General features: G+C 45.5%; 4 protein-coding genes and 2 pseudogenes across 4 annotated transcripts; all 6 read left to right on the forward strand.

Annotated features, from left to right (window-relative positions):
- Positions 1-1,818, forward strand: part of LOC123395004 — a 2,078-nt pseudogene extending 260 nt beyond the window's left edge.
- A 7,597-nt stretch (positions 1,819-9,415) lies between these two features.
- Positions 9,416-13,264, forward strand: LOC123395011 (annotated as a pseudogene).
- An 18,290-nt stretch (positions 13,265-31,554) lies between these two features.
- LOC123403783 (G-type lectin S-receptor-like serine/threonine-protein kinase At2g19130) lies at positions 31,555-34,086 on the forward strand. The gene is made up of 2 exons (XM_045097699.1): positions 31,555-32,332; positions 33,056-34,086. The coding sequence occupies exons 1-2, from the start codon at positions 31,555-31,557 to the stop codon at positions 34,084-34,086; spliced, it is 1,809 nt and encodes a 602-aa protein (XP_044953634.1).
- A 6,276-nt stretch (positions 34,087-40,362) lies between these two features.
- On the forward strand, positions 40,363-42,924 carry LOC123426778 (arginine decarboxylase-like). The gene is made up of 2 exons (XM_045110700.1): positions 40,363-40,426; positions 40,905-42,924. Exon 2 carries the CDS (start codon positions 40,916-40,918, stop codon positions 42,746-42,748), a length of 1,833 nt encoding a protein of 610 aa, XP_044966635.1. The 5' UTR covers positions 40,363-40,426; positions 40,905-40,915; the 3' UTR covers positions 42,749-42,924.
- Positions 42,925-48,451: 5,527 nt separating this feature from the next.
- On the forward strand, positions 48,452-49,157 carry LOC123403792 (defensin Tk-AMP-D2-like). Its single transcript, XM_045097711.1, has 2 exons — positions 48,452-48,589; positions 48,660-49,157. The coding sequence occupies exons 1-2, from the start codon at positions 48,517-48,519 to the stop codon at positions 48,836-48,838; spliced, it is 252 nt and encodes an 83-aa protein (XP_044953646.1). The 5' UTR covers positions 48,452-48,516; the 3' UTR covers positions 48,839-49,157.
- A 4,791-nt stretch (positions 49,158-53,948) lies between these two features.
- Positions 53,949-55,905, forward strand: LOC123403801. The gene has a single exon (XM_045097720.1). The coding sequence runs from the start codon at positions 54,060-54,062 to the stop codon at positions 55,626-55,628; it is 1,569 nt and encodes a 522-aa protein (XP_044953655.1). The 5' UTR covers positions 53,949-54,059; the 3' UTR covers positions 55,629-55,905.
- The last annotated feature ends 7,388 nt before the right edge of the window (positions 55,906-63,293 follow it).

The raw sequence follows: 63,293 nt of genomic DNA on the forward strand, positions 1-63,293 counted from the left end.
GTGTGTGTGTAACCATCTCGGATTTTATCCCACTTTGATCAAAGATGCACGGCCTAGCGGTATCAAAGGTGCACGGCCTCCAAGAGCAACAAATCTTCAATGAACTACGAACAATTTCTTTGTGCGCCTCATCGACCGAAGGTTCGCCCCTCCCCTCCTCTCGTCTCATATCCTGTCGCAGAGTTCCAACTCATCCGCGTGCGTGCGTGCGTGCGGCGCCGGTGGTCGGAGATGAGGATTCCTCCTCTCCTACGCCGACAAAATGAGCCTCCTTATCTGCATTCTTCTTGCCCGCGATTAGCCGAACCACATCAGACTAGTTACTGCTGCTGATTCATATGGTCATGCTACCGCATATAAGTCTAAATCTTGGTCAACCAGTTGGATTTCGAAGAATACTACATATTTCTTTCTCAGTTGACACTTGACAGTGATGTTGGAAGTGGCAGTACAAATTTCCTCTGTAGTGATGTTGGAAGTTGACAGTGATATTGGAAGTGCCAAAATGAAGCCCTCTTTTCCATTAACATAATATTTGCCTTTGTAGTATTCTAGTCTCCAAGAAAATATTTCTGGGTTGGTTTTGGTCAATGCCATGATCGATCATTCAGGCCACTGCCTTGTTGGTGGAAGAAGATATCCAGATCTCACAATCATAGTGCAAGCTTCCAAAAAATGGAGCCATTGTGGAAGCCCCACGATTGACTTGCCCGTGGCCCACGGCAGCCATTGTGGAAGCGTAATTCATGGGTGACTTGACCCAGGTCCATGGCCACTTGGGAGTGGAAAGCATGCATCATCTTGACTCCACTTTGGTATGCTACTAGGGAGCATGTCACTTTTCAGCCATGCCGACTAGCACATACAGTAGTTTTCATGGTGTCAATCTGAAACCTCATCTGAATTGGGTTGCTGCTGTCATAGTCTGAATTTGGTTGGTCCAAATTGATCCAGATGAGACAGTCAGCTGAACATATGGTTGGTCCTGGTCTATATATACTCCAGCTGGTACCTTGGCATATGGTTCAATAAGATCCCGGTTTTTACTGTTGTGTGGCTGGCTAATCGAGAGAAGCCCATCCCCCAATCCAACATCAACTCAACAAAACTCAAGTTCTCAAGGGACAACAATCTTCTCGTTGTCACAAACCGTGCTGATGCGTCAGTGAATCCCTTATTTGGTCCACTCACATTGTGAATAGGACACAAACCAGTCGCATAAACACCACCACCTCTGGTGCTTCTGTTCTCTTGAACAGCAGGAACCTTGCCCTACTCACAAATAGCAAAGTGATGATGTGGCAGAGCTTTAACTAGCCAACGGATATCGCGCTTTCTGGCGCCAAGCTTGGTTGGAACAAGGTCACCGGTTTCAGTGGCAAGTTCATATCAAGGAAAAGCCTCATTGATATGGACCTCGGCTCATATAGCCTAGAACTAGACACCAGCGGCGTCGCCATCCTCAAGCGCTGCAACAATCCCTTTGTAGTCTATTGGCATTGGGACTCCTCCAAAACATCATCACTGAATGTTCTACCAACCCTCAAGGCAATTATAGATTTGGATCCACGCACCAATGGTCTGTACACTTCGCCGGAGGAATCATGGTCTTCCCTGCTTGTCTCGCTAGACATCTTTGGCCAGGTCAAGCTGAATGTTTGGTCAGAAGCCAACCTGTCATGGCAAACCATATGTGCTGAGCCTGCCGATGCCTTCACTCCAGCTGCTACATGCGGACCATTCACAGTCTGGAACGGCAATACACAGCTATCCTGTGACTGTATGAAGAGCTTCTCTCAGAAGTCTCCGCATGATTGACAGTTTGATGATCGGACAGGAGGATGTATCAGAAACACACCTTTACATTGCAGCACTGGTGGTAACAACTAAAGCATGACAAGTTCAACTGACTTATCCTACCCCAATTCTCAAGTTGCATTACCCTACAACCCAGAAAGCATTGATGTTGCTACCACTCAGAGCAAATGCGAAGAAGCTTGTCTCAGTTCCTACTCCTGCACTGCTTATTCCTATAACAATAGCAGATGCTATGTCTGGCATGGTGAATTGCTTAGTGTAAATCTGAATGATGGAATTGATAATAATTCTAAAGATGCTCTTTACCTTCGCCTTGCGGCGACTGCAAAGTTTGAGAAAAAGAAGAAACAAACAAACATTAGATTTGTAACTCCTGCGAGTATTATTGGTTTTGGGTTGCTGGTGCTGATGTTGTTGGCACTGATTTGAAGGAACCAATTCAAGCCGTTATACAACAATCAAGGTAGTGGTGGTGGGATTATGGCCTTTAGATACAGTGATCTAGTTCGTGCAACTAAAAACTGTTGAAGCCTTAGATCAACTAGGCATAGATAGATCCGGTGTTACCATTGTACTCACCTAATCCCGAGCCTGATGAACTCCCAGCGCTGGCCATCGGTGCGGTGGAGTCGTCGGTGGCGTGAGGGAAGAGTGTAGCCGAAGGTTGTGCTTCCCGTGAGCACTGCGCTAAACCCTAGATCGGAAGGGGATTTAGGTGGAGGTCTGGCGGCGCGGTGAACCTCGTACCATGCGCCCCGGCCCCCACCACTTTATTTATAGCGCAGGTCACAGGGGCCCACCAACCATAACGAGTTGGGCGCCCCCGATCAGGGCGCATAGATCAAGGGCCCGGTGGGCCGTTGGGCCCACGCGGAAGAGATCAACCTAACATTCTCCCCCTTGATCTCAACTTTCACTTTGACTTTATACTTTTATTTGTTCCATCACATATAGGCGTGTAGAGCATGTCTCATCGTCACAGCTTAATTGCCGATAGAATCATACAGCCACAACACACCTTTTGTTTTGAAACAAATTCATTTACTTCTGGGCCTCTTATTATCCAGGAATCGTAGGCTTTCCATCAAACCCATGCCGGCTAAGTCTTCCTTGAATACACTGGGTGGTAAGCCTTTCGTTAGCGGATCCACAAGCATATACTTCGTACTTATATGCTCGAGACTTATAGTTTGGTCCTGGATTTTATCTTTCACAACATAATACTTTATATCTATTGTCTTGGCAGCATTGCTGGACTTGTTGTTGTGAGCATAGAATACTGTGGGCTGGTTGTCGCAGTATATCTTTAGTGGCTTGTGGATACAATCTACCACTTTCAAGTCGGGTATAAATTTCTTTAGCCATATCACCTGCCCGGTGGCTTCAAAACATGCTATGAACTCTGCTTGCATCGTAGACGATGCAACTATGGTCTGTTTAGAGCTTTTCCATGAAATAGCTCCCCTGCGAGAGTGAACACGTACCCAGACGTGGATTTTCTATCATCTCTATCTCCCGCAGAATCGGCGTCTGAGTACCCTTTTATCTCTAGGGAATCAGATCGCCTATATGTCAGCATGATTTCCTTTGTGCCTTGCACATAACGCAAAGCTTTCTTTGCCATCTTCCAATGCTCTTGGCCTGGATTTGCTTGATATCTACCGAGTACTCCGGTGATAAAAGCTAAGTCAGGGCGTGTGCACACTTGTGCATACTGTAAACTTCCAACAGCCGAAGTATACGGTAATGTTTTCATTTCATTGAGCTCATACTGATTCTTGGGACATTGATATTTCCCAAAACTATCGCCCTTGACTATGGGAGCAGGTGTGGCTTTGCTCTTATGCATATTATACTTTTGGAGAACTTTCTCTAAATATGCTTTCTGTGAGAGTCCTAAGACTCCATTTTTCCTGTCTCGGTGAATTTCAATGCCCAAAACATATGAAGCTTCACCAAGGTCTTTCATGTCGAAGTGTGAGGATAAAAACTTCTTTGTCTCTTGTAGTAGACCAATACCATTGCTTGCAAGCAAGATATCATCCACATACAAGATTAGGAAAATATATTTCCCATGTTTAAACTTAGCATAAATGCAATTATCCTCAACATTTTCTTGGAATCCAAATCTTTTAATGGTATCATTGAACTTGATGTACCACTGTCTAGAGGCTTGCCTTAGCCCATAAATGGATTTCTTTAGACGGCAACCGAGATCTTCCTTGCCTTCCATGATAAAACCCTTGGGTTGTTTCATGTAGACATCTTCTTCTAAATCACCGTTTAGAAACACCGTCTTTACATCCATTTGATGCAGCTCTAAATCAAAATGAGCAACTAGTGCCATTATGATTCTGAAGGAATCCTTACAAGAGACCGGAGAAAAGGTCTCATTGTAATCTATCCCTTCTCTTTGTGTAAATCCTTTTGCCACAAGTCGGGCTTTATACTTGTCTACATTCCCATTAGAGTCATACTTTGTTTTGTAGACCCATTTGCAGCCTACTGTCTTTGCTCCTTTAGGAATAATCTCTAAGTCCCAAACATGATTGGAACTCATCGATTTCATCTCATCTTCCATTGCCTCTATCCATTTTGATGAGTGAGGGCTTTTAATGGCCTCCTCATATGTGGTGGGATCACCTTCCATGTGGGCCATTTCTGTGTTGTATACTTTATAATCAATAGAAATAGCAGGTCTTCTTGTTCTATTAGACCTTCTAAGTGCCTCATTGTCGGGCACACTTTCTATTATTTCTTGCTGTACTTCCAATTCATGATCAACAACGGGTTCAGTCGGCTCCTGAAGGACAGGTTTCGGGTCTTCTCCCGCAGTTGTCATGGTTGGAGTTACAGCGGGTAGTGAGAAAAATGTCTCTTGAATCATCGGAATGGGTGGATGCACCCTTTTCTCCTCAAGATCAATTTTCCGAGCTACCCGGTTCCCCCTCATCATCTCGTCCTCTAAGAAGATAGAATGTCTCGATTCCACAAACTTTGTGTATTTGTCTGGACAGTAGAAACAAAAACCTTTTGACCTATCAGAGTAGCCAATGAAATGGCAACTCACTGTCTTCGGGTCTAACTTTCCAAGATTTGGATTCAACATTTTGGCCTCAGCAGGGCATCCCCACACTCTTAGGTGTTGTAGGGATGGCACTCTTCCTGTCCAGAGCTCGTGCGGTGTTTTGGGCACCGACTTGCTTGGAACTCTGTTGAGGATGTGAATGGCGGTTTTAAGTGCCTCCATCCACAATCCCAACGGAAGGTCTGATTAGCTCATCATGTTGCGTACCATATCCATGAGAGTACGGTTACGCCTTTCAGCTACTCCATTTTGCTGAGGTTCGCCCGGCATGGAATACTGGGCAACAATGCCAGTTTCTTGCAAGAATTTTGCAAAAGGTCCAGGGACTTGGCCATATGGAGTGTGTCGACCGTAGTACTCCCCCCACGGTCAGACCTCACTATCTTAATCTTTTTATCAAGCTGATTTTCAACTTCAGCTTTGAATATTTTGAATTTATCCAATGCTTCATGTCGGTCTTTGATTGGATAAATGTAACCGAAGCGGGAGTAATCGTCTGTGAACGTTATGAATGAATCATAACCATCCACACGTTTCACCGGAAACGGTCCACAAATATCAGTGTGGACAATTTCCAGTGTTCCTGTGCTTCGGTTTGCTCCTTTCTTTATCTGTTTTACATATTTTCCTTTAATGCAATCCCCGCATTGTTCTAAGTCAGAGAACTCCAACTTTGGAAGAATTTCATTTTTGATTAATCTTTCTATTCTCCCCCTGGAAATATGGCCCAATCGACAGTGCCATAGTTGTTGGGCACGTCGCATGGGAAACACAAATTTTCCTACGCGCACGAAGACCTATCATGATGATGTCCATCTACGAGAGGGGATGAGTGATCTACGTACCCTTGTAGACCGTACAGCAGAAGCGTTAGTGAACACGGTTGATGTAGTGGAACGTCCTCACGTCCCTCAATCCGCCCCGCGAACAATCCCGCGATCAGTCCCACGATCTAGTGCCGAACGGACGGCACCTCCGCGTTTAGCACACGTACAGCTCGACGATGATCTCGGCCTTCTTGATCCAGCAAGAGAGACGGAGAGGTAGAAGAGTTCTCCGGCAGCGTGACGGCGCTCCGGAGGTTGGTGATGATCTCGTCTCAGCAGGGCTCCGCCCGAGCTCCGCACAAACGCGATCTAGAGGAAAAACCGTGGAGGTATGTGGTCGGGCTGCCGTGGAAAAGTCGTCTCAAATCAGCCCTAAAACCTCCGTATATATAGGTGGGAGAGGGGGGACCTTGCATTGGGGCTCAAGGAGCCCCAAGGGGGTCGGCCGAGCCAAAGGGGGGAAGGACTCCCCGCCAAACCGAGTCCTACTTGGTTTGGTGGGTGGAGTCCTTCTTTCCTTTCCCACCTCCTCCTTTTTTTTTCTTTTCTCTATGATTTTTCTTCCAATGCGCATAGGGCCCTTTCTGGGCTGTCCCACCAGCCCACTAAGGGCTGGTGCGCCACCCTCAAGGCCTATGGGCTTCCCCGGGGTGGGTTCCCCCCCCCCCCCCCCCCCGGTGAACTCCCGGAACCCATTCGTCATTCCCGGTACATTCCCGGTAACTCCGAAAACCTTCCGGTAATCAAATGAGGTCATCCTATATATCAATCTTCGTTTTCGGACCATTCCGGGAACCCTCGTGACGTCCGTGATCTCATCCGGGACTCCGGACAACATTCGGTAACCAACCATATAACTCAAATACGCATAAAACAACGTCGAACCTTAAGTGTGCAGACCCTGCGGGTTCGAGAACTATGTAGACATGACCCGAGAGACTCCTCGGTCAATATCCAATAGCGGGACCTGGATGCCCATATTGGATCCTACATATCCTACGAAGATCTTATTGTTTGAACCTCAGTACCAAGGATTCATATAATCTCGTATGTCATTCCCTTTGTCCTTCGGTATGTTACTTGCCCGAGATTCGATCGTCAGTATCCGCATACCTATTTCAATCTCGTTTACCGGCAAGTCTCTTTACTCGTTCCGTAATACAAGATCCCGCAGCTTACACTAAGTTACATTGCTTGCAAGGCTTGTGTGTGATGTTGTATTACCGAGTGGGCCCCGAGATACCTCTCCGTCACACGGAGTGACAAATCCCAGTCTTGATCCATACTAACTCAACGAACACCTTTGGAGATACCTGTAGAGCATCTTTATAGTTACCCAGTTACGTTGCGACGTTTGATACACACAAAGTATTCCTCCGGTGTTAGTGAGTTATATGATCTCATGGTCATAGGAACAAATACTTGACACGCAGAAAACAGTAGCAACAAAATGACACGATCAACATGCTACGTCTATTAGTTTGGGTCTAGTCCATCACGTGATTCTCCTAATGACGTGATCCAGTGATCAAGCAACAACACCTTGTTCATAATCAGAAGACACTGACCATCTTTGATCAACTGGCTAGCCAACTAGAGGCTTGCTAGGGACAGTGTTTTGTCTATGTATCCACACATGTAAATGAGTCTTCATTCAATACAATTATAGCATGGATAATAAACGATTATCTTGATACAGGAATTATAATAATAACTGTATGTATTATTGCCTCTAGGGCATAATTCCAACAATAGTTTCGAGGAGTCGTGAGTTCTTTTTCTTTTCTTTTGATCGTTGTTCAACGAAGTACTTTGTTCATTCACATTCAACACATAGGGCGCTTTTTCACATAGCGATAATAAATAAAGCTCATCATGTAGAAATGCATTCCCAACATAATCATTATGAGACCAAATGGCACATTTGCCATGTCCAAAGAAACATTGATAATCGTCTTTCTCTAAACACCAAACACTTATTAAGTTCCTATTACATCAAGGTATGAAAAGCACATCCCTAAGCAGAAGTTTGAAACCACCGGCTAGCTCCAAGGAGACATCACCCACAGCTTCAACTTCGGCTTGGACACCGTTCGCAACTTCAATTCTTCTTGAATTTCTTGGCATAGTTATCGTCGAACTGAATCCCTGTAAAGAATTTGCAACATGAACAGTTTCACCTGAGTCAATCCACCAAGTAGATTTCGTAAACTTTGTATACAAGAATTCATTAACAAAAGAAACTATATCTTTACCTCTCTTAGCCATGAAGGTCTTTAGAAAAACAGGGCAATCCTTCTTGTAGTGCCCTTTCTCCTTACAGTGGACGCAAGTTTCCTTGTCCACTGGAATGTGCCTATGCTGATAATGGACAGGAGCTTTGCCATTGCCATTGCCATTGCCCTATGGCTTGGAGAGAGAACCTTTGTTAGGCGGAAAGCCCTTCTTCTTTTCCTTCACATAGTTAAGAGAGCCACCATGTGAGGCCTTAATCCTCTCCTCCTCTTGTGTGCACATTGCGATGACCTTTTCAATGTCCAAAGTCTCGGGCTGCATGTTGTAGTTGACTACAAAGGTCTCGAACTCCTTAGGCAACGAAGCCATCACCAGGTGGACAAGGAGAGCTCGTTTTATCTCCAGATCCGCATCCATAGGTTTGAGCTTAGCCGCCGTGTGGCTCATCCTAAGGATGTGCTCCCTTATGCCATGGCCACCACCATGGTAGTTCTCTGTCACCAGTTCTTTGATCAACTGGGTGGCATACGTCTTAGAAGAGCCAGTAAACTGACTCTTTATCTTGTTCAGCATTTCTTTTGCTGTAGGGCAATCAACAATTGATCCCACGATAGTGGTCTCAATGGTGTTCTTTATGAACGCCAAACATTTCTTGTTGGCATTTAACCATAGCCTGTTGCTGACGGAGTGGGACATCACCTCTTTTTCATAATTTGCTTGCTTTTTGTCCCAGCTCTCATCATCCTCATCAGCCTCTCTGACTGGGTCTGCAGGTGCAGCTGGCTATGGTTCCTCCAGAACCCAGTCCACCTCTGCAATGCAGAGAGCCATGTCCACCTTCCTCCACTAAGAGTAGTTGTCCCCCCTGAGTGTCGGAATTTCCTTGAGGCAGCTCATCAGATGGAAACCTCCTGAAATCACCAAATAAGCGAAGTCAGTACGACAATCATATGCATTAAATAACGTTGGTTAAAATAATCATATAATTGCCTATGCATATTAATCTACATTACCGTTGGGCAAATGATAGAAATAAATGCATCATTTTGCAATATGCAATATGACCGTGTGATTAAACAACGTCGGTCAGAATAACAACATGATCATATTCCATATTGCTTTTAGCAGCGGAAAACGTGAAATAAAATTTCATGTGCCTCTTAACTTTACAGAAAATAATTATGACATTTAAAATAAAATTCATGAACTTTATTAATGCTTTTATAAAATTCATGAACTTTCTTTTTCTGAGAAAGCTATTTTATTCTCAAAATACTTTCTACTTTTCTTTACAGAAAAATTATATAACAATTCTGTAAATATTCACAGAAACTTTGAACATTTTTAATTTCTATTTTTCTAAACATATTTTCATAGAAAAATGTCTAGAAAACACTTTTAAATCTGTCTAAGTAGACACAGAACGAAAATTCCTTAAAAAGGGAAAATGGCCGTCCTGTGGACTCTATTACTTTCGGCCCGAGAGGCTTCTCCCGCCGGCCTGAGGCGTTGCCTCGGCCCAACAGCCAACCGCCTCGGCCTGGTCAGCCAAAGCCGGCGTGCTCGCCTTGCTGTGGCTCAACAGCCCAGTCAGACTTGACCTAGGCAGCGGAGCGATGGGGGGGCGTCGGATTAAATCCGACGGTTGCCCAATCCTTTCGGTGGGATCAAAAAGGCCAGCCGCCTGGCCGAAACCCTAACGTGATTCATTTCCCCCCGCGCCGCTCTATCCCGTTCTCTCCTCCCTCTCTCGACAGAGAGACTGAGAGTTGCTCGTCTTCTCGTCGGGCATGGCCGACGGGGGGCCGGGCCCTTCCCTCGCGCGGTGGCTCTAAGGCCCCGCCGAGGTGGCCTCTCGTCGCCCCTCTCGCGAGCCGGCGCTGCACGCCCAAGGCCGTTCCTCGCGTGGTGGCATCCACGCCCCACCGAGGGTCCTTTCTTCCTTGAGCAGTTCGAGGTAGGGGAAGATGCGGCTGCTGGCTGTGCTCTCCTTTCTCGAGCAGCTCGAGGGAAGAAGATGCGGCCATCTTTACTTTTCTTGTTTCTGTGAACTTTCACCACCACGACAAAAAAAGGCCCGGATGTGTGACTCGATGGCGCCATCTCCGTCCCCTTTGCCGGCTGCGCGAGCACCTCTAGGGTGAATGCGCCGCCGTCAAACGGTTCGGTAGTGGCGCCCTTTGCCCTTGTTTTGCATCGTTCCCCCCCCCCTCTCCTTTTTTTGTTGTCTTTTGTCGGTTTCAATCCGATCTTCTTTTGGATCGAATATGATCCATACTTTGTTTTTCCTTTCGGATCTTGATCTGTACTTAGCCCCCAAGGGGCTAGGTTCTTCTTCCCCGCACCTCGGCTTACCGATGCGTGTGGGGATCGAGAGGAACAGGCGCGGCCTTGCGGCGGCGCTTCTTTTCCGACGAGGCCGTAGCCATCCCCGGTGCCTTGCCTATATAGGGTTCGTAGGGGTAGGGAAAAAATGCTTTCTTTTCTTTGTACCGAATAAATCTCTGCCTAGTGGCTCATGATACCAATGCTGAAGCCTTAGATCAACTAGGCATAGATAGATCCGGTGTTACCATTGTACTCACCTAATCCCAAGCCTGATGAACTTCCAGCGCTGGCCATCGGTCCGGTGGAGTCGTCGGTGGCGTGAGGGAAGAGTGTAGCCGAAGGTGGTGCTTCCCGTGAGCACTGCGCTAAACCCTAGATCGGAAGGGGATTTAGGTGGGGGGTCTGGCGGCGCGGTGAACCTCGTACCGTGCGCCCCGGCCCCCACCACTTTATTTATAGCGCAGGTCACAGGGGTCCACCGACCATAACGGGTTGGGCGCCCCCGATCAGGGCGCATAGATCAAGGGCCCGGTGGGCCGTTGGGCCCACGCGGAAGAGATCAACCTAACAAAAACTTCTCACCAAAGCTTGGACGGGTGGTTTTGGTTCAGTATACAAAGAATTCTTAAACGGGTCGACTAATATAGCAGTGAAAAGGCTTGATGGTGCCCGTCAAGGTGAGAAGCAATTCAGGGCTCAGGTGAGCTCAATTGGACTGATCCAACATATTAACATAGTAAAATTGAAGGACTAGAATAACCAATGCTCCGCTCACGTCACTCTCCAAGCGAGGGCGACTCGGGCGAAACCAATGCGTCGCCGCCGCCCTTCACTTAGCCCCCGCCCCCTCGCCGCCGTCGGGCGCCACCGCCGGGCAAAGCCCGTGCGGCAGCCGGCGGCGGCGTGCCTCTCCTTGCTCTGTCGTGCGCGCTGGACGTCCCTCTACGTCTTGGCGTGCTTCGCAGGAGGCTGATCTGGCCTCCTGGCCTCTTCTGCGGCACAGTGGCGATGTGGAGGCCCCAGGCTGCGGCAGCTTCGTCCTCCACTCCTCCTCGCGGTGGAGTCGCGGCGGCTTGTCGGCAGGCGGTGGTTGTGGGCTTCGTGCCCGGATACGGCGGGGTGCAAGCCGTCAGGGGTCTTGGGATCACGTGACCGGACTCGTTGCAGGATCCGGTACTGGTTGCGGGTTGGGGAGACATAGTTGCCGGTGAAAATCGAGCCGACGGCGGACGATGGCGGCGTACTGCGTCGTTACCTTGATAAAGGCTTCGTTCTGTAACTACTGCCGGTCCACTCGTGTTGCTCTAGGGGAAACCCTAGGATTTGGTTTTTCAGATCGGACGATGGCGGCATTGCGGTGTCGTTCCTCTCTAGGGAGCATCATTTGTGGAGCAGCGCTGGAAGACAGAGGCAGGAGGTGGACCATCTTCATCCTGCACGGAGTTTCGGTGGTGATGTCAGGTCATGCCTGGCCGACAGGTGCTACGCTTTGTCATGCCTGTTCGGCAGGTGCTACGCACGACGGATCTTACAGAGTCTTCGCGTCTGGATGGATGAGCGCAGGGAGGTTGATCCACTCGTGCTGCTCCAGGGGAAACCCTAGGATCTGGTTTTCCAGATCGGACGATGGCGGCATTGCGGTGTCGTTCCTCTCTAGGGAGCATCGTTTGTGGAGCAGCGCTGGAAGACACAGGCATAAGGTGGAGTATCTTCGTCCTGCACGGAGCTTCGGTGGTGATGTCAGGTCATGCATGGCCGACAGGTGCTACGCTTTGTCATGCTTGTTCAACAGGTTCTACGCACGACAGATCTTACACAGTCTTCGCGTCTGGATGGATGAGCACAGGGAGGTGGCGCCGTTGGGCGTCGTGGTGGCGTCGATGGATGGCCGGACTGGCATGGATGATGTAGATTTCTCTCCTGAAGATGGGTCAGCGGTTCGATGATGATGGCAGCTTCTAAAACGTGTGCATGTGGTGTACGCTTTAGGTCTGCTGCACCGGCTGTTAGTGCCGATACGCTATGTGGATGGATCAGCGACGACACCGGTTTATATATGGGGAGTGAGAGCACTCCACATTATCGTGTTTTATAGGTGTGAGTAGGGGCTTCGGGTGGCTTGATGTAGGCTCTTGTCAGACCTTTGTAGAATAAGTAATAAAGATGGATGTATGCATCGATTGATGCAGAGGCCAGGGGTCTTAACCTCCTTTTCAAAAAAAACGTAATAAAATTTATTAGTTTCTGCTGCGAAGGTGATCACAGGTTACTTGTGTATAAACACATGTTAAATGGTTCTCTTGATGGTCATCTATTTGAGAAGAGCAATGTTGTTGTTGTTGTTGTCGAAAATTGGAACACCAGATATCAAATAGCCTTAGGAGTTGCCAAAGGATTCTCTTACTTGCATCAGGGTTTTCACAAATGCATCATACATTGTGACATTAAGCAAGAAAACATACTCGTGGACGCATCTTTTGTTCCTAAAATTGCAGATTTCGGATTGGTGGCGTTTGTGGGAAGGGATTTTAGCCGATTTCTGACTACATTCAGAGGAACTGCTGGTTAGCTTGCCCCAGAGTGGCTTAGTGGAGTTGCAGTCACACAAAAAATTGATGTTTACGGCTTTGGTATGGTACTGCTGGAAATCATATCAGGAAGGAGGAATTCCTCGCTCGAAACATCATACAACACCAGCGGCAGTAGCATTTACCAGAATGTTTAATACTTCCCTGTGCAAGCGATCAGCAAGCTTCACAATGGAGATGTGAAGAGTTTGGTGGATCCACAATTACATGGTGATTTCAATTTGGAAGAAGCTGAAAGAGTTTGCAAAGTTGCATGCTGGTGCATAGAAGATAATGAGTTTGATCGGCCGACAATGGGGAAAGTAGTCCGGGTTCTTGAGGGTCTGCAAAAGATTGATATGCCCCCAATGCCAAGACTACATGCAGCTGTAACGGTCTAACAGAACTATCTGAAGCTGCAACTTCAATGTATTATAATAACTCATAGAGAGTGTTTGGTATATAATCAATGTTATCCATCTTTGTTTCAGCACATTCTTCAAAATTGTAATGTTGAGTGGAAGGAATAAAGCAAGCATTTGTATCAATGTAAACAAGCGGTTGCTAAATCGTCTGTTATTTGCGTTTCTGTGATAAGCAAGCATTGCAGCAAAATATGGCAGAACAAGAAATATACATATCTTTTGTGGTTGGGATAGTTCGATATATATCCTTAAATCCTTGAATCAAAGGAAGATGTTGATATTTATATCCCACTACGTGTTCATCATCAATAGCCTGCATAGCCTTGTCATGCCTCGTCCTCCCTCGATGGTGGGGCCTCTTCTCGCACGACAACATTAGCATGGTCCCACAGTGCCGACACGGCTGTCTGGCTGCGATGGAAACATGCTAGATGAATGATAAAATGAATCCAGGCTTGAAGATGGCCAAAGAGAACATGAAGGTATGTAAATATGTTGACTACTCCCTCCATTTTTATATACAAAACCACAAACCCATAGTATAGGTAGGGCGCGGGTGGCGTCGGAGTGGGGTACATGGCGTAAGCGTGAGCGTGGGCACCGGGGCGGGGTCCCAAAACTCCGGCGGCATTGGGGGGGGGGGGGATCCAGCCAGGGCGCGGCGAGGGCAGGGCCATGCCGTACGGGGCGAAATATCCGGTGAATGGAGAGAACGACGGTAGTGAAGGCTGGGAGCGTCCGGAGGAGTCATGGCGGCCACGTCCACGGCCACGACCACGGCCGCGACCACGATCACCATCGCCGCGACTACGGCCGGCGGGCGGATGAGGAGGGTGGGGATGTCCTTGTAGGCGATCGGAGGAGGAGCGATCCGGCTGTCCAGTGGGTGCACGCTCATTGGATCCACGGGCGCCAGACTCGGAGCCGGCAGTTGGGGCTCGTTGGAAGGCGAAGGCGGAGGCGCTCTCCTCGGCGGCGCGTTGCGCCTGCGACTCCTCTGCAAGCACCACCCGGGAGAGGACGGTGTCGAAGGGTAGCTCTTGATCACCGAGCATGACGCGAATCGTGTCAAGGCGTTTGTCGAGACCATGAAGGAACTGGGTGGTGAGGTCGGTTTCGCTGACGGCGTGGTCGATGTCGGTGAGATCGTCGGTGAGGAGCTTCATGCGGCGCGCGTACTCGGAGACGGATAGATCACCTTGCTTGAGGTTGCGGTACTGACGGTTGAGAACCATGAACCGAGCAGCGCGATTGGCGAGGAAGAAGTCTTTGATCTTCTTCCAGATGGAGTAGGTGGTGGTGGCGCCGACAACATGGTCGATCATGGGATCCGCGAGGGTGGCATAGAGCCACAGGGCAACGTGGGCGTCGAGCTCCAAATAGGCAGCGTCGGCGTTTGGTGGAGGAGGATGTTCGATGAGATAAAGGACTCCATAGCGGATCAAGACCATGAGGAAGAATGATTTCCACTTGTGGTAGTTGTGATCGGCGGGGTTGAGGTGGAACTTTATGTGATTGGTGATATGGTCGGAGAAGATGGGGTGGCGTGGTTGGGTTGCGGCCGACGGCGGCGGTGGTGGCGGCGGGGTGGTGAAGAGAGGAGCAAAGTGGGATCCGGAGGCAGGGGAGGAGCCCTGGAAGAGGAACGGGGGAGGAGGTACCGTAGGGGAGGAGGCGACGGTGTGGGCGACGTTGGTCGCCAGAGAGGTGGCCCGAGGCCGGCGTAGAGCCGAAGATTGGTGCAGCGGAGGAGGAGGAAGAGGCGGCGTCGGGGTCGGCCATAGGTGGAACCTGGAAACTGATACCAAGTTGGAATGTAAAACTTCCCTTGATGCTCAATAGATTACAAGTGTGATGTATATATAGGAGAGAGTCCCACGTTCTATACAAGTGGCTGAAGTTGCCAACGTGGGTAACCCCTAGATCCTATTGTTGTGGTACACAAGTGTTACTAGACTTATCTAACAGTATCAAGTCAAAAGTTAATGCCTTCTAGGTTAATGTTGCAAGACAACTTGTCTCCTTGTTTGCCATGTAAACTAATGTGTAATTTTTCTCTCATGCACATCAAGTCAATGATCTTACTCCCGCATGCATGAAAGGGATAATTAATGTCCTTTGTAAGTACACTATGAGGCAAACACCATTAATATTTCATTGATTAGTGATAGTGGTCTTGTATTTTTGCAAATTGTAATTTTGATAGTGCTTTCTATATAAAAATGGAGGGGGTATTACTACATATAAATGCACTTGATTTGTGTTGCTTTTCTACTACCACCATCTTCTCTTGAGGATATTACTGCGTCTTGACTTGTTATGAACACTAGAGTTTAAAGTAAAAGCTTCTACAAGGACCGCTGTTCAGAATTAATTTCTTGTTCACTCACACTTGGGACACTAGATGAATCCCCGCGCGTTGCAGCGGAATATGTTTTGCTCAAATTTCTAATGTGGAGACATACTCGTGTATAGAAAAATAGTGAATTGCATGTAGGTCAAAGCATTTCTCTTTTTGTGGGCAAAATATATCTTTCAAATGAGTGCATACAAATGAATTGCTTGCATAGAATTTTAACAGTAGTGTTGATACAAATAATTTTAAATGAAGAGTTAATACAAAATATTGGAAATAAGTAAGTCTTTAAATGATGACACTTGTCTGTTATAAATTTTAAATTGTTTGGGGCACCTAGGTGACCAGGCACCTAGGCCCATTATATGGCAGTACAATCCATGACAAAATGACCTTCCAAATTTTCTTTGCATGCACTACCACCATAAATAGTCATTGATTACTTTCCAAAGAACAAATATACTATTGGTTTTCTAGTAATAATTTCTTTCCAAAGAAAGAGGGTATGTATGTACGACCTAATTTTTTAAGGTATATACCATCAAATAATATGAAATGTCGTGCAAAAAGTTTGGATGTATAATGAGGACGTTTTTATGACTTTTTTTCCAAAGTTTATTTTTCTAGGTATCTAGTATTTCAAAATAAATAGGATGGGTCACACATTTTAATTCCTAATGCCTCTGTATAAATTAAGTTGGCCAAATAATATAAAATGTGATCCTAATTATTATTTTTCTTTTATGAAAATATCATGCATGCTGATACCCACATACAAATTTTTTCGTGCGTATATATACCCACACTTAATTATTTTTAGTTATAGGAACTGATATTGGACGTCAGTACACACATATTTTTTCCGTAAATACGAGGAGCTAAGATATCATACCCGCATATCATGTTTCAATATATGCATGTTTGTAGATTAAAAAAAATGATATACTTTGGACGACATACCCAAAAATGATACACTATTTTTATACACGCATATTCTTTTGAGACATATATGTGAATGATACTTGAGATATACCCAAAAATTGTATAATTTACATATACCTAAGATATAGGGTATGTACATATACCTAAGATATTATACGTGCAAACTCATTCCTCAGTACACGTATATGCCTTGAAGAAAAATATTTAAAAATAATATATTTTTAATGAGGACATACCTAATAATGATATACTCTTTTTTGGGGTATGTATATATACCTAAGATATTATACACACAGACTATTTTCTATATAAAATTATAATATGAATATGGTGTCATGTGAGCTATATTTCTCTCAAAAAAGTATCACACCTAAGATATTACTCTCTGTACAAAAGTGCACGTACCATGCATGTAATCATTAATGTTCATTTTCACTTTCCATTCTAACGTGGGTATTTTTTTTTTTGAAAAGGAGGAACGAGCCCCCGGCCTCTGCATCAATTGATGCATGCAGTCATATTATTAAATATCCAAAGTAACAAAATAGTTCGAGACAAGCCTGAAGGCTGAAGATAAAATGCTACACAAACTCTTAAGAAATACACTCCTCCGACGTAACTAATAGCAGACTACGATGCCTATACACCTAGTCTATTACTAACACGCCATCCAAACCGGTTGAAGATAACCCGTGCGGCCGTCTCCCACCGGTTGCACCCAATACCCATAAGCTCCCTGTTGTCCACAAGACTGAGTGATGACCACGTACGGATCCAAGACGTTGCTCTGAAAATGACCTGCAAAAAATTGGTAAATTTCTGACCATTAAATATTATGTCGTTTCTGGTATTCCATATAGCCCACAAAAGAGCACATATCCCAATCCTAATAAGTCTAGACAGTTGAACGTCCACTCCATTGAGCCACGTTGTAAACATTGAATTGATGCATGTAGGTGGGATCACGTTAAATGCTATGTGGATAGTGCGCCAAAGTAATTTTGCGAGGGGACAATCCAAAAACAGGTGTCTGATAGTTTCATTTTGATCACAATAGCAACAATTGGATCTACCTCTCCAACTGCGCTTAATTAAATTATCTTTGGTTAATACCACACCTTTGTGTAAAAACCACATAAAAACTTTTATCTTTAACGGCACTTTAATATCCCAGATATCCAACGATCTAGCTAAGGGTCCGGAATTCACCAAATCTGTGTACATGGATTTAACTGAAAATACCCCATTGACAGTTAAAGTCCATCTAACACTGTCCGACCGATCAGATAGTTGTACCTGCATAAGTCTTCTTACAAGATGCATCCATGCCTCCCAACGTGCGCCTACTAGAGCTCGCCTGAAGTGCATGTTTATAGGTATCGATTGTAAAACCGTGGACACATAGTCTTGCTTACGTTGCGTAATGTTGTAGAGCATGGGATATTGTAAAGCAAGTGGAGAATCCCCAAGCCAAGTATCTTCCCAAAATCTTGTTGAGGTACCATCCCCTAGAATAAATTTCGCCCTCTTGAAAAAATTAATCTTTATCCTCATCAACCCTTTCCAGAAAGGTGAGTCATTGTGTCTAATTGTTGCTTGAGCTAGAGTTTTTGATGTAAGATACTTATTTCTCAAAATTTGAATCCACATACCCTCTGTCTCTGTGGAAATTCTATATAACCATTTGCTGAGCAGACATTTGTTCTTTACTTCTAAATTTTCAATGCCCAAACCCCCCTGGTCCTTGGGTCTACAAATCATATCCCAGCGTGCTAATCTGTATTTTTTCTTATTCTCATCATTTTGCCAAAAAGAACGAGATCTATAAAAATCCAGTCTTTTCCGTACCCCTACAGGTATCTCGAAAAAAGACAGGAGAAACATTGGTAGACTTGTTAAAACAGAATTTATTAATACCAATCTTCCTCCATATGACATAAGCTTGCCCTTCCAGCAACTTAGTTTCTTTTCAAACCTTTCTTCAATACATTTCCATTCTTTAATTGTTTGGGTATTAAATGTCCAGATCATTCAATAATTGGTAATAATCCTTTCCTAATGAAACTTACTACTATTAATACAAATGCACACATCTCAATGTAATCTGATGGTTTATAGGCAAGGTGCCCAGGCATCTAGGTGCCCCAAACGATCGTCCTATGAAAAGAGTGCATCAGAATCTGCGTATAGCTAAAAGTAATAAATTTGTATGTTGGATTCATGTACGTGCGGTTATCATGTTAACCGAGCTGAACAACTGTTCTTATTCTTGGAGTAACGTCAAAATGCAAGTAACCCATAACTATATTCCAAAACAAAATAACGATAGGAGACAAAAAAATGTTGCCACATAGACGAAAACTTGTACAGAAATGTCAGCTGGTTTAACTGAAGTTAGAATCTATTACCAATGTAGCAAAGTCAAAATCAAACAAAATGAAAATTTTGAGATGTGGTATAATGGATAATACTATAGAAATAGAATAATCCGAACAAAGAAAATTTATTCCATCAGGAACTATGAATGTATCCAATGTAACTTTGAATATACGATGAGCAAGTCCTTCAACCTGAAAAAGACGATGAACATTAAGTTAGCATCAGAAATAATACATGGAGGTGCTAGGTAAGGAGTTGATGGCGAGATTCATATCAAGAATGGTATTATAAAGCACATCCTGTGTCTCCTCACATGCACATTAATTTATGAGTTTGTAAATTGTAATGGCTATTTCAAGCTGCACCACTCACCTCACAAGTTACAACAGAAGAAGAGATAAACCGGTTCAGTTTCGCTTTCACCTGGCTGACCAGGAGGGACTGGGCGCATAGTTGCTGGATTAATTCATCTATTTGATGACATTGGTCAAGTATATTGCAACAACAGGTCGAGAGGACCACAACACCTCAAATTCCAGGAACGTTGTCGATGTCCCCGCCCATAAGCTTACCACCGATAGAAAGGAACAACCTAGATGGCTTCCACCATAGCGGCAGAATCAGCTCGCCAAAAAATGCTATCATTGCCATGCTAGAAGCTCGACCAAGAGGTTGTTGAACCCTCACCTCATATAAGTCAAGTGATAGCCAACCTACATACAGCTCAACAGAGATGGGGATTGGATCTAGTACTTCTCCAAGCTTTCGAGCTTCTTGATGCCATTTGTTTGGCCCCAAAAAGATGAAACGTAAATAAACTAACCTGTAACCACATTGTCAAGTGTAAATCAAAAGTGATTTACTGGGTTGTACCTACCTATAAAAATATACTATGATGAAATTACAAAACAAACGTTTTTTTTAAACTGTCAAGTAACAAAATAATTCAACAGGGTCTGATTATGTGTTAATAAATAGTACAGTATAAGAATGTAATCATTCGCACCTCAGAAGACATGTAGATGCAAATCATGATTCCTTTTTGATTCATTGCACCAGATTACCAACATCATCGTCACACACATAAAACAAAGGATAATCTGAAAGCATGCATGAGACATGTACACATTACTGGGAGGAAGGAAACCATCTCACCGTGGTACGGATGTACTCCTCGAAGGATTCTTTAGACTTGTCTTACAGCTGCTCCAAGTAGTGCAGATGTTGTATGTCACGATATGTGCGACAAATAGAGAAGAACCCTAGGTTAGCACCGGATTAGAACAAATCAGGCCTAGTACAAATAGAGAAAAACCGGGGGACCGTAGATCAGGACTGCATTAGAACGACACGGGCCTAGCCGAGGCATGCTTGGAGGGAGGAGGCGACGGAGTCGACTTACTTGTCTTCCTCATTTCCGTGAAGCTGAACTTCGGCTCTCACTTACCCTCGAGGATGTTGATGAGATTATTGATGCACCACCAAGCCTCTAGATTTATCTTCTTGAGATCTGGTTGCTGCTCCGCCATCACCATCGTACCCGTCGGTTCTGCCCCGAGACAACCGCCGTAAACCCTAGAGGAGGCTGGCCTCTCTTGCGTCTGTCGATTCGTGGGGGTTTGAGATGGTGGGGATGGGAGACAGGGATTCAAGCCGTTTCGTTTTTGGGAGGTTTGCTTCCGCTTCAGCTGGTCGTAGAACGGAGATCGGAATTGGAGGGTCATGGATTGTGGAGCACCGAGGGGTCATCTCGTATTTGGAATTGATGATGTGGTTAGACCGCTGACGTGGAACGAAGTGAATGGATGCATGTCGATTGGTGATGTGGATAGGCTGCATGTCAAGAGAAATAAGATGGTGGGGAGACAACCGCCGTAAACCCTAGAGGAGGCTGGCCTCTCTTGCGTCTGTCGATTCGTGGGGGTTTGAGATGGTGGGGATGGGAGACAGGGATTCAAGCCGTTTCGTTTTTGGGAGGTTTGCTTCCGCTTCAGCTGGTCGTAGAACGGAGATCGGAATTGGAGGGTCATGGATTGTGGAGCACCGAGGGGTCATCTCGTATTTGGAATTGATGATGTGGTTAGACCGCTGACGTGGAACGAAGTGAATGGATGCATGTCGATTGGTGATGTGGATAGGCTGCATGTCAAGAGAAATAAGATGGTGGGGGGCTCCTATTTAGATATAGAAGATTACATTGCATTTTGCCTTGTTCCACGTGCATACTTCCAGTAGTAGCTCCTTCTCCTTTAGGTTGACTGGTTAGATTGTTTATTTATTTTTCTTCTCTAAAGAAAGATTGTTTATTAGTTGCTTTTCCATGTGTTGCCATTTTTCCTGCTCCGCCAATATAAAACAGGAATCAGCCTATTCTACGGGTGCTCTGCTTTTAGATGCATTTACTTTATCCTGAACTTGGCAATGCTATAAAAGAAAATCTTGCCTGCAAATTGCTTTCTTCCTCACCACCTGCAGATTAACCGTTAGCACTTACAAATTCACTGAGAGGGAGAATCGATTGCATTCACAATATGCAAGTGGTCGACCTAATGAGAGGGATGAATGAATCTTATGTCTCGGTTGGACCATGGTCCAATGAGCCTAGGAGGGTGCCATAGCTTGTCTAGGTATAAATTAAAGGTGAGCCTGTCACTCTGATATTGCCAGTACTACCACCGATCCTTTTTTTTCTTGACTGGAATACCACAGGGGAAGCCCCTGCAGTGTGATATTTTTATAGATAAAAAAGGTGTACATGATTTACATGTCCTTAGGCAAAAAATAAAAAATAAATAAAAAAGAAGGTCTAAACAAGGAACTCAAACAAAAAGATGAAGCAACCAGTCTAACAAGGGTTGAACTAGATCTCTGAAACGTCTGTAGCTCATATGTGTTCTAAGTTTGCCAACTCCAGCTTACAACGTTCTCTTTTTAATTTCTGTGGTCACACTTTTGTTTTTCTATCTAGGGAGCTTTTGTACGTATATGGAATTTGTATTTTTGGAATATTATCCTCGGACAAGCGAGGTGTTTTTTTTTATTGCTGGTTTAGGTTAATCCCATGGTCGTTCAGGCCATTGTGTTGTTGTCTGACCACTGACTGACAAGCAGCTTGAAATGAGGGTTCTCAACATATATACTTCCAGTTTTAGCAATGAGATACAGGAGAAAGTCCCTCGCTGTTACTTATTCATTAGGATTTGCCGACATTGCCAAACTATGTCTAGCATATTGATGATTTTTCTCCCTCAAGAAACAAAGCGCTATTACTTGCTGTTATGTGGGTTGCCATTTCCCCTATTCTGCCAGCCTGCCATGACAATTGAAGCCACTGCCATGAGGTTTGATGAATGGTAAGCTAGGGTCCACTGAAAGTCCTCATAGATAAGCTATTGTCCACTGAAAGTATGGTCCTATTATGCTAGCTTGGGACAGTCTCAAAGCTTGTCTAGGCATAAGTTGTAATTTTCGTACTGAAGATGTGAGTCTGATATTGGCACTAGCACCATCCCTTCTGGTTAATTTTGGCCCCTTTTCTAGCTCTCTTTTTTGTGTTTTAAGTTTGCCGACTTCAGCTTACATCATTGCCATATTTCTGTGATGGCACTTTTTCTGGGGAGGGAGATTTTGTTGATCTTCTGTGTTGATATGCCTTGAACTTGCATTTGTAGTGTTCAATCATGCCTTGAAGAAAACTTTTTGTTGGTTGGTGCCTAGGCACCCTCTATGAACAGTAAAATCAAAAGAAATAGAAAATGAAATAAGAAAAATCTGAAACTTTGCAGCATCAAAGATGATGAAAGTTTGTAGGTGTTTGCAAGTTTTCATGCCAAAAAACTATTCGAGGAGCTCTACACACGGAAAATATTTCAATGCTTGAAGTTTTGAGCACTTTTTAGCTGTAATCTGAAACTTGTTTGTACATCTTTCTCTACATGATATTTTGACATGAAAACTTGTAGGACCTACAAAGTTTGATCATTGTTGATGCTGCAAAGTTTCAGATTTTTTTGATTTTGTTTTCTATTTTTTTTTATTTTACTGTTCATAGAGGGTGCCTAGGCACCCGGAAGCTATCACACCTTTCTCTTAGTAAAAGAGAGTGGATTGTTCCGAAAAGTTCTATTCAAAGATAGCCCTCTAATATGTGAGGCACCTTTTCTTTTTTTCGAAAAGGAGGCATCGCCCCGGCCTCTGCATCAAGCGATGCATGCAGCCATTTATTAAGTACAGTAACAGTTCAACACAAAGTAGAAAGTAGACCGAAAAGCTGCGAAAATAAATTACATGGCGATCAATGCCAAAACCGATGGAGAAAATAGGCGTAGTTGACTAAATCCCTATTCTATCAGCATGACGTCATCCAAATCGGTTGAATATAGCCTGAGCTACCATCTCCCATCAGGCACACCCAGTAACCAAAGGCTCCCTGGTTACCACAGGAGTGAGTAAGGACCACATGCGGATCAATGCGGTAGCCCTGAAGATGACCTGCAAAAAGTTGGTACATTGTTGTCTGTTAAAAACAAGGTCATTTCTACAATTCCATATAGCCCACAAAAGTGCAGATATTCCAACTCTAAATAGTTTGGCGAAAGTAACATTAACCCCGTCCAGCCATGTCCCAAACAACATGTTAATGCTAGTAGGCGGTGGAATGTTAAAAGTGACATGTATTGAGCGCCATAAGATTTTAGCCATAGGGCAGTCCAGAAAGAGGTGTTTAATTGATTCAGGGGATTGACAGAAGCTACATCGTCGGTTTCCTTTCCAATTTCGCTTGGCCAAGTTATCCTTAGTTAAAACAACTCCTTTGTGAAGAAACCACAAAAAGATTTTTATCTTAAGGGGAACTTTGACCTTCCAAATATGCCTTGATTTTGGGATGATTGAATTATCAATAAAATGGTCATACATTGATTTGACCGAGAATATACCATTGGAGGTCAGCCTCCAAATAATAAAATCAGGATCATCAGAAAGACTAACATCCCTTAACCTTCTGACTAGATGTAACCATGTGATCCATCTATTGCCAATTAGTGATCTGCGAAATTGAATGTTGAGAGGAGTCTCCCTTAACACTGCCGCAACGGACGCCTGTCTGCGCTGGGCAATATTATACAGCTGCGGATACTGAAGAGCTAGTGGTTCGTCACCTAGCCAAGTATCCTCCCAGAATCTAGTAGATTCACCATTGCCTATGATGAATTTAATTCTGTTAAAAAATGCCATTTTTGTCCTCATTAGGCCTTTCCAAAAGGGTGAATCAGCAGATCTCACGGTGACCTGGGCTAAGGTTTTTTGCTGTAGATACTTGTTCTTAAGTATTTGCATCCACATACCTTGAGTTTCCACTCAGAACCTGAACAGCCACTTGCTGAGCAGACACCTGTTCTTCACCTCTAAATTTTCAATCCCCAAACCTCCCTCATCCTTTGGTCTACAGATAATATCCCATTTAGCGAGCCTATATTTGGTCTTGATCTCATCACATTGCCAGAAGAATCGGGATCGGTAAAAATCCAACCTTTTTCGCACCCCAACCTGTACTTTAAAAAAGGATAGAAGAAACATTGGCATGCTAGTCAACACTGAGTTTACTAAAACCAATCGTCCTCCATAAGATAGTAGCTTGCCCTTCCAGCAACTCAATTTTTTCTCAAACCGATCCTCGATACACTTCCATTCCTTGATAGTTAACTTTCGGTAGTGAATAGGTATTCCTAAGTACGTAAATGGTAGCGTACCACCCTCACACCCAAAAAGTTGGTTATAAGTGAGTTGTTCTGTTTTTGCGTCTCCAAAACAGAATAGTTCACTTTTATGAAAGTTAATCTTCAGCCCAGATAGCTGTTCGAATAAGCATAATATTAACTTCATGTTTCTGGCTTTATTGAGATCGTGTTCCATGAAGAGGATTGTGTCATCCGCATATTGTAAGATGGAACCCCCCCCCCATCAACTAGATGCGGTACCAGCCCCCCTACTAACCCTTTGTCAAGAGCCCTCGTGATCATTAGCGCCAACATATCTGCTACAATGTTAAATAAAATAGGTGACATAGGATCTCCTTGCCTTAGTCCCTTCAGTGTCTGAAAGAAATGACCCACATCATCATTTACTTTAATACCGACACTGCCCTTTTTTATAAAACAATCGACATGTTTTCGCCAAATCTCGCTAAACCCCTTCATGCGTAGAGTTTGTTGCAAGAAAGACCACTTGACTTTATCATAAGCCTTTTCGAAGTCTACCTTAAATAAGACTCCGTTAAGCTTCTTAGAGTGTAATTCGTGAAGGGTTTCATGAAGAAGGACCACCCCTTCGAGTATGTTCCGACCAGGCATGAAGGCCGTCTGCGAAGATTGCACCACGGAATGTGCCATCTTAGTTAGCCTATCTGTTCCCACCTTTGTGAAAATTTTGAAGCTTACATTGAGCAGACAAATGGCGCGAAATTGTTCAATACGCGAAGCACCCTCTTTCTTTGGTAGCAATGTTATCGTACCAAAATTAAGATGAAAGAGTTCTAAGTGCCCGGAGAACAGATCGTGAAACATAGACGTAAGATCATTCTTAATGATATGCCAACATTTCTTATAGAACTCAGCTGGGAACCCATCTGGCCCCGGCGCTTTACCATTCCTCATACCCTGAATAGCTTGTAACACCTTTTTCGCTAGGAAAGGAGCGGATAAACTCTCATTATCATCCTGCCCGATCTGAGGAATATCCGAGATCTGATGCTCGTCCATAGACACAAAACTATGATCCGGAGCACCAAACAATCGTTTATAATAATTTGAGATGTACAATTTTAGGTTCTCATGTCCTACTATTGTACCCTCATCTTGCTCCAGCTGTATGATCCTCTTTTTCCGATGCTTGCCATTTGCAATTAAGTGGAAAAATTTTGTGTTGTCGTCCCCTTCGACAATTGCCCTAACTTTGGCTCTAATAGCCCATTTCATTTCCTCTTCTCAAAGAAGGATTCGAACTCTTTGTTCAACGTCGTTCTTTAGCAACCTGTCATGCTCATCTAGCAAGCGGGTCTCTGCCTGTCGATCCAGATCATCTATAAAATGGAGCAATCTGTCTTGCTCATTCTTATATACCCCAGAAACATTCTTAGCCCATCCTCTCAAGAATTTTCTGAGATGCCGGATCTTATTTTGCCAAATATCAACACTAGACTTCCCACCCGCATCCTTGTTCCACTCCCTAGCAATCATGTCCACAAACCCCTCACGTGTGAACCAACATGGTTCAAAAGAGAAAGCATCTTTTTTCCCTTTGTGAGTTCCCTGGCCAGAATCTAGTAAGAATAGGGTATGGTCAGAAATAGCCCTCTGAAGTGCACAAACCGTGACAAGCGGGAATTTCTGTTCCCAGTCAACACTAGTAAGTACCCTGTCCAATTTTTCAAAAGTTTGATTATGTAGAGAATTGGCCCAAGTATATTTCCTACCTGAGAGATCAATCTCTCGTGGGTTTAGGCTCTCGATAATTGTATTGAACATAAAAGGCCATCTGCCATTAAAATTATTATTGTTCTTCTCATCAGGTCTCATGATGATGTTGAAATCACCACCTACCACCAACGGTAAAGTGTCATCGCAGATTCGAACCAAATCAGCAAGAAAGGCTGGTTTTTGCTCTGCTTGGGCCGCTCCATAAACCGCAACCAGAGCCCATTGAAACCCATCTCCCTTGGTTCTAATACGAAATTTGACCGAGAACTCCCCTAGCACCACTTCTCGTACTTGAAGTGTATGACAGCGGACACCAAGTAAGATCCCTCCGGACCTTCCTCTTGGAGGGAGACAATGCCAGTCAAACTCAACGCCTCCCGAAAGAGAGTTTAGAAAATGCGATGTGAAATTATCCCACCCCGTCTCCATTAGCGCAATGAAGTCAAGACTATGCTGTAACGTTGTTTCTGCAAGGAACCGGATTTTAGCCAAGTCTCTCAGACCTCTGCTATTTCAAAATATTCCTTTCATTTTTCATCGTAGAATTTTTTAGCCGTCTTGAATCTAGCGCTCCTACGTATAGCAGATACTGTATAGACCCTCCGTTTGCAAGTTCGTTTTGGCTTTTCAGAAGCATACTCCTGGTCCATATAACAAGTCATATCTTTGCCATCAACATTAAGTGGAACATTGGGTTGCTGGTTTTGATGCAGAGCCAACTGTGGCTCCTCTCTATCCTCTGGTGAGACTAAATTTTCACAAAGTAAATTTAGACCGCCCATATTAGATATTGCGTCATCATTCATTGGTTTAATTGCAGTTAGGTTGCGAATAATATCTAACGCCCTATCGACTTCTAAGTCCAATAAGTCGTTAATAGATTTGGAAACCTCTTTGCTAGTACTACCCAAGTTGACTCCCAGCGAGGTAGCATTATCTATTATATCTTGCGGAGAGAAATGTAGAATGGAATGCTCAGTATTGATAGACATACCTGTCGAATTCTGAACCTCCTTCATTTTAGCAACCCGCATAGCTCGCCCAATCTGCAGGTCATCCGCATCTGGTTGGGACTGAACCCGTTGACTCACCCGTCTATCCGAAGCCATCGGATCTGGAACTCCTCCAAAAGCTATGACTTCCTCCACAGAGATATCAACTGGCTGTGCTGGATGTACAGGCAGTGGGGTAGCCTCCGAAACTGTCATAGGACAATCAGGCTCAGGCATACCTTTGGTACACGTGCTGTCGTCACCCAGAACCGCAGCGCACACAGCGTCGCCGAACTGAACACCAATATCATCCGGCCACCCGCTGGCTGCAGTAGCTTGTGCACCTTCATGCTGGTCAGCAGCCACGTTCAAGGGAATAGCAACGTCGGCTGCATGAGAAAACATTGCACCAATAGTGGATGCAGCTAGCACGCCTGGCTCTCCCCCCATGCATGTATCGCCTCCCATAAAAGTACCAGCAACCTTGGCTGGTTGAGCTGCCGCTAGTGGCTCGTCCTCTGCCGCCATAGTAACGGGTGCAGCAGCTAGCTGTGCTGGCTGAGGTGCCGCTAGTGGCCCGTCCTCTGCCACCATGGTGACCGGTGCATCAGCTAGCAGCGCCATGGTAGACGGCTACTGTATCGCACCTCTCAGCGAGTGAACATGAGTAGCCTCGATTCCACCAGAAGGGCGAAGAGGTTCAGCCTCCAAAGCCGAATGAACGCGCCCACATTGGTTATGAACCAACTTTGCCTCCGCCAAATACGTTTCCAGGGAAACAGGCTGCAACTTATTAGTAGACTGCTGAATACCCATGTTGCTCCGAAGATTTTTTCCCCATAAACCTCGACAGTCTCGCCCGCGAGTGTATGTCCATGCACGCCGACCTACCGAATTTTGCCGGCGTAGATGCAGGCTCGAAAGAACCAAACCGCAAGGCGATATCGGAATCAGAAACCAATTGTTTTGTACCCGTGCCTGAGTACTGCCCAGACTTAGTGGAAGGCGATTGTGCATTGTTCTGAGAAGAGAACTTAGGTCGTGAATCATTTGCAGCATCTGCATTATCCTTGGCACCATCTGCATCATCCCCATCAGCCATATTGGTATCTTTATCTATGTCCGTTGCATCAAAGAGAGTAGGGCTCTCGATTTCCAATTGTAGAGTGTAACGCATCCCTTCATATGTCCAAATAACATCATCTGGAATAAACTGAATATCTAGCACACTCACCAACATCCTCGCAATGCCTTTGGCTCTAGTGAACACCATATCCACCTCTTCTGTTTTGCCAATAAGTGAACCCAAACTCCATACAACTCTGAAATCATTCAAAGCCCTTGAAGGAGCTCCTGTAAAATGTACCCAAATCTGAGGCAGAGGAACACCCTTAGGCTCCTCACGCCTCCAGGCATCAAATTCAAGTACACAGCTAGTGCTAGCCACACTGCACATACCGAACTTAAGCAGATGAGCCAAATCTTCCTTAGTAGGAAAAACGACCTTAAAGACATTATCTGAAATCAAAACCGGTTCCCACCTGAAGGTCGATGATACAAGCTCCTTGAGCTGTTGCACCACCTGCTCCACAGTCAAGCTCCCCCGAGTTACCGTCACCGTACCCGTGAATCCAGCATCTGGTGTATGAAGTGTCACCGTCACCGCCGGCGACTCGAAGAACATCAATTCTTGACTGGAAACACCATAAATGGTCACAACCGGCATAGGTCCAATCATGATAGGGCATTTAGCGGCACCATGCGTAGGCTTAAGACAATACACACAGAGCTCCGCCTTGCATTCAGACACAAAGTGCCCCGCCTCACTGCAACGGTAACACACCATCTTCTCTTTCTTGCGAGCCCACTTGGAGGGTCTGTCCCCTCCATCTCCTTTTGCCACCGTAGGATTCTGATCAGCCAGTCCAGGATGAGCCACCTCATTCACTGGCACTAGTACAGTCTCCCTAGCAGTCTCAGCAATCTCTGTCCCCGCCTCTTGAGCAGGCATAGGAGGCCTTGGCTTTCTGCCTCCCCCTCTGCCCGCCCAATTCTGTCGAAAGGCACCTCTCTTGTGATACGAAGGACCCGACGTCCCCGGCACAAACTTGCCTATTGGTGCCGTAAAACCCTGGTTACCAGTCACATTGTTCATTGGTGCATTACCTCGCCCACCACCATAAGCTGCCGAGTGGCGGAATTGACCGTCACCATACATGTACCTCCATCAGAGCCCCATCGACCTCGCTGCTGAGACTGATGATCCGCTGGCTCCCCCACCTGGCCGGCTAACCTGGGTTGTCTCCCCGCCTGCGCCGCCGCATGAGAGTTTCTCGCGACCTGCGGAGGCGGTGCTGGTGCTGCCCTGTCCGCTTGTCCCGGCGGCCTAGGTTGCGCTGTCGGCGGCTGTTTGGTAGCCCCCCTGCCCGCCATACCCATAACTCCAGTCGGAAGGGGCGGCACCCGTGCTGCACGGCCTGCTCCCAAGGGCGGGAAGCCGTGATTGAGCCACCTAAGAACCCTAGAGGCAATCGACGTGGTGCATGGGAAGTCGCCAATGGGAGAGTGCAGCGCGATCGGATCTATGTCGCCCAGAGTAGCCCTCTGCACCGTAATACCAGACGGAATAGCTAGGTCCTGTGCCTTATACCCAGTATTAGCAATGTCCAACGTGGCCGAGTCTACAACAGGTAATCCCACCTGGGCCCTATATCCATCGGTAGTATATGACTGTGACTCCATATGAACCGATCCAGCATTATCGTATTGAGAATCTACTTGGGCCATACACCCAAGTTCTAATGAGGCCATCTCTGGATTACAATCAAACGGCCCGCTATGTCCAATCAGGCAATTCAAACGGGCGTTACGGTTTTCACGGATCGTCAGCTCCTCGACGGCCGCCGGCGGCTGCACCGTACGTGTTCTGTTCTTCTTGTTCTTCCTAGGCAGAACGATAGACCAGGACTCCGAGGGGATGAAATCTAAAATCCTTAATGATTCCAGAGATACCTTGGGCAATGGACCTTTCCAAGGCTTAATCAAACCTTCCTTCTTCTGTTGAACGACCCGTCCCTTCGTCAAAGCAGGTTTGACAGAAATTTTAGGATCTTCATATGGCAACCATCGGTCCTGCAACTCCTGCGTTGCATGCGGTGATGGCTGCTCCTCCTCGTCGTCATCTTCCCCTGCAAGTACCAAAAACCGCCCCCAACCCTAGGTGGGTCTTGTCTCGGTTTGCATCTCTGGTCCTCATCCGAGGACACATCAATTGGCTGCAGATCTTCTTGATTTATCGGTATATCCTGCAAAATGTGAGAAACACAAATAACAGCATAAACGTCCACTAGAAGATGCGCACCTTTCCTGATCAGCTCTCCCTCTTGAAGATGACGACCAGCGAGAATGTCTTCCTCCTCGTCCCTGAGTGTCATCCATCTTGAAACCGGGTGAAGAACTATCATACCTTCGTGCAGATCCGTTTTGCCAACCTCTGAAAATGAAGCCTTCCACTTGATGCGGTTGTTGACCTCCACCGTCGGCGAGATCGGGAGGCGCTGCTCGTTCCCCGCAGAAGAACTCGCAGGGATCCCTAGATCGGGCGGCGATCTGATTCGCCTGACCTCCCCCTCCCCGGTGGTGGTTCCGGCGTCGCCCGAGTCGCCCGGGTCGCTTGTCATCGGGGCTTACGTAGCTGTGTGGATAGTAAGGTGGTGTTTCTTTATCCAGGGACTAGACTAAAAAGTCCCTTTTAGTCCTAGGTAAAGAAACAGGAGGGGCTTTTCCTTAAGGGACTAGAAAAAGACTATTAGAGGGACTTTTTTCTTTAGTCCCTGAGACTAAAAAAAGTCTAGTCCCTTGAAAAGAAACACCACCTAAGCTTGGTAAAAAGCCTCGTTATGGTAGTTAATTTGAAGGTTGGTCCATTGAAAGTCCTCCCTTGCAGTTATGGTAGTACATGTATTTATGGGAGTACCACTGTTGTGTATTTATGTTGATTCTGTTCCAATGGGAACTTAATTGACCTCCCCTGTTCCCCCATCAGGTTCGGTCTGCTGAAGACTTGGCCTTCCATTCTATATATGCACCTACTCTTCTCTAAATTATTCAGTATTTTTCACCATGCCTCCTCTCTACATACTACTCGGGCTTCTCCTCTTACACACTCCTGCTTGGTGCTCCTCTGCAGCTGCCACCGAAGACACTCTCACGGTGGGCCAATCGCTCGGCGTTGGTGACAAGCTCGTCTCAAGAAACGGCAAGTTCGCCCTTGGCTTCTTCCATCCAGCAGCAAGCAGCATCAGTAAGTCGTCCCGCAATGCCACCTCCCCCACCTTCAGCTGGTACCTTGGCATATGGTTCAATAAGATCCCAGTTTTCACTACTGTGTGGGTTGCTAATAGAGAGGAGCCCATCACCCACCACAACCTCAACCTGACACAGCTCAAGATCTCAAGCGATGGCAATCTTGTCATCGTAAACCATGTTGCCAAAACTCAATCCATTGTTTGGTCCACTCACATTGTCAAGAGGAATTCCAGTAGCATAAACACCACAACCTCTATAACCGTTGTTCTCTTGAACAGTGGTAACCTTGCCCTACTCGCAAATAGCCCAGACATGTTGTGGCAGAGCTTCGACTACCCAACAGATGTTGCGCTTCCTGGTGCCAAGTTGGGCCGGAACAAGGTCCCAGGTTTCATTCGTCAGTACATATCAAAGAAAAGCCTCATTGATCAGGGTCTAGGCTCATACAGCATTGAACTAAACAGCGCCGGGATCGTCCTCAAGCACCGCAACCCCTCGGTAGTGTACTGGCTTTGGACATCCTCGAGGACATCATCATTAAATCTTGTACAATTAATCAAGACCACGTTAGATTTGGATCCCGGGACAAGAGGTTTGATTAACCCAACATATGTTGACAACGACCAAGAGGAGTACTACATGTACACTTCGCCGGACGAATCATCATCTTCTGTGTTTGTCTCAATGGACATCTCTGGTCAAATAAAGGTGAACGTTTGGTCACAATCCAGCCAGTCTTGGCAAAGCATATATTCCGAGCCTGCCGATCCCTGCACTCCGCCTGCTACGTGTGGACCTTTCACGGTCTGCAACGGCATTGCACGTCCATCCTGTGATTGTATGGAGAGCTTCTTCCAGAAGTCACCAAAGGATTGGGAGTTTGAGGATCGAACAGGAGGATGCATCAGAAATACACCGTTACATTGCAACACTAGTGATAACAACAAAAACCTGACAAGTTCAACAGACATATTCCACCCCATTGCTCAAGTTGCATTGCCCTACAACCTGCAAATTATAGATGTTGCTACCACTCAAAGCAAATGTGAAGAAGCATGTCTCGGTTCCTGCTCATGCACTGCTTATTCCTATAGCAATAACCGATGCTCTTTCTGGCATGGGGAATTGTTTAGTGTAAATCTTAATGATGGCATTGATAATAACTCAGAAGATGTTCTTTATCTTCGCCTTGCTGCCAAAGATTTACCGCGTGGTTCCAGAAAAAACAAAAGAAAACTAAAGGTCAGAGTTGTTACTATCGTAAGTATTATTGTTGTTGGGTTAATTATGGTCGTGCTATTGTTACTGATTTGGAGGAACAAGTTCAAGCGGTATGGTTTTTCTATATACCACAATCCAGGTAGTGCTGGTGGAATTGTAGCATTCAGATACACTGACTTGGTTCGTGCTACTAAAAGCTTCTCGGAAAAGCTTGGAGGAGGTGGTTTTGGTTCTGTATACAAGGGGATGTTAAGTGACTCAGCGACTACTATAGCAGTGAAAAGGCTAGATGGTGCCCGTCAAGGAGAGAAGCAATTCAGGGCCGAGGTGAGCTCAATTGGACTGATCCAACACATAAACCTAGTAAAATTGATTGGTTTCTGCTGCGAAGGTGATCACAGATTACTTGTGTATGAACACATGTTAAGTGGGTCTCTTAATGGTCATCTATTTAAGAAGAGCAATACAAATGTTGTCGTCCTAAATTGGAACATCAGATATCAGATATCCATAGGAGTTGCTAGAGGATTATCCTACTTGCATCAGGGCTGTCGCGAGTGCATCATACACTGCGATATTAAGCCAGAGAACATACTTCTGGATGCATTATTTGTTCCTAAAGTTGCAGACTTTGGGTTGGCAGCCTTTGTGGGAAGGGATTTCAGCCGAATTCTCACTTCATTTAGAGGAACTGCAGGTTATCTTGCCCCAGAGTGGCTTACCGGAGTGGCGATCACACCGAAAGTCGATGTTTATAGCTTCGGCATGGTGCTGTTGGAAATCATATCAGGAAGGAGGAATTCCTCATCTGAAACATCGTACAACACTAGCAGCAGCAACAGTAACCAGGATATTGAATATTTCCCTGTGGAAGCCATCAGTAAGCTTCATGGTGGAGATTTGAAGAGTTTGGTGGATCCACAGTTACATGGTGATTTCAATTTGGAAGAGATTGAAAGGGTCTGCAAAGTTGCATGTTGGTGCATCCAAGATAATGAGTTGGATCGGCCGACAATGGGTGAAGTAGTCCGGGTTCTCGAGGGTCAACAGGATATTGTTGTGCCCCCAATGCCAAGATTGCTTGCAGCTATAACAGAGCAATCTGGTGCTGCAACTTCAGTGTGATAATAATTTCCAGCCCCATGTAATCTCTGTTAATTTCAGCAATTTTCTTAAAAGTTGTAATGTGGAGAGGAAGGAATAAAAGGATAGCAAGCTCGCAGCAGCAAATTAGCTGTCTCTTATTTAGGTATTTTAATGCCAGTTATATATGGTAAGCAGTCATTGCAGCAAGAGATAGAATTATGTGTATGGTTTGTTCAGAGAGCTAGGTTTGGAACTTCAAAATTTCTAACTGCGGTGCAGGACTAGGTTACTATTAGTATGCTTAGGCAAGATACCAGCTATGGATTAAATAATTGTTTTCAAACTGTACTAAATCAAACTGCAGCAGTTTCTCTAGTTCTGCAAGTAGGAAGGTGTCAGACCTGAAAGTTGTAGGTGGATATGATGGAGAGACTACATCGGCTGTATAACCGTCTGGTATTTTCAAATTTCTATGAACCTGGATACACCCATAATGGCATCTTGGATTTCATTGTTGCGCTTGCCCTTTATGGGGTGCCAGCTGAAGCGAGAGAACCTTTGGAGACTCCAAAAAAGAATGCAAATGCTTTCCTGTGAGGCTGTGACCTTAGTATAATCATGATCATGAACAAGTTAACAATCTTCATGCCATGGTGTATTGTGCAAGGCACAAAAATTGAACCTGAATTGAACCCGAAAATGAGTTGTTAGGCCAAGAAAGTGAGATGTATTGTGCAAGGCACAAAAATTGAACCTGAATGCTATGGTGATGCCATACCAGAATGATGATGGGCAAGGTTTTGTTCAGGGAAATTGCCAAGGTGAAGCCATATATACAAGAATGCCATGCCTGACAGAGTTGTGGCCATGTGCTTTTGCATGTTCAGGTATACCTGCTTTACATCCCTACTATTTCTGTTCATCTAATCTGACTGTAATAGTTGTTTTGGGTTTTTATGCACTTCATATATTTTATTTCAGGCACTAAACAATGCAGTAAGAAGGAAACAAATTGCAGTCACAGGCCAAAACTAAACACAAGATGACAGTTTTCCGGTGCAAGGCTAAAGAAAATACTACTCCCTCCGTTCCTAAATATAAGTCTTTTAATAGATTTCACTAGGAGTCTAGATACAAAGCAAAGTAGGTGAATCTACACTGTAAAGTATGTCTATATATATCTGTACATAGTCCATCAATGAAACTTTTAGAAAGACTCATATTTAGGAACGAAGGGAGTACACGGTAAGCTGAAACCACAGTAGTTCAGTATCGCGGTCGTTTTGCTGCTGGGCGGGGCAGGTGGCCTCGTCGTCGGAGCTGGTAGAGTTGAAGATGGTTAAGTGAGATCTTCTTGATAAATCAATGTTACGCGTACTTTCAATCGAAATGGTGACCTTTTTGCATTAGTAAACATGAATTACTGCTCTTCAACATTTTGCAAGTCACCTTTACCCTGAAATAAGTAAAATTCATGCAAAAGTAATGCAGAGTATAATGCATTAAAAGATGTACTCTTTTGGTTTTATGGCATTGAAGAAAATAAAATTACTAAAATTGCACAACTTATTATAAGAAATCACATAGTCAAAAGACAAACATCTTAAATTAGAATGGGTGACTTATAAATAAATATATTAATGGTAAATTAAGTTCCTTCAATAACTTTGTCTTATGATCATAAGTTAGTATCATATGATATTAGTCCACGATACAACCATCGTAGTGAATAAATATCATAGATGACCTTATTTATTATAATACAAGGTATATATAATAGTATAAAAGCAGTTTTAGGATGCTTCCTCTTACCCCTTATTTTTACTGCCTTCATTTCAAAATATAAGACCTTTTAGAGAATCTACTAAAAGACTACATACGGAGCAAGATGAGTAAATCTATACTTTAAAATATGTCTATGTACATCCGTATGTAGTTCATAGTGCAATCTTTAAAAGGTCTTATAATTAGGAACGAATGGAGTACATGAGAGGTAAGAAATAGATAATAGATCTGAACCATTGATCTTATTAATTAACGGTCTGATTAAGTCTTACCTCTTTTTACCTCGTATGTAAAAAGAGGGGTAAGAGGAAGCCTGTTAAAATTTGCCATAGTACAATATTTACTATAATACGGCATGGACTTGTGAACGCGGAAACCTAACAGCGATGCAAGAGAAACAATGACTCGAGCTGGAAGAATTGTTGCTGGATGTAAGGGAAACCGTCCGTTGCTCGATGGTGACCGGGAGAAACAAACGGCGAGAGACGTGATGCACGCGCATGAGCTGCAAGCGCCACGTAAATCCATAGGGTATCATGACACATCTGCAATCCAGCGATTCACGGGCCACATGCAATTGATATGCCACATGCCTTTGCATGATTTTAGGAGCCACGTGAATGTTCTTTGGAGTATCTGCCGACCAGAACATCGGATATGGACGCCTTGAAGGACGGTGTTGGTGGAGCGTGCATGACACGTCGGAGTGTTGGATCACAGATGCGGGTTTCTTGTTTGAGGCATAGAACATAACCTTGGGAGTAGCGTGCAACATACTCCCTCGCACCACCAATAAGTGTACATATAAAATAATTAGGAAATACTTCCTCCGCTCCATAATGTAAGTCTTTTTTAGAGATTTTACTAGAGGACTACATACGGATGTATATAGACATACTTTAAAGGGTAGATTCATTCATTTTGTTTTGTATGTAGTCCCTTAGTGAAATCGTTTAAAAGACTTATATTTAGAAACAGAGGGAGTATTATAAAATGAAGTAAAAAAATGTATTACAAGCTATCATCTTTTCCATTTTTAATTACTTCACACCCAATGAGCTAAGTGCACGTAGAAAGTAACGAGATCATGTATTGAATATTATTGGTCTTATTACCGTGTGATGAGGAAGAAACATTTTTCTCTACTTTATAATGCATTGAGAAGATAGATGTACATTTTATTATGGATAAATTTTTAAGCCAAATGTTTACTTATTCATGGACGGAGGGAGTATGGCTGGGATAATTTAACTTGAAATTATCCATGGACATGGCGGAGGATCGTCTTGTTCGACTCCGGCCGACCATCGTCCCCTTTTGTCGATCCAGGGGAGCCTACCTACCTTCCATCTGTTTACCATTCTGAACTTCTTGAAATGGTCTTCTGCCTTGCTATATAGATATAGCCAACATCTGATACAACTATGAATCCAATGTTGGGGCAAACAACACAAGCATGCCCACAAAAAATTAAGAAAAACGAAAAAGAAACTAATGACAACAGAGTCGATCAACGAAAACGATGACGACCCACACCCGCTGCGCCCTCCAGAGAATTTCCATCACGCTCCTAGCACTTCAGACCGCCGCATACCAAGCAACACCTTTATGAAGGAATGTGATGATGACAACGATGCTGCCCAGACTGATCCTAGGGTTTCCCCCGTACGCGAATGGGCATGGGGAAGGGGAATATTCGACGCCCTTCAGGAAGGAACGGTGACGCCCACCCCGTCGGTGCCGGCCAAGCCGGCATAGATTTTTCCCGTCCGCCAAACACCCATGACTCCCGTTGTTCCGTCGCGCTCCACCAAACTTGCTGCCCACCAACATGCACCACCACGGTCTTGGAATCACCACCATCGTCTCACGATGGTAAACAAAGAGGGACCGACGGGTCCGAGAGGCAACAACATGGAACGAGTTACGACAGAGTCAGCAGCCACGCGAGAGGGAAAAACCCCACCGCCATAGACAGTCGCCGACCGGACGCAGCAAGAGGAGCACACTAGGACGCAAGGCCCTGCCGAGCCTGAAACGGGCTCGTGAAGCTCCAGTCGTCGCGCTGCAGAGGACGCGCTGCCGTCTCCGCAACCCCTCGTAGGAGCCGCCCCTCCGTCCGTCGAAGCCATTGCAGGCAAATCCGAGAAAGGCCTACCCAGACCCAGATGGGGCCCAAAAGGGCCCAGATCTGGGCCAGGAGAGTGCCGCCGACAGCGGCAATGCTAGCCCGCAGTCAAGTGACCATGTCACCGCCTCGTCACTACTCGGAGTTGCGCCGCTGCCGGAACCGCAGCTGGCCGAAGAGCACTGCCACGCGCCCTCGACGGGGAAGGGAGGGAGCCACCCACAGTCGCCGGAGGACCAAAGTCGGACCCGAGCCGTCACAACGGGGCACAATCGCCGCGTGGCCGAGCACCCTCCTCAATGTCGTTGTACCGCCGCACACAGCCTCCTGGAGAAGGGGCCACCACGCCTTCACATCCCGTGCATGCTCGATGCCACCATCCAGGATGGCAGTCCCACGCCCACACCTACCAAGACGGGGAGAGGAGAGCCCCGCCACCAGCCACCGCACGATGCTTTCCCCTGGTAGCATCAGCCGACAGCAGGAGGGAGGAAGGGGAGGCCGCACGCGGTGGGATCACGCGTCGCCGCCTAAGTCGAGGGGGCAAGGGGGGGGGGGTCTTTTTGTTGGTTCCACTTCTCTGAACTTTGCTGTCCCACCCGATGACCAGGCCCGAAAAACCCGGGCCGGTCTAGGACGGGTTTTATGTTCGGGCCGGTCTCGGGATTGAAAACTAGGCCCGATAGTCACTTCAGGGCGGGCTTGGGCTTGAAAAATAACCATTTAGACGAAGGCCCGGCCCGGCCCGACCTGAAATTTATGTTTTTAGTCCATTCGGGTTAGGCTCGGGCCTGAATATTTGAATTTTTTTGGCTGGGCCGGGTCGGGCTTGGTTTTGGGATTTTCAGTTTGGGCTTTTTTAGGCCCGGCCCGGCACGGGGTATGACCAGGTTTAGTTGTGAGGTATCGTCGTGTTTGACGTGCCTTGATTTGTTGACACCACCGACTTCATGATGAACATGTTGGAATGCATCAGGCGTCAGCATTCATTTTCTTCCTGGTCCCCCTAAGCTAACAAACCAACCACGACATTCACATGCCATTGAAGGCTTGATATATTGGTTGGTGCTCCGGACTTCAAAGACGTGGTTGGACCGGGATGATTGATTGAAGAAGAATTGGTGGCTCTCATCGATCCTTCCCGATATGGGACAAAACATTGGTTTTAAAATTATGATGATGACAGGAAAGCACGGGGAAAACTCCGCACTCGGCATGACTTGTTTTTTCTAATCTAAATTATCTTATTCACACTTCTTAATCACACAATCCAATGATTTTGGTTGTAATGTTGCTCTTCTTAGGTGTTTATTTTTAGGTGACAACACTTTTTTTGGGTGGAAAGAAGGGTTAGGCCTCTGCGTTATAGTGATGCACACTATCATTTTACTTATAAGGTCTCAAATATCCAGTACAAATACAAGATAAAAAAGGAAGGCCCCAACTTGTCGACAACGGCTTTTCCAATATATCTTGAAATACCATGCATAAACCACATGAAAATCTTGATTTTTATTGGTAGATAGAAACATGCTTGGTGTAAAAATGACACTTGGCACTAGGCAACACGTGTCCCTGTTAGCCGTGGTTAACGTGGGGTGACGACATGTGCATGTTTGTCGAGTGCCTGCGAGGCAACACTCCGGAAACTTCTTTCTTTTTCGTTTTTATTGTTGTATCCTCTTTGCCAAGTGTTGAAAATAAAACACTCGTCAAATATTACTTACTATTCTTTTCTTTTTCTACTCTTTTTTTCTGCAAATTTATTTATTTTTCAAATTGCAAGTTACCTTACCGTTGTATGTGGGTACATGCACTGCTAGTGGAAATATGAACTAATCATAGCTAAGATAACACATGCAATTTAACATTCAGATTATGAAAGGAAAGCACTGGAAAAAATACCGTGTTGAACACGTGTTTGTTTTGTAAACTACTCCATCATTCCCACAATATATGATGTTTTTGCAAGTCTTATATTATGGGATTGCGAGAGAAGTACACACTTCCTTCATCCGAATACTAGAAATGGATGTATCTAGAACTAAAATATATCTAGATACATCCATCTCTTCGACAAGTATTTCCGGATGGAGGGAATACTTCTTAATTCAATTGTCCCAATTATTTGGGCCCATATTTTGTCTTTCTTCCTTGTGATATCGGTGGTTTCTTTTTTTAGGATCATATCGGCGGTTTATCTGTACAGATTTGGTTTACCTGCCCGCTGGTCCAAGCGATCGATGACGACCAATAAAGTACAACTAAGTGCTTTGTTCTTTGTCCATTGGAAACATGAGGGTGCCAAGGGCATGCTTACTAGTACTACTGTTAAAATATGGAGGGCTAATGTGTCATTTCGTTCTTTGCAGACCTCTATATAAGAGAGGAAAGATCAGCTTACAACTTGTCCACACAACACATTCCCACAACCAAATATATACAAGTCTCCTCCAATCTTCGCTGGTAAGGTTCTATTCTATGATTACCTCTCGATCTATTTCTCTTTTGCAGAAATAAGATTACAAATTCTTTCTTTCCCTTTCTTTATATTGATCTTATGGTTTCTATTTTTGGCCGAAATATTGATCTTATGTTAGTTGTGGTAATAATATACTTCCTCCATTCCATAATATAAGATGTTACTACAACCAATATATGAGTATATTGGTTATAATAACACTTTATATTGATTATAGAACGGAGGGAGTGGTTGTTGCATTTAAACTTGCTTGTATTTTGGAAATGATCGAGTGGTCCATGATCCACTGATCCTGGAAGATTTGGTGTAGGATCTAAATACTAATTCTGAAATAACCCTATGTGAATTTGCTCAAATTTTTGTAATAAGAACAGAAGGACACTTATTTTGCAAGTGAAGAACATACAAGAGAATTCTCAACCAAAATATATAAAAGTTCCATTGTATTGTTTATTTGAGCAGGTGCTTTGACGATGGCCACCAAGAACTATGGTGAATTGTACAACATGCTCGGCTGGGGTGAACCTTACTTCATCGTGAACACGGATGGCCACCTATGTGTCAAGACCAACGGCCACGAGACAAAGCCAGGGCAAGAGATAGACGTGGTGTCCGTTGTTGAAGCTGCAAAGGAAGAGGGCGTCCAGTTTCCGATGATCCTCCGCTTCCCCGGCGTGCTCAAGCACCGCGTCGACTCGCTCCACGTTGCATTCGAGAACGCCATCAAGCACACCGGGTACACGGCGCCATATCAGGGCGTGTACCCAGTGAAGGTGAATCAGAACAAGGCCATCATCAACGACTTTGTTACCTTCGGCCACCGTCATAGCTACGGGCTAGAGGCGGGCTCCAAGCCGGAATTGCTCATCGCAATGAGCTACCTTACCAAAGCCAAGCCCGGAGCCTTCTTGGTGTGCAATGGCTACAAGGACGCGGAGTATGTGGCGCTGGCGCTCTCGGCGCGTGCCATGGGCCTCAATGTCATCATCGTGTTGGAGATGGAGGAGGAGCTGGACATCGTCATCGACCAGAGCAACAAGCTCGGGGTGGAGCCGGTGCTGGGCGTGCGTGCCAAGCTTCTCACCAAGATTCCAGGCCACTTCGGGTCGACGGCCGGCAAGCACGGCAAGTTCGGCCTGCTCGCGGAGAAGATCTACGAGGTGGCCAAGAAGCTCCAGGGTCTCAACAAGCTACACTGGCTCAAGCTGCTACACTTCCACATCGGATCCATGATCCCGACAACGGACATCGTGTCCAATGCAGCCAGGGAGGCCTCCGGCATCTACTGCACTCTGGTGAACCAGTATGGTGCGCAGATGACCACGCTGGACTGCGGCGGAGGGCTCGGCGTCGACTACGACGGCACCCGGTCAGGTAGCTCCGACATGTCGGTGGCATATGGGTTGGAGGAGTATGCGTCCAGCATTGTGCAGGCGGTGCGGCTCACGTGCGAGTACAATGGTGGCGTTCCCCACCCTGTTTTGTGCACCGAGAGCGGCCGCGCCATGGTGTCGCATCACTCGATGATCATCCTCGAGGCCCTCTCGGCGATCCCTGAGCCCAAGGACGACGATACCCCTGAGCAGCTGCACGGCAAGATCCAGCATCTTTCCTCCAATGTGCCCTCGCCGAGAGCACTCGTGGCCACGGACCTCCAGAAGCACGCCACCGACATCCAGAAGCACGGGATCGAGATGTACAAGCTGGCCAAGAAGCTCTCCAAGCGGATCGCCGGGGACGCCAACACCATCTACAACTACCACATGAACCTCTCCATCTTCTCGCTCGTTCCCGACTTCTGGGGCATCAAGCACCTCTTTCCGATGATGCCCGCGAGCCGGCTCAACGAGAAGCCGACTCAAATGGGCACGCTCATCGACATCACATGTGACAGCGACGGAAAGGTTGACAAGTTCATCGGCAATGCCGACACGCTGCCGCTGCACACGCTGGACCCTGAGAGCGACGGCTACTACGTGGCCGTGCTCCTGTCCGGCGCGTACCAGGAAGCCCTTTCTTGCAAGCACAACCTGTTCGGCGGCCCAAGCATAGTGCGGGTCGAGAACAGCACCGACAATAGTATTGATGGTGGTGGTGGTGGCTTCCACATCGCCACAGCCGACCTTGGCCCGACGACGGAGGAGCTCATCAGCACCGTGGGGTACGATGTCAAGGAGGACATTCGCGGCGTGATCGAAAAATGGGCCAGGGAGAAGGAGGTGTGGGAGAAGGTGGGGGTGTTCGTGGAGGCTGGGCTTACCTCCATGCCCTACCTCGTCGAATACAAGGTCCCGCGAACCGCCTAATTTCATCGTGATTCATATTTCATGCTATTTCTTTTATCCACACTTTGGCTTTAAATAAGCGTAGCCGGCATGCCTGCCTCATTCGTACGTGTAGGACAGGCTTTGGGTTTCGCCATTCCACGCCATGCTTTGCCATTTTCTATTGAAGAATAAATAAAGTTCATCTCCCCTTCTCATTTGTTTACTCTTATTTATGTTCAGAAAAATAAATAAAGGTTGTAATAACTAAATTGAATTGATTTATCAAGGAGATATAACCGCACGGTACATATATAGATTTCTCAAATCCACAACTTTTATTCATAGCTAGTAGTACTTATTACAAAAAGAGGAAACAATTAATGGTTGAGACGAGCTAAGTAAACATACAATGGAAACAAGCTAAGCTGACCACGACAATGGCTATTTTTGCAAAAGAGGACACGCCATCGGTCCCGGCATCGGTGCTATGCTTGTCGAATTTGATGTTGATGCTAGTACTATCACACCAAACCAGCATGCAGTCGTCGTATTTGCCTGGAAATCTCCATGCATTTCACGCGTCACCCTCACACCCCGAGCCTCCTCCGCCATCGCATGTGTCAGGACGTCGGCGGCTTGCTTCTCCTCCTTGTGTCTCCTTGGGCGCCCCAAGCTAGACCTGGACGGCGGCGGCCTCTTGTCGGTGCTTCTTGTTGAGGAGGTGTCCTTGACACTTATGCATGCAGGCATCATGATCATAAGGCTATTCATAATGAGAAGTATCACATAATAGTATCATGTATGAAGTATTATTGTATGATACTATCTTTATAATGCATAGTATCATAAACTGGTATCATAGATGATTTTATTTATTAACATGCATGACACAAAGTATCATAGCATTTAACATGATACGGTATCTACCTATGTTACATCAACGCATGCAGGCATCATACATCTTATTGTTGCCACAGATGGCCTCGCAGTACTGCTGGCCCACCGCCGATGCCGACGCCAGGAGGAGGCCGGCGATGAGAAGGCCTACATACCATGCAACGATACGCTTATTTGAACCCATACCCATGACCACCATTAATTGTTAGCTAGCTATGATGAACAACTTAACAACACTGCACTGGTGTGGTATTGACAGTGCAACTACTCCAATGGAGGAGTGTCCTCACCAGTGACCCCCATCGATGGAGGATGAGGACATGCTCACATGTTCACATGTCGGACACTTGGATTTAGCATCTGCCCGATCCGATCTTTGCGGGCCAGCACGAGCAAGCTTAATGTCAAGTTTGGCCAGTGCATGCAGATGCAGATCGATGCATCTGGAGGTAAGGTGTGGATGCATTGCCTCATTTTTATATCTCTGCTCCATACTCCTTCATCCACTTGCATTGCCTCATACACGCCTGCTCATGGGTTTCATACTTATACTCTCCACCTGTTTCCTTTTACCCTGCATGTAATGTTTGTTTGAAGCCAAACTTTGTAAAATTTCACCAACTCTATAAAAAAAAATTGACATTCGCCATACAAAATAAATATCATTTGATGCACATGAAATTAACTTTTTTCATGTTCTATAACTTCAGTATTGTAGGCGTTACTATTTCAAATATAATTTTGGTCAAATTTCACGAAGTTCGACCTCCAAAGAAATCTTATATGCAGAGTAAAAATAAATGGACGAAGCATAAAAGGAAAACATCAAGTGGCTCTGAGTACAGTACATGCATGCATATGACCTAGCAACGCGGTCATTGCCATTAGTGGCATGGTCCGCCCATGAGGTGTTTCAATGCTTCCAACATCATCTATTCACCGGTATATATAGTATATCCTCCCATGAGATCATTATGTTGGAAACTAAGCAAATTGTTCAAAATGTTATTCGGGGAACCGAAGTAACGTATTGTTCAATCATAAACAAGATAATAACTCAGGAGTGTTCACCAACTGCCAGCTATACTTTTGAAGAACACACTTCTAACTTTGAAGCTCACAATGTGGCCGAGTTTTCTCATTGGCTGGATCAAGGCTACCATGTTTCGCTAGGCCAACCTCATGATCACATGTGTATTCTCCTTATTATTTCAGATGATCATTACAGCTTGGAATGTTTTCCTAAAGAAATATAGTATATCATTGGAGTCAAACATCTTGATGTTTGATGAAGTTTATAGGAATAACTAAACAACAAATAAATATAATACAAAAATACTTTGCAATGGGTCCAATGTTATTGTAAACTTTCTTAATTAGCTTAGGGTAGGATCAACATCCCGGTGTGGCTAACTATAACCGTTATGCACATATTGTCATTTTTTTAAGCATATTCAGTCAGACTCCCTATTTTGACCAGACGGTCGGCCTGGTCCATAACCAGATAGTTTTTTTTTCGCCCAACCGAATGCCTCATACTGCCTCTATCCGTCCGGGATGACTTGCACTCCACATATCCAGCCCATATTTGGGGCAGATGTGAGGCGGCCCGGATGCGTTCGCCACAACGAGTTAGCCCACGCTGGCATCTAACATCAGTCTCGTCCCCACATGAAAAAGCATTTGACTTGTGAAAAAAACATGAAAAAGCATTCAAACGAAACCCTAGTCTTCACTATCTCACTCTTCACTCTGCTCTTCGTCGCCTCATGTCCCCATCGGCACCCCTCCTCTCGCAATGTCGAGCACTGGTAGTGCATTTGGCGGTGAACCCCACTGCAAGGATGACCCCACTGATTGGGACACCCTCTCCATGAGGTGAAGTTTGACGACAACACATGGTCATTGATGGGATCTCGTGCCCACACCTATGGAACCACGTATGCAGACCCCCTTATCTGAGGCACACGCCGCTCGCCGCGAGAGGCAGCGGGTGAGAGAGAGGCGATGGTGTTGGAGGCAGCTTCCTCCCGTTGGTCCCGCATCTAGCCTACAATCGATTCAGAAAAGCAACACCTGCGGTGTTCAATTTGCCGGCGATGAACTAAGTCTTTTTGCCCATGAAATGTGTTGGTATACATGTATGAATCTAATACTATGTTTCATCTGATGATCAACGTAATTTCTTAATTACTTTGCATGGATAGAACAGATTTGGACTCGGGGGTCTGGGGAGGGGCATAGATATGAGGTGAGGACATTGACAGGGTAACTGATAACTATCCGCGGATGTTTAGGGACTGCATTTGCTATGTTCGACTGTAAATGTACAACTTAAAGATTATAGCACGTAGTATGACATTTATTTTAAACATAAGTACAGTATAGTTTGAAAATGAGTATCAACTACATGAACATTTTATTTAAGTCATGCACAAAAATAATTAAAAGAACACTTCAATATTTCTACATGGCTGAAACATTTTTAATTGATACACACTAATTTTTCGCGACGTCCAGGCAGGTCCTCCTATGCGGCGACTTCTATGACAATTAGGAGTTTCGGCGCCCACGCCAACAACCCATCACATCCAGTGCGATCGCTGAGTAGCGGAGGGCTGATTTGCTTTTGGCCACACTTGTAGAAAAGAGAGCTTTGGTACACGGCCTGCAATCCCATTAGTCCCGGTTCACCCACGAACCGGGACCTATGGTGTCATTGGTCCCGGTCCGTGGGGCCAGGACGCCAGCCGGGCATCATGGGCCATTGGTCCCGGTTCGTGTCAACCCTTTGGTCCCGGTTCCAGACACGAACCGGGACCAATAGGCAGGGACTGTTCGTATTCCCCTTTAGTCCCGGTTGGTGGATCAAACCGGGACCAGGTGGACCATTCGTATCCCCCTTTAGTCCCGGTTAGTAGAACAAACCGGGACGAAGTGGTGGTGGCAACCGTTCGAATCACCCTTTAGTCCCGGTTGGTGGCTCAACCCGGGACTAAAGGCCCAAACAGTTTGCCTCCCGCTTCGCAAAAGCACAACCGAAGCAGAGTATGTCGCCATTTCTCTGTTCTTCTCCTCTCTTCTTCCACCATGCCAACTCACTTCGGAGAGGTGCTCGCACATTGCAAGACCAAGCTCGATGTCGTTTACACGAACGAGAGCAGGGAGGTGCCACATTTTCTTAGACAGCTGAAGGAACGATGGCTTGACGCCGCGGTGGATCATGAGAAGTTCTTGAGGCTTGATCTGGAGTACACGGGCGATCAACGAGGTGTTGTCGTCATCCAACTATGTTTCAAACACCATGTCTTGATCTTCCAATGGGTGAGGTACGTTTTGAGGCTTTCTTTGATCCATGGTTATGAAAATTGCGTATATATGATTTCTTTAGGTTTCATTGGATAGCAATATGCAGTTTCTATATGTGTTCCATTGGATAGTTAATTGAGTGTTTCTTGATCAATTCATAGGATATGAAATTTGCATAGGATCGATAGCAATATGTTTCATTTTGGAATCCTATAAAGATCAATTTCTCTTTAGTTGTAGTGAAACAATTTTATGCGGCGTTCGTTGATCCAAGGTTATGAAAATTGCATATAGCTAGTGATCTCTCTAGGTTCCATTGGATAGCAATATGATATGTCATAGTTATGAAAATTGCATATAGCTAGTGATCTCTCTAGGTTTCATTGGATAGCTATAGTGATCTCTCTAGGTTCCATTGGATAGCAATATGCAATATGTCTAGCTTGTTGCATATTTGCAAAACCGTGAGAGAATATATATATATATATATATATATAGGGCCAACCCCTCGCATGGTCTCTCCCGTGGAGATAGGCACGCAGGCCATCATGGAGAGGTGGTTGGGATCCTGAGGAATAGGACTACATACAACAGAGCCTGGAGACTAGGACTACGTACAACAATATTACATGGTACATGTACAAGTGTTTGATACGCTAACAACGAGTTCCGCCAACATTTTTTCAGACTTCCAGCTGGAGGACGAGCTGTTTGCGCACGCGGGGAGAGATGTTATGACCGGCGTCACTTATAGCCGGAGGAGGTCCAATGAACCCGTTTAGTTAAGGGCTTAGCCCAAGTTATCGTAGTTAAGTTAGGGGCTTAGCCCGAATTTTCTTATTTCTATTACCTTAAACCTTATATAAACAAGTTGTAAGACACCTTTTGAAATTAAGCAATAAGACAATTCTATTGTCCGGTTTCAAAAGAAGCCGGAACCCTAACCCTAGCCACCGTCTCCTCCCACGCCGAGACGGCGCCGTCACGCCGGCCGCGGCGCCTTCGTCTCCTCCAACCTCCCTCCTATCCTTATAAACTAAGATAGAGGACCGGTAGAACCCTAGTTTCTACCAGCGAACGTGGTGTCGATAGTTCGATGTCGTGAGGACAATTCACTGCTGTGCCGAAGAGCTCCACTCACGCTGGATCGGCCGTAGCCAGAGCAGCACATGTCGGCATCAGCATGCACGAACCGAGTGAATTATTGGACACCCTGCTGCCGTCTTGCCGATCACTGCTCAGTCAGCAGGGTCCCAATGCATCACAAGATTGGCAGAAAGCAATGAATCCTGTGCTCAGCGACGTCGCAGGCGAAATCTCAAAAGCCATTCACTGCTCTGCCGACGAGCTCCACTCACGCTCCATCGGCCGTAGCCTGAGCACCACATGTCGGCATCAGCATGCACGAATCGAGTGAATTATTGCCTGCCATGGCAACGTGGAATTCATATCCCCCACCCACCACCACGTACCTCCTCTCTCTCCCTCACTCTCTCTCGCCTATATAAACCCGTGCCTCCTCTTGAACCCACACCACCGTCACGTAGCAGCAGCAGCAGCAGCAGCAGCCGAGAGTGAGCAAACAAGCAGATAGCAGAGAGATGGCGTCCCCTCGTCGCATGTCCGCCGCGCCCGCCCTCCTCCTCCTGCTGCTCCTCGTGCTCGTCGCCACAGGTACGCCCGTACATCTACCCATGGTGACCGCCTCACCGGCACTTAATTACCTACTGTGGTTGCATTGCAGAGATGGGGACGATGAAGGCGGCGGAGGCCCGGACGTGCCTGTCGCAGAGCCACAAGTTCAAGGGCACCTGCCTCAGCAACAGCAACTGCGCCGGCGTGTGCCGCACCGAGAACTTCCCCGACGGCGAGTGCAACTCCCACCGCCTCGAGCGAAAGTGCTACTGCAAGCGGACCTGCTAGACCTGTTCAAGCAGACCAGTCCTCCCATCCATGCCCGCCCGCTCGTCAGTTCCGTTCAGAATAAATAATAATGGTTCATCTCCATGCATCCGGAGGTGCGTAGCTTAGGCGAGGAATCGGTCGGGGTTTCGATCGGTAGCTTAATTAGTTCGCCGGCCGGCCGCCGGCCCTGTAATTCAGTCATGGCTCTTTAATCTCTGAGGTGGTGATGTAATATGGTCGTTGCGTTGTTTCACGCTATCAGCATGGACGGACGTCCATATGCAATGCATCTCTTGGTCGCTTCATTATTATTAGTACAAATGCCCGCGCTTGCATCGGGCGAAATATTAGATAGTAAATTTATGTACTTCAAAAAATATGGATAATTATAAATAAATATTTTTAGTATAATTGCCCGTGTGTTGCACCGCACGAAATATTAAATTTATAAACTTCAAAAAATAGGGAAAATCATAAATAAATATTTTGCTAAAATTTCAAACTTGTCCGAATACATATATTTTTTGAAATAAACTAATAATCATATAACAGGGGAAAATATAGAAATAACATATAATTAATAAAGGGAAAGTCTAAAATCTGGAAAATTCAGAATATTCCAACAACGTGACGGAAAACGGATAACTATAATCAAGGTTCTCGATTCATTTCGTAAAGTACCTTATATATTTTCCCTTTCTGCTAAGATATTTTTAACTTGGATATTTAATTCATGCACAAAGTATTTTTGTCTTTCGTAGAATATAATTTCAAGGCTATTTGTAGAGTAAAGCAAGCGTATATATTTTGTCTTTTGTAAGAATATATTTTCAAGGCCATTTGCACATAGGATATTTGGCGTTGTAAGATGAAAGCTGCAACTGTTTAAAACTAACATGCATTCTAGTAAAGCGAGAGAACAATATGAATCTCTTATTTCTCTAATTTTCTCTGGAGACAGAACATTTTTATTCCTAATTTCATATATATATGAAACTTTCCATATTATGATGACCATGCAGAATTAATTATGTTGTTATTAAAAGAGTGCGAACAATAAGCGCATAAAATAAAAAATCAAAGCTTAGATAAATAGCTCCAGCATTGCACAAAACCAGATTAAGTACTGCCATCATCATTTGTATATGTTATGTTACAACATGCCATTACATCTGCCAACAACAACAACTCTAATGGCTTTCAGTCTCAAGTAGATTACAACTAAGAACTTTCTGTGTCCACCCTCTCTAGTAACAAGAAGCCTGTAATTATCCATTCTCCACATCTCTAGTAACATGTGTTTCGAATGATATTCAACAATGGTAGAGGTTTTTTAGTTGTGGAAGCTAATGCAGTCCATTGAACTTTAGCCGTTATTTGTGTTTTGCATATTCCTATTAAGCATTGATGTGTCTAGAATCCGTATGTGTTAAGTTCTATTTTTATGTATACACTCTCTAGAAACTACTCGTTTACTTTGATGTTTTAAGCAATTTGAAGTTACCCTTAGTTTGAGTAATTTATAATATAATAAAGGGGAACCTGGGACATTTGATCCAGGTATTGATTTGTTCCATGTATGAATTGGGTTGCTCTCACAGGAATTGTAAATTTACCTTTAGCCTTGGTAATCCAATTTTCCCTCCTTGTCATCAAGCAAGCATGTATGAACCACACCTGCAATTCACATAATTACATTACAGAAATTCAGTTACATTGATGCTGCAGTTTCTGGGGGAAAGACCAATACAGCAGATATAAGTTTTCCAGTAAATGAATATATTAAATTGAAGTAGGAGCCAAAACTATACAAAGTGAAAAGTGACTCCACGTTGCCAAACAACAGCAGTAATCAGGAGGATGAGATAGCACCAATCACTGCAATTCAATGACAGATTGGAAAAGAATGGACAGAGCACTGCATTACTGGAATTTCTTGACTTGGATTATACGGTTAAAACAAGAATATACAGTCTATCTTATACAAAAAAAAATAGACAATCCAATTGCACCCATGCAAAAAATCATGTATTTATGCAACATTGACTTTAGTAATTTGTTACACATAATGTGTTACATTTTGCTGTTTTATAGCTGATTTTCCTTGTCATTATTATACAATGAAGCTTAATAGTGACACCATTCTCTACAATGTTGGTGATTCTAAATGCTATGATGCTCCTTCAAAGGGACATTTATGAACATATAATTACCAAATGATTAGTGAAAAAGTGAGCAACAGGACTGAAAGCCAGTTAGCACATATATGGAAGCATCCGTCAGACATGCATGAATACACCCTAACACACACTCTGACAAGAGGAGGACAGCATATAAATTTTACTACCTGACCACTATAATGATAATCTAATTAGCACACGGATAACAGAAATTAAGAATCAAATTCAATGTGAGACATTCCATATCAACCAGTCTATTACCTATGCATAAGCATTTTTGGGAAGTTCAGTTCAGCACATGAATGAGGAATGTAGAGTGGAGAAGAGCAATTTAAACAAGAAGAGCGGGTTAGGTCGAGCAGGATGGCTAAGGGACCGTGACCCGACGGGAAATAGAGACCTAAAGGGGGAGCTCGGCCCTCACTCGGATTGGTGACGGAGTGGAGAACGCCGAGCACGAGGAGGGAGTCGCCGCCGCGAAGTATGTCGTCCCGCGCGACGAGCGCCCTGAGCGACATCCTGACCTCCACCTCATGGTGGTCGCGGGTGGCGTCGAGCGCCACCACCACCATCTGCGACGGCGGTAGGAGCGGCGACAAGGAGATGGGCACCACGGTCGGGCCGGCGCCCGGGGCTTCCTCTACCATGGCAAGCCTGGCCGCCGCGGCGGTGGCGACGGCGTGGTCGTCGGCCCCCGGCCGCGGCGGAAGAGCTGCACCTCCACCTCAGGCGCGGCCGTCGGCTCGGATCCGGGCCTCCCGTTCTGGGCGGAGGCCGGCAGCTCCTCGTGGATGCCGTCGTCGGCCGGCGACGCTGCCTTGTCGGCTTCTGGGGAAGGCGAAAAGGGAATCTGTCAATCTGCGTCTCGCGCAAACCCCGATCTGCACGCACGTCGCATCGGGACGGCGCGGGGCGGCGGCCTGCTGTGGTGGTCTCGCGACCATCGACGGCCTCGTGTGCTCCTCCTGTCGCCGGATTAGACGGGCCGCTGCCGACCTCGTGTGCTCCTCCTGTCGCCGGATTAGACGGGCCGCCGCCGACCTCGTGTGCTCCTCCTGCCCTCTGTCCCCAGCGGCCCAGCCTCGTCTGCTCAATCACCGATGATGTAGGGACCGTGGGTTAGTTCGGATTAAATACAGGGGGTTTTTCATAAAAAGTAAAAAAACGGTTCGGCCCGACTTACAAAAGGACTGCGGGTTAATTACGTGAAACGACAGGGACTTTTTTGTAAAAACGCCGCGACGGACGACAGAAGCATTCCGTGCTTTATTATTAGGGGAGATATAAATTTGATTTGAAAAATAAATTGTGATTTGAGAAAACATAGATGAATTGAATTTTTTTTTGAGATTTTGAAAAATACTCATAGGTTTTATTATGCTCATGATTTCTTTTTTAAAAAGGGCAGGAAAACGAAAAGGCAAAGAAAAGGAGGAAACCAGAAAAAACAAAGGAAAGGTAAAATTCATGAATTTGCAAAAACTGAAAAAAGGGAAAAACAAAAAAGAAATGATATAGAAAAGGCAGAAAACCAAAAAAAGAACAAAAGAGAAAATCAAAAGGAAAAAAGAGGAAAACGCCAAAATACACGGCATCCAAGTCTCTTCTTATGAAAAAGATCAGATCTAACATAGAAATCACCTAAAGTAGAAAGGATCTCAAACATAATGAAAATAACATCGAGATTCTAATATCGTCGACTGATCATTATTGCCGTTGTCGACACATCACTAATGCCGCTCCCCTAGCTATCGAAGCTGGCTTGACCTTGTCGATGGCAGCCAGAAAAGGACGAGTGTCCTGAAGCCATAGTTGGCATCGCTGAGCCCACGACAAAAACTCTAACCTAACCGCCCCAAAGAGACAACATAAACCTACGCTGGAGCTCCTTCGACTACATTCCAATGGATGAATTTGAGGATGGTGGGAGCTTGGAACGATTGTGCAGAAATAGACATTAGTCCCGGTTGGTAAGGGCATTTACTCATGCCAGATGAACTGTCGGTCGACCTTCACATAGTCCTCATCCTGGATGGACTTCAGGATGGCCTGCTGCTCCGTCATCTTCGCCGATTGGGCGACCACGAACTCCGGTTTTGCCTCGTCCATGTTGTAGCCCGGAGCTGCAGGCAGCTCCTCCTCCTCTGGATGCTCCTCCAAGTCCAGATGCAGGCCGACACCGATGCGGGCGTTGCGCCTTGTCCGGATTTGCTCCTCGATATGGAAGAGGCATTCCCGTGAGCACATCGTACGTAGTTTTCTTTTACAGGGTCATGGCAAAGCCGGACGGCGGGGGACGAACGGCGGATCGGGAGAAAGGTGTTGGATGGGCTCGGGCTGACGGTGCGGAGAACTAGGAAGTTGATTTGGTTAGTATTGAAGGACGTTGGTCGACTTAAATAGTCGTATTTGGCCTCGGGCCGTGAGACGAAGTGGTGCCATACGGAGTTCACAACCCCATTGAAGAAGAGTACGTCGGACCGTTGGGTTTTCGGGAGATTTTGTGTGGAACCCATCGTTGGACTGTATATGATGGGTGCCGGTGAACCCAGGAGTTTGAGGCATGTTTAAGGAGCCTGTGTTGATTGTTTTTTTATCGGACAGTGATTGGTCCGTTCGCCCGGACGTTTGAGATGGGTTTGGATGTCTGGCTGTAGATGCTCACATATCACATATATAAATATGCATGTGGGCCACCAAATTATTGTTGAAAACTACACCAATATTTCTCGCGCATTATTAGTCAAATTCAAAACGCAGACACTAGGAAAATAGGGATCGTAGGGCCTATAATAACCAATAACGAACGAACTGGAAGCTAGACCACTATTCCACTGGAGTTTCTTGACTTTGGGCCTTCGCAGACACACATTCAAAGGGTCAAGTCAGTGGAAGACTCACCTCAAGTGCATCGTAGCGTGTCGATCCATTCAGCATTAATACTGGTCCTCAAGTGATAGTCAAGAATCAAGAGTCAGTCAAAGAGGCTCACACTATGCGGTCCTGGGTCCCAACCATACTGGCTAGTGCCAATCTTGCTCTTTATCTACCCCTCTTCCATGGCTGTAGGAGGATCACCATCAATATCAATGGATATCCTCTTCTCCGCAATCGTAGGCGACCTCGTCAGCAGGTCGGCGTCCTTCGTGATTAGCAAATGCTTCCAGGAGCAGCCTGGCATCGACAAGATCCTCCAGAGGCTAGAGAGAGTTGTGTTGAGAATCGACACCGTCGTCGAGGAGGCAGAGGGGCGGCGCATCGCCAACCAGGGGATGCTCCGTCAGCTGATGCTGCTGAGGCAAGGAATGTACAGGGGCCACTACATTCTTGACGCCTTGAGATTTCGTGCCATTGGCGGCAAGGAGGAGGAGGAGAACAAGGAGGGTGCACTGTCTAAGTTCAGTCCATCCAAACGGCTCCGTTTCACTGGCCGCGCCACCGGCATTGGTATCTGCAACAGAGAAGCACAGTTGTTTGGTACAAACAACAACATACAAGAAGAGCTTGAGCGGGCAATTGACAACCTTGAAGACACCATGGCTGGTATGAAGGAATTTATTTTCTTGTTCAAGTTGTATCCTCGGATGGTCCGCCAACCTTACGGCGCATATTTGCTCTTGGACAATTGCATGTTTGGTCGCCAAATGGAACGGCATCGGGTCCTTAATTTCCTGCTGCGTTCCAGTGCTTCTCCAGATTTGGCTGTGCTTCCCATGGTTGGTCCAATAAGAGCCGGGAAGACCACTCTTGTTGAGAATGTCTGCAAGGATGAGTGTGTGCGTGATCGCTTCTCGATGGTCCTCTTCTTTCCAGAATTCTGTCTTGGGGATGAAGGAGTGATCGACCTGAAAGAGAAGAATATTAATATTAATGGTCTGGTCAAATATCAGAATTCTTCTTCTTCTCAAAACAGATTGCTGGTTATTGTCGAAATAGCTAATGACATTAACCGCAGCACATGGAGAAGGCTGAAATCTTCCATAGCCCGCATGACACCATGCGGTGGCAGTAAAATCATTATCACCAGTCGATCTGATAGCATTGTGAGACTGGGAACAACGGAGGCGCTTCGATTGGACTATCTGTCCCAAGAAGCCTATTGGTATTTTTTCAAGTCGCTTGTGTTTGGGAGCACAAGCTCTGATGAGGAGCCAAAACTGGCAACCATGGCCATGGAGATCGCTTTGGAACAAAGGCAATGTTTCACAAGTGCGCATATCCTTGCTGGGATACTGCGAGATAACTTCAATGCTCGATTCTGGTGCACGGTTCTTCACTGTGTGAGAGCATCTGTACAGACACATCTCCTGATGTTTGACCAGCACCCAAACCTTCGACTGCGGGAAGATGAGCCGATATACTACTGGAGAATGGAGAAGAGCCGTGGATATTTCCTGATTACCAAGTATCATCAGTCAGATTCAAGTGCACAAGTCCCTAGGATCAGGATGCGTGACATTCTCCTGGAATGTGGTGCTACACTACCCCGTGGAGAATTTGAGGCTGTTGTGTGGACGTCTCGCATACCGCCCTACTATAACTATACTATAAGCTGTAAGATGCAAGCACCGCAAGTGGCAGTGGGAAGGAAGAAGCGCGTGCTTCAGGAGGAACAACATTTGATTTGAGTAACACACTGTCATGTATGCCACGGCCTTGTTCTGCCAATTAGGAAGCATTGTTACACTATTTTAGGAGTCTTGCCATGTCCACCTCTTGTTAACATATATGCCTGTTAGCTAGCGTGTAGGCGCCAGGCATGGAGTCATCATATCCTAGTTATAGTAGTATGTTGCCAGGTATTGCAAGTCGAGTATGTTGTGCATGTGTTTGGGTAACTACTTTCAGAGTCAAGGCAGTGTTTCCATTGCCAGTTGAATTAGAGTCCAAGACGATTTGTTTTCATAAAGTTGAGTAATTGAGCCCGTGCACGTATTATTGATCGGGATACTATGGGCACTATTTAAAAAATCAATGACTTGTAATAATCCTTGAACATGAGAAAAAAGAGTAGAAAGATGTGGCACATAATTTGCTGTGTTGTTTCTCAGCTGTGTGTGACTTTGATCCTTGGGCGAAAGCCAACAAGTTTCAACTCCTCTATCACATTTATCTAATTTTGAGTGAAAATTTCCTTTCTTGATGGGTTTAAGACTCGGAAAGGTAAAATTGAGTTGTCGGGGACCTTGCCTATCATCCTACTACTTATGTTCCTAAAGTCGTGTCTTACATTTAGGAATAGATGGTGTATTAATTAAGCAGCCTTTTCATATTTTGACTCGAGTTAAAAAGGATCTGAAAATCACCTGGGAGAAATAAAAACATGATTTAATTTTACAATCCATGTTCTAGTTCCAGCTGCTAGAAGCTGGCAAATGCCAAAAATAGGGTATAAGCATCCTAGATGCCAGCGTCTATAGTGGGTTTGAATAGGCAACAGTTGGGTGCTTTTTATCAAGAAAGAGCATCATGTTCTGAACATGCCATCCATTGAGAACTCTGATAGACTAAAAAAATATTAAATATGCTTTCCATAAATCACATAACACGAGCTCAAACAAGTAACAGGTATTTAGGTGAAACTCGTGATATGGAACTCCGTTAATACTTGGATCAGGTGTGAGCAGAGACTACCCCATCCCCGTTGGAGAACCACGGTCGGGATCTAAGAAGATCGCAGTGGCGACGAGTCTAAGAAGATTCTATACGATTGTGCAGTAGAAATGCAACCATCGAGGTAGAGGTTGGAGAAAATAAATATCCATTCTGTTAATTGAAAAGGTTGCTTTTTCCCTCTATCTTCACCACACAAAATCCTGGATAAAGGAGTCAAATAATTGGAAAAAATGCATTTATTGACAATCTAACCCTACCATCCAAACACCTTTTTGGTTAGAGTTAGTTCAGGTCTAACTCTAACCTCTACCTCGGTTAGAGTATCCAAACAGGGCATGGTTAGTTTACGATAAATCTTTTCTTTTTCCCGTGCCGTCAAAATGGGTCGGTCAACGTTGGACGCATTCGCCAACCCATACACGGAAGCGGATGTTCGTGTCCGCCTAAACGACCCAAACAGACAAAAAACGAACAAAATCACCCTTCGTTTGGATCGAACCGTTGGAGTTGCTCTCGTGACCACATTTGATCCGGCCCCAGTATCGATCACGATCGTGTCCTTGTCCATCCGCTTGTCGAGGAGTCGGTCAACTTAGCTCTTGCCTCTCATGGCATGAAGTGACTAGGCGGGTAAAATAAGTAGGGTTGGCAGAAAGCAATGAATCGAGCGCCCAGCGTCACAGGCAAAAGCATCAAAAGCAATGAATTCCAGCGCCCAGCGTCGCAGGCAAAAGCATCAAAAGCAATGAATGCCGTGCTCAGCGTCGCAGGGCAAAAGCATCATCAGCCATTCACCCTCGATCGGCCGTAGCCTGAGCAGCACATGTGGGCATCAGCATGCACGAATCGAGTGAATTATTAGACACCACCATGGCAACGTGGAATTCATATCCCTCACCCACCACCACGTACCTCCTCTCTCTCTCTCGGCCCCGTGGAATTCATAAACCCCAGCCTCCTCTTGTATCCACACCACCTTCTCTTTGCTACACAACACATCCACCAGATAGCAGCAGCAGCAGAGAGCAAGCGAGATGGCGTCCTCCCCTCGTCGCATGTCTGCCGCGTCCGACGTCCTCCTCCTAGGAAATAGTTTGCTAGCTTTTCTGAGCTGAGCTAATAGCCGGCGAGTCACGGGCGATCGGGCGGCTGTCGATGTCGTTGAGGCGGTGACGGGCGTCGACGGCTGCCCGGATGGCCAGAGCCTCGTCAGCTAGCAGCTCAGCTCGAAAAAGCTACCAAATTATTTTCTAACACAACACGCTCCCAGGCAGGAGCACCCAGTAAATAAACAGTTAGCTAGGCAAAAGGCATGCAGTGACATTTCACGTGTTGTTCATTTATGTGCCAGATTAGCAGGCTAGAGGAAGCCATTTTTTTCTGTTGCGAATATGGTTAGAGGTAGCTAGCGAGAGAGAATGTTGTTCAAAATAAGTAAATCTGTAGTTGCTAAATTCATGCGCCGGGTGGACTGGTTAGAAGATTTTAGTAACTGGATATATAGTTTTTTCCTGAAAAGTAATGAATCTGTTAGATTCTATGGAAAGCCGGAAATGCAGCTAGCTCTAAACGTGTTTACGCAGCATAATCCTAGTGTGATTGTCTATCAAACTGCTAATTGGTTGTCATATTGGTCTAATTTGCAGAAAGATGAAGGGCACTGGGTACTTCGAATCGTGGCGTCTCTGCTCGCTAAGGTGGCTGTGGACTCCTTCCATCTGAGCAGGGGATGAGCTCCTATGGTGCTATGGCTTGCAGCAGGATTCGAGTGCGATGCTGATATGTTTGATCATTGTCGTTGCCTTTATCTGGTCGTGGCTTGTTAGGTCATGTTTCATGATACCATTTATCTGTGATTTGTTTGGGAGTCTGCTTATTTCGTTGGGGCTTGCGTGAGTGACCTATATCTTTGTTGTCTGGATTGATGCATGCATTCTTGTGGGCTGCCTGCTGTTTTAACGGTTTCGTTTCAATGAAATGAAACCAGGGGCGAAAGCTCCTCCATGCGGGAACAAAATCAACAAATACTTATAAAAAACAATGCTGATTTTCCAAAAATTTACAAAGTTCATAAGAAAAAATACCATAGTTATGCTCGTGTTGTTTATGATCGCGTTTTTTTTTTCATATAAGAAACTCCGAAAAGGAAGAACAATTTTTAACATGGACATAATACTTGTCAGTCCCCATCGAAATTTACAAACATCTGAAAGACATGTCATTTAGAAATCTCACAACGTTTTTGCATATAACTTCTACACATATAATTTTTGCAAGGAAATGGCAAGGTTGCTCCTGATTAAAATTTGAAAAACACTTGATCCATCTAAAAATATAACAAGGTTGCTGACAACTTTGAACTTTCTACATATGACAGGACTGTTGGTAACGTAGCATAAATCAAAATTTTCCTACGCATATTCAGATCTTCCTATGGAGAGACCAGCAACGAGAGAGGGGTAAGAGCATCTTCATACCTTTGAAGATCGCTAAGCGGAAGTGTTACTAGAACGCGGTTGATGGAGTCGTACTCGCAGCGATTCGGATCGCGGTGTGATTCCGATCTAGTGCCGAACTACGGCACCTCCACGTTCAACACACGTGCAGCCCGGTGACGTCTCCCGCACCTTGATCCAGCAAGGAGGAGGGAGAGGTTGGGGAAGAACTCCAGCAGCACGACGGCATGGTGTCGATGGAGAGACGAGGTCTCCCGGCAGGGCTTCGGCAAGCACCGGCAGAGAGGATGAGGAAGTAGGACAGGGCTGCGCCGAGGGAGAGGCAAAAGTCTGTCTCCCAAGGGCCAAAACCCCTCTCTATTTATAGGAGGAGCGGGAGGGGCTGCGCCACCCCTAGGGTTCCCTCCCTAGGGCCGGCGGCCACCAGATGGGAAAGGGGGGGGGGCGGGGGCTATGGTGGGGAGGGGGTGGCGCACCACCTGGTGGACCTTAGGCCCACCTGGCTTAGGGTTTGCCCCCCCCTTTCTCTCCCCCACTTATTGGGCTGAGTGGGGAGGCGCACCATCCCACCTAGGGGCTGGTTCCCTTCCCCACTTGGCCCACCTTATCTCCTGGGGTCGTTGCCCCCCTTCGATGGTCCCGGTACGTTACCGGTGATGCCCGAAACACTTCCAGTATCCGAAACCATCCGTCCTATATATCAATCTTTACCTAAGGACCATTCCGGAGCTCCTCGTGACGTCTGGGATCTCATCCGGGACTCCGAACAACTTTCGGTAACCTTGTATAACAATTCCCTATAACCCTAGCGTCACCGAACCTTAAGTGTGTAGACCCTACGGGTTCGGGAGACAGGCAGACATGACCGAGACGCCTCTCCCGCCAATAACCATCAGCGGGGTATGGATACCCATGGTGGCTCCCACTTGCTCCACGATTATCTCATCGGATGAACCACGATGTCAAGGATTCAATCAATCCCGTATACGATTCCCTTTGTCTGTCGGTATAGAACTTGCCCGAGATTCGATCGTCGGTATACCTATACCTTGTTCAATCTCGTTACCGGTAAGTCTCTTTACTCGTTCCGTAGCACGTCATCGTGTGACTAACTCCTTAGTCACATTGAGCTCATGATGATGTTCTACCGAGTGGGCCCAGAGATACCTCTCCGTCACACGGAGTGACAAATCCCGATCTCGATTCGTACCAACCCAACAGACACTTTCGGAGGTACCCGTAGTGCACCTTTATAGTCACCCAGTTACGTTATGACGTTTGATACACCCAAAGCACTCCTACGGTATCCGGGAGTTGCACAATCTCACGGTCAAAGGAAAAGATACTTGACATTAGAAAAGCTTTAGCATACGAACAATACGATCTAGTGCTATGCTTAGGATTGGGTCTTGTCCATCACATCATTCTCCCAATGATGTGATCCCGTTATCAATGACATCTAATGCCCATGATCAGGAAACCATGATCATCTATTGACTAACGAGCTAGCCAACTAGAGGCTTGCTAGGGACACATTGTGATCTATTTATTCACACATGTATTACTGTTTCCTGTTAATACAATTATAGCATGAACAATAGACGATTATCATGAACAAGGAAATATGATAATAACCATTTTATTATTGCCTCTAGGGCATATTTCCAACAGTCTCCCACTTGCACTAGAGTCAATAATCTAGTTACATTGTAATGTATCGAACACCCATAGCATTATGGTGTTGATCATGTTTTGCTCGTGGAAGAGGTTTAGTCAACGGGTCTGCAATATTCAGATCCGTGTGTACTTTACAAATATCTATCACTCCACTCTGGACATGGTCCTGGATGGAGTTGTAGCGGCGTTTGATGTGCTTTGTCTTCCGGTGAAACCTGGGCTCCTTGGCTATGGCAATGGCCCAGTGTTATCACAGAAGAGTGTCATTGGACCCGACGCGCTTGGAACCACTCCAAGGTCGGTGATGAGCTCCTTCATCCAAATTCCTTCATGAGCTGCTTCTGAAGCAGCTATGTACTCCGCTTCACATGTAGATGCTGCCACGACTTCTTGCTTGCTGCTGCACCAGCTCACTGCCCCACCATTCAACACATATACGTATCCGTTCTGTGACTTAGAGTCATCCGGATCTGTGTCGAAGCTAGCATCGACGTAACCCTTTACGACGAGCTCTTCGTCACCTCCATAAACGAGAAACATTTCCTTAGTCCTTTTCAGGTACTTAAGGATATTCTTGACCGTTGTCCAGTGTTCCATACCGGGATCACTTTGGTACCTCCCTACCAAACTTATGGCAAGATTTATATCAGGTCTGGTACACAGCATGGCATACATTAGAGAGCCCATGGCTGAAGCGTAGGGGACAGAACTCATCTTCTCTCTATCTGCTGCCGTGGTCGGCGACTGAGTCTTACTCAATCTCATACCATGCAAAACTGGCAAGAACCCTTTCTTTGAGTTTTCCATATTGAACTTCTTCAATATCTTGTCAAGGTATGTACTTTGCGAAAGACCTATGAGACGTCTTGATCTATCTCTATAGATCTTGATGCCTAATATGTATGCAGCTTCTCAAAGGTCCTTCATTGAAAACCTATTGTTCAAATAGGCCTTTATGCTCTCCAACATCTCTATATTATTCCCCATCAATAATATGTCATCCACATACAGTATGAGGAAAGCTACAGAGCTCCCACTCACTTTCTTGTACAGACAGGCTTCCCCGTAAACCTGTATGAACCCAAACGCTTTAATCACCTCATTAAAGCGAATGTTCCAACTCCGAGATGCTTGCACCAGCCCATAGATGGAGCGCTGGAGCTTGCACACTTTGTTAGCACCCTTAGGGTCGACAAAACCTTCTGGTTGCATCATATACAACTCTTCCTTAAGGTTCCCGTTAAGGAACGCTGTTTTGACGTCCATTTGCCAAAATTCATAATCATAAAAGGCGGCAATTGCTAACATGATTCGGACTGATTTCAGCTTCGCTACGGGAGAGAAAGTCTCTTCGTAGTCAACTCCTTGAATTTGTCGAAAACCCTTTGCGACAAGTCGAGCTTTGTAAACGGTTACATTACCGTTTGCATCAGTCTTCTTCTTGAAGATCCATTTATTTTCTATGGCTCGCCGGTCATCGGGCAAGTCCACAAAGTCCATACTTTGTTCTCATACATGGATCCTATCTCAGATTTCATAGCCTCAAGTCATTTGTTGGAATCCGGGCCCGCCATTGCTTCTTCATAGTTCGAAGGTTCACCGTTCTCTAACAACATGATTTCCATCACAGGGTTGCCATACCACTCTGGTGCGGAGCGTGCCCTTGTGGACCTTCGCGGTTCAGTAGTAACTTGATCCGAAGTTTCATGATCATCATCATTAACTTACTCTTCAGTTGGTGTAGGCGCCACAGGAACAACTTCCCGCGCTGCGCTACTATCCTGTTCGAGAGGGGGTGTAATTAACTCATCAAGTTCTACCTTCCTCCCACTTACTTCTTTCGAGAGAAACTCTTTCTCTAGAAATGATCCGTTCTTGGCAACAAAGGTCTTACCTTCGGATCTAAGATAGAAGGTATACCCAATAGTTTCCTTAGGGTATCCTATGAATACGCATTTCTCCGCTTTGGGTTCGAGCTTTTCTGGTTGAAGTCTCTTCACATAAGCATCGCAGCCCCAAACTTTAAGAAACGGCAACTTAGGTTTCTTGTCAAACCATAGTTCATACGGTGTCGTCTCAACGGATTTAGACGATGCCCTATTTAAAGTGAATGCTGCAGTTTCTAATGCGTATCCCCAAAATGATAGCGATAGGTCGGTAAGAGACATCATAGATCGTACCATATCTAATAAAGTGCGATTACAACATTCAGACACTCCGTTGCGTTGCGGTGTGCCAGGCAGCGTCAGTTGTGAAACGATTCCACACTTCCTTAGGTGTGTGCCAAACTCGTGACTCAAATATTCTCCTCCACGATCAGATCACAGACATTTAATTTTTCTGTCACGTTGATTCTCAACCTCACTCTGAAATTCCTTGAACTTTTCAAACGTCTCAGATTTGTGCTTCATTAAGTAGATATACCCATACCTACTCAAATCATCGGTGAGAGTGAGAACATAACGATAGCCACCGTGAGCTTCAACGTTCATTGGACCACACACATCAGTATATATTATTTCCAATAAGTCGGTTGCTCTCTCC

This window comes from Hordeum vulgare, chromosome 1H, assembly GCF_904849725.1.
Source record: "Hordeum vulgare subsp. vulgare chromosome 1H, MorexV3_pseudomolecules_assembly, whole genome shotgun sequence".
In the NCBI taxonomy this organism is placed as follows: Eukaryota; Viridiplantae; Streptophyta; class Magnoliopsida; order Poales; family Poaceae; genus Hordeum; species Hordeum vulgare.

Bases quoted from the DNA above. Each gene is read 5' to 3' on its own strand.
- LOC123403801 (XM_045097720.1), top strand. From the start codon at position 54,060: ATGGCTGTAGGAGGATCACCATCAATATCAATGGATATCCTCTTCTCC.
- LOC123403792 (XM_045097711.1), top strand. From the start codon at position 48,517: ATGGCGTCCCCTCGTCGCATGTCCGCCGCGCCCGCCCTCCTCCTCCTG. The intron at 48,590-48,659 runs GTACGCCCGTAC...GTTGCATTGCAG, and splicing joins CCTCGTGCTCGTCGCCACAG to AGATGGGGACGATGAAGGCG.
- LOC123426778 (XM_045110700.1), top strand. From the start codon at position 40,916: ATGGCCACCAAGAACTATGGTGAATTGTACAACATGCTCGGCTGGGGT.
- LOC123403783 (XM_045097699.1), top strand. From the start codon at position 31,555: ATGCCTCCTCTCTACATACTACTCGGGCTTCTCCTCTTACACACTCCT. The intron at 32,333-33,055 runs GTTTGATTAACC...TACTGATTTGGA, and splicing joins TTTGGATCCCGGGACAAGAG to GGAACAAGTTCAAGCGGTAT.